This window comes from Sceloporus undulatus, chromosome 5 (genome assembly GCF_019175285.1).
Source record: "Sceloporus undulatus isolate JIND9_A2432 ecotype Alabama chromosome 5, SceUnd_v1.1, whole genome shotgun sequence".
Lineage (NCBI taxonomy): Eukaryota > Metazoa > Chordata > Lepidosauria > Squamata > Phrynosomatidae > Sceloporus > Sceloporus undulatus.
This window is the reverse complement of record NC_056526.1, coordinates 27775086-27847174: the sequence shown is the minus strand read 5'-3', so window position 1 is coordinate 27847174 and position 72089 is coordinate 27775086. Positions and strand designations below refer to the sequence as shown.

The window sequence follows — 72089 nt, the reverse complement described above, 5'->3', positions numbered from 1 at the left end:
ATGACCCTCTTTCATATGCATAAAGAGGGCTGTCATATCCTTAACCTTCTCTTCTCCAGGATGAACATACCCAGTTCCCTAAATCTTTCCTCATAGGACATAGTTTCCAGACCTTTCACCTTTTTGGTTGCCCTCCTCTGACATGCTCCAGCTTGTCAACATCCTTTTTGAATTGTGGTGCCCAAAACTGGATGCAGGATTCCAGATGAGGCCTGGCCAAAGCAGAATAGAGTGGCACTATTACTTCCCTTGATCTAGATACTATACTTCACCATACTTCTATTGATCCAGCCTAGAATCACATTGGCCTTTTTAGCTGCTGTTTTGTGTGTCTTCAAGTCATTTCTGACTTATGGTGAACTTATCATGGAGAGCTGTTTGACAGTGGGACACACTCCCTCAGAGAGTGGTGGAGTCTCCTTCCTTGGAGGCCTTTAAACAGAGGCTGGATGGCCATCTGTTGGATGTGTTTTGAGTTCCTGCATGGCAGGTGGTTGGACTGGATGGCCCTTGTGGTCTCTTCTAACTCTAGGATTCTATATGTTTTATGTTGGGAAATGTAGTTCTTTCTTGAGGATCGTTAGAAACTCAGGAAAGTAAGCAAGATTGTTTAATCTTACTTGCAGAGTTTACTCAGCAGAATATGAGGCAAGTAGGAAAACTTTCAACTAGCTCCATTCCTTTCTGTAAAAACACACAGTCATTTGGTTAAAAGTGAAAAAAATAAGTTTACTTACAAAATCATGTGTATGAAGAGATACACAGGTCTAGCTTCATGTTGCAAGAAAAATGAGGTAGAAAAACATGCATCTCAGGAAAGATGCTGTCCCAGCATCTTTTCAGCTCCGGACGTAGGCATGCAGATTAGTTGGTAAGCAAGTTTAGTACTAATGGCGTCTCATCCTTGCTTTTTCTTCTTGAGACAAAAGGTTAGGTGTGTCCTCATGGTAAACAGGAAATAAGGAGGGGCAATGAGTAGGGGGCAATAAAATACCATAGACATGCATTACTACAAGGTCTCAGCATGCGAAGTTGCTATATCCCAACATTTTAACCTTCTCTGAGCCAGAGTTTAACATGAATGACAGTCTACAGGTCTGATTTACAAATCAGTATATATGGGACCACAGTTTGAGTCAAATCTGAGGTCATCTGAGGGCCCAACTGTTTTAATATGTTGTTTTAATTTTTTTATTGTATTATCTGTAATCGCTGATGTACTGTATTGTGACATGTGTGAACTGCTTTGATCTGGAGGAAAAGCAGTATACAAATAAAAGTTTATATATTTATTTATTTATTTATTTATTTATTTAAATCATATGCAGTGAGAGATATATTCAAGGATAATGATTGCCATGGGCTCAGATGTGCTTATACTTCCATCCTATGCACAGTAACATTGGAACAGGCACAGTAACCTGAGCACAGTTTGTGTCTGGATAAACATAATATCTGTATGAAATTGGATATTAGGTCTTAGTCCTATGCACATTTGGGCATAGACTCCCAAAGGGTGCTCAACGATGGTTCCTTTTCATCCTGGAGAGAGGTGACCAGTAGGGTCCCACAAGGCTCTGTCCTGGGCCCAGTGCTATTAAACATCTTTATCAATGACTTGGATGACAGAGTTGGGGGCAGACTTATCAAATTTGCAGATGACACCAAATTAGGAGGAATAGCTAATACTCCAGAGGACAGGATCCAAATTCAAAACGACCTGAATAGACTAGAAAGCTGGGCCAAAGTTAATAAAATGAAATTCAACATGGAGAAATGTAAGGTACTGCACTTAGGGCAGAAAAATGAAATGCACAGCTATAGAATGGGGGACACCTGGCTGAATGAAACTACGTGTGAAAGGGATCTAGGAGTCCAAGTAGACCACAAGTTGAACATGAGTCAACAGTGCGATGCGGGAGCTAAAAAGGCCAATGCGCTTTTAGCCTGCATCAATAAAAGTATAGTGTCTAAATCAAGAGAAGTCATAGTGCCACTATATTCTGATTTGGTCAGGCCCCACCTGGAATATTGTGTCCAGTTCTGGGCACCACAATTCAAAACGGACATTGAGAAACTGGAGCGTGTCCAGAGGAGGGCGACTAAAATGGTGAAAGGTCTGGGAGCTGGGGATGTTTAGCCTGGAGAAGAGAAGGTTAAGAGGTGATATGATAGCTCTGTTTAAACATTTGAAGGGAAATATTGAGGAGGGAGCTGACTTGTTTTCTGCTGCTCTAGAGAACAGGACCCGGAACAATGGATGCAAGCTACAGGAAAAGAGATTCCACCTCAACATTAGGAGGAACTTCCTGACAGTAAGGGCTTTCGATAGTGGAACACACTCCCTTGGAGTGTAGTGGAGTCTCCCTCCTTGGAGGTCTGTAAGCAGAGGTTGGATGGCCATCTGTCAGCGATGCTTTGACTGAGAGTTCCTGCATGGCAGGGGGTTGGACTGGATGGCCCTTGTGGTCTCTTCCAACTCTACGATTCTGTGAATGAAGCATGGGATAAACAGTCAGAAGAACTGGAATCCCAGATATGGCAATTCACGGACCCAAATCCTGTGGATGTCTTATGCATGTGTAAATTTCCCTATCAAAGTGATGGGACATTTTTGAATGATACTGTATAGGATATCCACATTCAGTCTCCCATCCCACAACAAATCACTGTTGATCCTGTTTAGCTTTCATGATCAGATGCGATCTGATGCCTTTAGGGTATTTCCTAGGCCCAAATCCAATTTTGAATCCCAATTTAAGTAGCCCCACTGAACCAATGGAAACTTTATGTGTCAACATTTGGTTAAATTAAGTTGATTCGATGAGTCTAACCATAGTTGGAACAAGAGAGCCAGTGTGGTATAGTGGTTTGAGTGCTGGACTGCTTCTCTGCAGCCCAGGATTCAAATTTCTGCTTGGCCATGGGAACCCAGTGGGTGACCCTAGGGAGGTTTCACTCTCTTAATGTCAGAGGAAGAAAAAAGGCAAACCTTCTGTGAACAAAATGTGCCAGGGAAACCCAGTGATAGGCTAACAATAAGTTGGAAACTACTTGAAGGCACACAAAAAATAGTTGTAACAGTCCATTGCTTTTGATCTTTAACTTGTGTGTTAATCCAGCACTGTGTGCACAACTGCTCATCTGTGTGAATCAAGTGGTCTATGTCCAGGACTGCAGCTTTGGCTTATTAGACAAACTGAGATGGGGAAATGGAAAGTCCACTTAGGAAACTCAGTTCTCCAGGTCTTAAGCCCTTCTCTACTGAGGATCTCAGAACAGATTGGAGTTGTGACATCATATTAGAGTAAACATGTCAGACATGTGAATGAGCCAAGGCTAGGATTGCCTGCTTTTGCTCTGACTCTATTCTTTGCACAGCAATTTGATCTGCAGCAATTAGCAGGTGATATTAACTCCATGTCATGAAAACCTTCACCTACTGATATCACCATAGTAAAAGTGAAAGGCAGGCTGCTGCTGTTGTTTTTAAGTGTGGCCACTTGGCAAAAGTAGTTGAAGCTGGCCTTGTCAGACAGGTGAAGTAGACTGTGTTCAGGATCTTATCTTAGTTCAACAAAACACTGGATTGTTATTATGCTTAAGGGATTTCCATTTCTGTAATTATTTTTTAATCAAATTATCTTTGCAAGAAGAAAATAGGGGCATACTTCTGTTCTTTGGGAGGGGGAAGAGGAGAAACAGGGATCATTCGGATTATGTGTTCAAATTGATCTATGTGACAGCATGGTATAATGGTAGGACTCTGGCAGACTAGGGTTCAAATATCTGTTCAGCCATGAAAACCCACTAGATGATCCTGCCAAAAAACCCAGGAGCGGGTCACTGTAAACTGGACTGAACCTGAAGGCACAAACAACTCTTCAAACTATGAACCTAGCCTCTACCACATTTTAGACTTGCATATTCTGGTTCAAAAAGAGCCATGTGGCATTTGACATGTACTGTACCTAACATATGAGGAACAGAGACCTGTGCTGTGAAATTGGGGGGGGGGGGGATTGTATAGCTGTCACCCCTCCATTTTTTAAGGGTTATGGTAGAAAGAGTAGCTACACTGTTGCCTTCCTTTTTTGTTTACAATGGTGGCAGATAGCTCACATGAAGTGGTGATCAATTGACTCTGTGTTATAGTCCAAAGTTCAAAGAAATCATCCAAATTGCCGAGTCTGTTTTGAGAACAGCTTCCCTACCTTGGATAACTCATTCTGGACTGAGTATGGATTGAAACCTAGCATGGATTCACAAATCCAAGTCCATTGATGTGGAAGCCACCACTGTTTTAAGAGCATTTTCCCTAGAAAGTGGAGACTTCCATAGAAGTTGAAGTTAGTCCCTTTAAGAGTAACTGCAGAAATCCCCTTTGCCAATCTGTTGTAATCAAATTCTGAAGATGGGCCACCAGGACTGATATTGATGTAGAACATTTGTAGTGTTTATTTTGGTCATGCTGGCCCCTTTCAGCTCCTGTACTGAGGCCCATCTTTACAGACTGAGTACTGGGTTCTAGTTCACAGCATGGATTAGGAGTCTAGTTCTGGATCTGAGTGAATGTAATCTATGACATCATTTCTGGTCTGTGAGCCTAAGTCATTTATCTGTTATGGTTCATTAGAACCATCGAATCTTAAAGCTGGAAGGGGCTGCAAGACCATTTAGCCCCATCCCTTTCCATGCAGGAACACACAGCTAATCTTGAATGATGCCTATCCACCCTTTGTTTAAAGGCAACTACCAAACTCCAAGGAATCCATTTCATTGTCTATATTGGACACTGTTGAACAGCTCTTACAATAAATTTCTTCATAATGTTTAGGTGACTTTCTTTGCTTGTAATTTGAATGCATTGCTTCATGTTCTTGTCTCTGGCGTAGCAGAAAATAAGCTTGCTCCAGCTTCTATATGACATCTTTTCATAGGTCTTCCCTTTTCCAAGCTAAACAAACCTAATCTCCTAAATTGTTCTTCATAAGGCTTGGTCTCCAGACCTTTGATCACCTTGGTCACTCTTCTCTGGACATGTTCCAGCTTGTCAATATTCTTCTTTAACTGATGTGCCCAGAATGGGACACAGTATCCTAGGTGAGGTTTTCCTAAAGCAGAAGAGAGTGGCACTACTATTTCCATCAATATGGATTCATGTCACATGGTCAGGATGGGGAAGGTTTGGCTTTCCAGATGTTTTGGATTTCAGGTCTCAGAAGCCACAGCCAGCATGACCATTGCTATTGAACTATGGGTGATGTGGTCTAAAATATCTGGAGGCCTACAGATTATCCATCTCTGCAATAGACACTGATGACATTCATATAGTTAATGAATAAGCTGCACTTCAAATCACAATGGCACTGCTTTTGAGGTAGATGTATAACATTTATCCCCATCAACAGTGTATTACTCTTTGTGTTCACTCTCTCACACAGAAATGCTTCCTTGAAGAAAAGAGCACTAAAGGGTCCATATATAATTGAGCAACCACTGTAAATTTCTTCCTTTTGGAGACTGATCTGAAAGTCCCCAAGAGTTATGATAACTTGATTTGGTACATTTTGACATTTCATTTCCCTGTACCTCATTAATTTAACCTATTTAGATTAAATAGAATCATGTAACACAGTGGTAAGGGTGTTGGACTGGGACTTGGGAGCATCAGGGACCTAGAGCAATGAGGTAATGAATGGGTTTGGTTATAGAATAGTAACCAAACTATATTTTGGGTAACCAGATGTTGGAGAGGAAAGGCATCTCAAACCATTAGTGACTGCATGGAACAGTAAACTTTAGCAGCAGGTATTTTTGTTTTGCAAGAGGTTGCATTACATCCACAACTGTTATATTCCTTTGAAGGTAATCTGTCAGGGGCCATAAGCCAGTAGTGGATGGAGCTGGAGCCAGAAGGGGGAAATGCCACCAGAACCAAAAGTGGATTTGGCTGCTTGTTTTCTTGTCCCCACTCTTTTTTTCTCATGTCTGTTTTTTGTTCTTCCTCTCTTTCTGCCACTCCTTTCTTCCTTCCACTCTCTGCTTTCCCCTCCTCCTCTCTTCCTTGCACTCTTTCTTTGTCCAGTAGGCTACTGGGGGATTTATGGCTAACTCTTGCAAGAAATGTATCTAAACTGGGGAAAGTGCAACCTGCTTTTGTGGCTCCCAAAGCCCCATACTAGTCCCATTTTAACCCCTTCGGTGTGTTTTAGATGGCTTTTCTGCCTTCAATGTGACCCAATCTGTACAAACTGAACGCAGATATATTGATTTCCCTTTCTTCCAAATAAATTTCCTCAAAGCCCATTGTTTGGGGCAAAAACTATCTATCCAATGCAGTTCTCATCCCCACAGATACAAAGCCTCATTTGCATGGTTGCAGGAGTCCCTTGTAACATCTAGTAGTAGTAGTAATAATAATAATAATAATAATAATAATAATAATAATATTTAATTATATATATCCTGCCTCTCCCTGCAGATTGAGGCAGAAGAACAACACAAATATAAAATTACAAGTAGTTAAAATACATTCTCATTATGCAAAAGACAAAAAACAAAAAACAAACAAAAAAACTTAAAAACACAGTAAAAAACCTGTACATGTGCAATATCATATCCAATTCCTCATCGATCTTCCAAGTGGAGTATCACCTTATGCTGTTATAGCAGGTCTGGGGGATAGGCTCGCTGGAAGAGATCCATCTTAATTGCCTTCTTATAGGCATCTAAGGTGGTAATGAGACGGATCTCCTCCGGCAAGCCATTCCACAGTTTGGGAGCCATCACAGTGAATGCCCTATGGGAAGTAGATCTTAATCTAGTCTTTGGACAATCCAATAGGTTCTTACCTGTAGTTCTGAGAGTGCGGGGCAGATTGTGTAGGGAGAGGCGTTCCTTCAAGTAACTTGGGCCCAAGCCATGTAGGGCTTTAAAGGTAATAACCAACACTTTGTACTGCGCCAAGAAACTAACCGGAAGCCAGTGAAGAGATCTTAAGATTGGTGTTATATGGTCAGTCCTAGGTGTACCAGTGACCAATCTGACTGCTGCATTTTGGACCAACTGAAGTTTCCGAACTTGATACAAAGGTAGCCCCATGTAGAGTGCATTACAGAAATCTAAATGAGAGATTACCAGTGCAAGTACCACTGCTTCAAGGTCCTTTTGGTCCAGGTAGGGATGCAGTTGGCGTATCAACCAAAATTGGTACCAGGTGCTTCTGGTCATCACATCTATTTGAGATGACATTTGTAGTGATGGATCCAGAAGAACCCCCAAACTGTGAACTTTGTCCTTTAGGGGAAGTGTGACCCCATCCTGGAGTGGTTGACAAATCTCCATACCTGGACTTGGGGAACCTATTGTGAGTACCTCCGTTTTTTCTGGATTCAACCTGAGTTTGTTTTCCCTCATCCAGCCCATTACCAACCTAAGGCAGACATCCAGAGGAGAGATGCCATCCTTAGTCATTGCAACAGTCGGAGACATAGAGAAATAAATGTGGGTGTCATCAGCATACTGATAACACCGTGCCCCATGTCTCTGGATGATCTCTCCCAATGGTTTCATGTAAATGTTAAACAGCATGGGGGACAAAATGGCGCCCTGGGGGACACCAGATGTCAGCTCTCTTTTAGAAGAGCATGAGTCCCCCAGCATCACTAACACCAACAAATGACTCTTTTGGGATTTGCAGCAATTTCTGCTCTTGTTTGGGAGTGTTTTTTTTTTCCATGTGGCTCTCTGAGTGTGCCAGGGAAGAAAACTGGACAGCAGACAAGCCCGAGTTGCTCACTCCTGTTTTAAAATAAAATAAAATGCAGTGGGGTGTGGGACTGGTCATGGCAGGATATAGTTTTCTGAGTGCCATTGAGGAGTATGGCCAATGAACCTTGGGTAGCTGCTCATTCTTGCTATAGACAGTGATCATCTTACATGGATTGTGGAGAGTGTTCATCAGTCTCACTGATATATGATGAAGAAAATCTATGACCGCATCAAAGGTGTCAACAAGAAAAATAGTAATTGTGTGAGCCTTTGCCACTGATTAGTATGCATGGGACATTTGTTTGGCAGAGAGGCAGTATCAGTAGTCTGGAAGCCACCACCTTCTTCCATAATCATCCTACATATATCCTACATACAGTCTTTTTACCGTCAGGAAATTCAGTAAAAGAACATCACTAACACTTCACCTCACTTTTAGTACTAGAGAAAGTTCATCTTAATGGGGGGTGGGGGGTGGGAAGTGAGTGAGAATGTCTGTCAGTTTTGCTTTTCAGATTGTTAAAACTTCAAGTTTTTTACAGTACCATTATGAAGAAATATGAATTTTAGCAAATTCTTCAAAAAGAAACTGAAATGAACATCCTGCTAATTTACATAGGCCAGATTCAACTATGTTGCACATTCCTGCCGTATGATTGCTTGCAATGTACAGTCCGTATGTTGCTCATTCCTGCCTGAGATAACATGGATCTGTTAATTTGCATTTTTCCCAGATCCATTTTTTTTAAAATGGATTTTTTTCTTCATCCTCAACATGAAAAAATTTGTGAATTTTTGGTTAATTCTCATGAAAAATAGACACAATTCTAAACTTCCCTTAATCATCCATGATGCCTGGCATCTACCTATAAAGCATTTTGCTTTATACTTGTATCTGGAAGTTGTTTCTGTGGAACACAAATCCTACAACCCACAACGGGCTATGCTGTTGGAGTTTTAGTTCAACTTCCCCCCTCAGAATCTCTGATCTCAAGCTATACAGTTTGAGATACCAGTACTTTCTTGTTCCCAGTGAGCCTGGATTTGCAATTTAGGGTCCAAAACTGCAGTCCAAAAACATATTTGAAGTAGTCATGTCAGCCATGCAGCATAATACAACAAAATCCAAAATCCATAAAACAGTGATACCTTTGTTGGAACAACTAAATGCACAAAATACATCATGCAAACTTTCAAAGCTTCACTGGTTTCTTCATCAGGCCAAGATGTTAAAAATCATACAGGAGAAGAAAAGTGACAATATTAGGATCATGGGCCTACATTTTGTCTCAGATGTTATTTCTATTGTCAATTAAGATGGTCTTGAGTGATGTCAGCCCACTCCCCTTCTTGCACATGTGGGAACACTAAATGACAGATAATAAAATTTCATCTCCATTAGTAACAGAAAAATGTCCTAAGCTTTGCCTATGTTCATAATTTATTTTAGTTCAGCACTAGCTATGGTTATATCTCTTTGAACAAAAGCCCTGCTAGGTAAAGGCAGAATCATTTTTGTATAGACCAAAATGCCTAGAGAATGGCATGGTTGTTGTTACCAATAAGTATTGCTCCTTATTGGCTCAGTTAGCTAGAATCAAAAGAGGAGCAGGTGCAGTTGATCCAAGTGCAGTAGGGACATAGTTCCCAGTAGAAGTTGTCCTGCCTTATTTCAGTAATTTGCCTTCAACCCATGCTATATCTCTCATTTCTGTGTTGCATCAAAAGCTAAGAAAACTCAGAATCTCATATGAACAGAGCACCATCTACTGGTTACTGTTTATATTAGGAAAAAAGCAAACTTTCAGACATAAGAAAGTTGAATCTCAGAAAATCAACCAACAGGTTACATGACAATGTAGTCATCAGCCCCTTAGATGTTGGGATTTCCACTGCATGGATACCATGGAAGGTCCTGATTTGATTAATATTAATAGATACCTTTTCATGCATTTATTTGATATAAAAGGTAAAGGTAGTCCCTTGACATGACTGTCTAGTCGTAACCAACTGTAGGGGGCAGTGTCCATCTGTTACTAAGGCGCTTTACAGACCACCCAAAAGGGCAGTCTGCTGATGCCCTCATTTGCTGCATGGAGAAGCCTCAGTGGACAAACCGCGTGACTCCTTCGTGCAGCAAAAAGAAGCCGCAAAAAGCGGCTTCTTTTTGCGGTGCCATTATGACGCCGCAAAGCACCACTGGTGCACTTGCAGCATCATAATGGTGCCGAGACGTGTGGACGCTAAGTGTCCGCTACGTCAAAATGGCGGTGCCTAACCCTAACCCTAACCCTAATATGTGCTGAGCATGTACTTTTTGGCGGTGTAGAACCCGCCCAAGACAAAGAGCCAGAGTTGTCTGAGGACTGCTCTGGTGGTCATGTGGCCAGCATGACTGCACTGAATGCTGTTCTCTTCCCACCAAAGTGATACCTATTTGCATGCTTTCGAACTGCTAGGTTGGCAGAAGCTGGGACTACTGACAGGAGCTCACCCCATCATGCAGTACTCGGGCCTCGAACAGACAACCTTCTAATCTTCTGATCATCTCTCTTCATTCACATAGCTTATAAACAAACAGTACATATATGCCATACAAAAAGTTACAAAAATTCATAGGCTGGAGTCCACTTGTGGTTTACTCTAGTGTAACCAGGACCTATGCTAGCAGAACTACTTTTTCTGATATTACACATTGTAAACTGCTTAGGGAGTGCTAGTTCATGGTTAGAAATATACTTGCTATTGCTATTGTGTAAGAAGGTACCTCTTTATGCAGTTGATCCCACTAGGCAGAATAATGCCTGGTAGACATCTTTCCAGCACAGCTGTGTCCCTGGTCCAAATGGCCACTGATTGTTCACTGAGTTGTTCCAGGAAAGGATGTGCATTGTCCTTTCAGGCATGCAGATATCCATGTAAATATGCTGATGGAAGTTTAAGAGCTTGGCTTAATAGCTTTGGACCAGCACAGACATGTGTGCTGGGAGGGGGTGGATAGTAGAATTTATTCTGGGCTTTGCAAGACTAAATGTCAGCCCTGCCCCAGGAGAAGAACAGGATATTTTGTGTTTTTCTGTCCTGGTGGATACCCGTAATGGGTTGGCTCTCACAGGTTTCCCAAAGACTTCAGAAACTATTTATAATACAATTGTAATGGCTGTCCAGAGTGTCCATGCCTTCCTACTGATGATGTGCACAACAAATATTTGCCCAAAATTTTGTATTTTGCACTAGGTAAATAACATTTTTAGCAAAAAACAAACAAACAAACAAACAAAAAAAACCCCCAAAAAATCAGAAATATCATAGACTCATAAAATCATAGAGGTGGAAGAGAGCTCAAAGGCCATCAAGTCCAATCCCTCACCATACAGGAATACACAATCCAACCCCACGCCCTACAGGTGGCCATCCAGCCTCTGTTTAAAAACTTCCAAAGAAGGAGAGTCTGGCCCGTTACAGACGGGTGTAAAGTACATCCCCAGGATGTACTAGGGTTAGGAAAAGGCGTCCATTCTGGACGCCCTAACCCTAGTACGTCCTGGAGACGTACAAAATGGCGGTGCACATTCTAAATGGGCACAGTCATGGGGACGTCACCACTGTGGTGCCTCCAAACGGGGTGGTGTGGAAGTGACGTCCTGGCGCCACATGAGGGCGTCTGGGGCACCCTTTCCACGTAGCTGGAAGGAGCTCCATTTCGGAGCTCCTTCCAGCTTTGCGTCGCTGGCACAGCCTTCAGACAGCTGCGCCAGCGACGCAAAGCGGAATGGGGCCAAGCAGCCCATTTCTGTGTGTCCCCACCGCCATTGGGTGTCCTTGGGGCATGAAGCCCCAAGGACACCCCTTTCCAGGCTGCGGGGAAGCGGCCTTTTGCCGCTTCCCCACGGCCTGGAAAGCGGCGGATCGGGGCCTCAGAGGCTTCCGCTGTGGCAGCTGAGGCCCTGGTCCAGCAGGGGAAGGGCCGTATACAGGCCGCCCCAAAAGGGTGGTCTGTAACACGCCTCTATCTCACTCTGAGAGAGTGTGCTCCATTGTCGAATAGCTTTTACCCAATAAAATACAAGTACAAAACTTTGGACTTTAATCACACGGGGAAAATCGGGGATTTAAACAGCAAAAATCATGTGAAAATCAAACAATTATGATTAACATTTTCCCATCAATGATTTGTTGCTGTTTATTCCCAGGATAATGTCACTTTAATGGCAACATGTGTTAAAAGGTTAATCATGATTGCTCAATTTTCACACGATTTTCATGCAATATTTGCTGTTTAGCTCCCCCTCAATTTTCCCTGTGTGATAAAGTCCAATGTATCAATAAATCAGTGTATCAATCAAACAAATCAATTAAATACAAAACAAAATTTAAAAATTTAAAAAGTATCTCATAATTTATGGTGACTTTTTGGAGATAACCTTTTTCACTGAAAAAATATGCTTTAAATCTTTAGGATAGAATAGGCTAAGGAGTGGGGGATTCAACTGTTTGGTTCATTCCAGGCCATGGTCTACCTCAGCTTCTTGGTATTGCATTCCACAGAATGGTCAGAAGCATGGCAAATGTCTACCTTTGCATCCAGTGGGCACTGTGTTTATGAGACAGAAGATACTGAAAGTTTGTACCTGCCAGACAGAAGACCACACTGCTCTCAGATTCCAGGAAGCACTCCACAGGCTCCTGCTCTGCAACAGTGGTGCTGGTGCAAAGGCCTTATTCCACCCCAGTATTTTCCACAACTGAATTCTTTTTCCTCACCCCATACCTCCCAATATCTCACAGATGAAAACAGAGAAACCTCCAGAGTGTGGCCAAACTGGAAAATGTTATTCATGAGGAAGAACACACATGCAAGACTAGAGACTTTTACCTAAGCCTACTGAGAAGAACAAAGCTGAAATACAACCTTTCCTTTCACCCTACTAAGTTAATTGAGAGCAAAATACTTTTGTACCTGGAATTCAGCTGGGAGCAATAAACCAGGATTTGGGGGGGGGGGGGGGGGGGGGAGAGCAGATGAAAAAAGTGGGGGGACAGAGAATTATTCGGGGCTGTCTCTGCCAAATTGGTTGAGGATTATGATATAGTCATGCTGCTGAAAAAGCCTTATTCCATCCCAGTATCTTCCCTCACTGAAGCCTCTTGCTCCTCACCACATCCTTTAGTACACTTTCATCAGTTTGAAGCAATTGCACCCAAAGCTTAGAAGGTTACTTCTGAAAAGCAATTCATCCCAGTTATTTTTTTTTACAACATTTGGAAAGCTTCCTGCTGATGTTATGAGTTATTACAGTTTTTAAAAAGTAACTCATTGCATTATTGTTAGCTTGATTCCTGTCTCCCATTTCCTTTGAATACCTTTTTTTCTTTGAGGGGAAAGGATGTCATAAGCCTTGAAAAAATGTCAAAATACCTGTAAAAATCTCATTCGAAAGTAACTTTAGAAAGTACCTAAGACCGTGACTTATTATACAAATCCTATAGTCAGCTATTGCCAGAAGAGGCAGCGATGGAGGAGGTGGCGGTGGAAATGCAGTGGCCAAAGGTGATAACCAAGTGGTAAAAGTGGGGCAGAAGTGAAAACTTTTCTAACAAGAACAAAAGCTGCCCAGTTGGTAAATCAGTTTTGCCTCATGACTGATGTATAATCTGTACTGAAGAAATAATCCAGTTTGACACTGCCTTAACTGTCATGGCTCAATGCTATGGAGTGCTGCGATCTGTAGTTTTGTTAAGCTATTTATTTTTCACTCTGTCAGACAGCTCTGGTGCCATAATAAACTACAAAGCCCAGAATTCCATAGCATTGATCCATGGATGTTAAAGTGGTGTCAATATACATTATTTCTGCAGTGCATATTAGACCTGAGACAGTTTCCACTGATATCCCCCACAGCTGCTGTGTCCCGCTCAAGAAAGTGCTTATGTTGGCATAACAGACTATTACATTAGCATAGGATACTGCTATTTTGAGATGGAGGCTCTTTTGTTTGCCATGCAATTAAATACATAGAAGTGTCACCAGGACCTCCTTTACACTGCACAGTTATAGTACTATGATTCCACTTTAACTACCATGGTAATGTGGAATGGAATCCTGGGATTGGGAGTTCAGGGAAAGATGCTTACAATTCTCAAAGGGCTTTAATACCTCGCCGCACTACAAAATCTTAAAATTGTACCATACATAACCTTCATCTCTCTCTCTCTCTCTCGCTCTCTCTCTCTCTATATATATATATATATATATTCTTACATTCTTATGTTCTAATACATTATTATCTAAATATCTTTAATATATCACCTCAGTGCTCCCCTTCTCCAGAGCCATTCCCATCCTTATATTTCATCCAAAATTTCAGCTCCTCTTGTGAAGCTAATTTCCTGTCTTCTTTTCTCAGTGCTTTTTCAATATCTTTTTTCCATATTTCATCAGTCATTTCTTTTTCATAGTCCTTTTTTCACTTTTGGTTTACATGTTAATTTGTCATTAATCACTAATTTCCATACTACTTTATACCAGTCCTCCAATTCTACATTTATTTTCATTTTCCAATCTCTTGTTATAATTAATCTTGCTGCTGTAAACAAATTTGTTACCAAATCTTTTTCCTCTTTTTTCCGTTCCCCAGCATTATATAATGATAACAAAACTATATTTGGCTTTCTGTCAATTTTTATATTCATAATATTGTCTATTTCTAATATCACTTTTCCCCAAAATGTTTGTACATATTTACATTGCCACCACATATGGATATATGACCCTACTTCTTGACAACCTCTTCAACAATTTTTTGAATTATTCTTATCAATATTATGTAATCTCACTGGTATCAAATACCATTTCCAAACCAATTTATAATAATTTTCTTTAATCTGTACTGATAGATTTTTCAAATGTCTTTGTTCCCAAACTTTATTCCATTCCTTATCACATAGTTTACATCCTAATTCTTCTTCCCATATTTATTTCAAAATATTTCCTTTTATCTTCTTTCCTTTATTCTCCATCAATATTTTATAAATTTTACTAATTGTTCCTTTCATATTCTCATTTCCTTACATTTCTCTTTCTTTTTGAATTATTTGTTCAAATTGAGTATGCTTTTTCCTTTCTACATTTCTTTTCTTCCATTTTTAAGCCATTGTTCTATTGCATATAGGGAAACCAAGACATTTTTTAGATTGTAAGCCTGAGGGCAAGGAACTGTCTGACTAAAAGATTGTATGTACACCGCTGTGTAAATTTACAGCGCTTTATAAATAAAGGTTAATAATAATAATAATAATAATAATAATAATAATAATAATAATTTTTATTCCCATAAGTTTTTCTTTTATATTTCTGTTTTCTACCCTTGCATTTATCCAATTTTCTATTCTATTTTCTTTTCCTTTAATTCCTTATCTAACAAACCTCTCAAATTCTTTGGGAATTTCTTTTCCATTATTATTGGTGTTATCGTTGAGTCTTCATTCATCCAATACAGGGAGAGGCGGGATATAAATAAATTATTATTATTATTATTACTACTATTAATTCTTTTTTATATTTACTCCATATTTCTAATATATTTTTCATAAGTGGATTTCCAATTCCCTTAATTTCTTTCCTAGTAAACGCCCTAAAAAAATATTCTGCATTTTCTTATCTGTTGCCTCTCCATCTAATTCTAACCATTCCAAATCTGATACCCCTAACATACCTTCTATCACATATCTCAATTGATTAGCCTCATAATATCCTCTTATATTGGGAAGGCCTAACCCTCCCTTTCTTTGTGGTTTGTACCAAAATTGTTTATTTAATCTAGTTCTTTCCCCTCCATTACAATATATATTCAGTAATTGTTGCCATTTATTCAGTTCGGTTTCTGACACTTTTAATGGTATCATTCCAAATAAAAAATAATAATTTTGGTAATATTTTCATCTTAATTAATGCTATTCTTCCAAACCATGATAATTGGATTTCATTATATTCTATCAATTTTTTCTCTACTTCCTTCCTTAATGCTGTTAGATTTTTCCCTTCCATTTCTTTTAATGCTTCTGTATCTCTGATACTTTCTGCTAATATTATGATGTCATCTGCATGTCTTAGATTGTTGATGTTCCTTCCACCAGTTTTCATGCCTTCCTCCTCTGAGTCCAATACTGCTTTTCATATGATGTTCTCAGCATACAAGTTAAATAGATAGGGTGATAAATGCAGCTTTGCTTGACCCCTTTCCAATTGGAAACCATTCTATTTCTCTGTATTCTTCCCTAACTGTAGCTTTTAGTACAGGTTATGCATATCAATTGGCGTGGCACACCCATTTATTTAAGAGTAATCCATAGTTTCTTATGATTTATACAATCAGATACTTTGCTATAGTCTATATATATGCTTCTAATTAATTACTCCATCTTAGTGGTCTGATTCCTAGCTCTTACTAATGTTTATATAACCTTGTCCCTTGTTATTATTGTCTTTATTAGTCAGCTGTATTACCTGGCCAGTTACTCCCCATTTCCAAGGTCACATCACCCTGGAATGACAGATACTATTAGGGATAAAATCTATTTAGAGTTAGCACTAGCAGAAGCCAAACCCGAATAGACATCTGAGAAAAACTACCCAAAATGGCATAATAGAACAATTAGCACATGTCACCCTAATCTTTTTCATCCAAAGTTCTTCCAGTTGTTTCCAATATATCAGTCATGACAATTCCAGAAGCTGGATGTATTGAAGTCTGGTCTGTATTAAGGAGGAAAAATAGTAACCAGATATCAGTGGTGTAGCTGGGGGGGGGGGGGGGGGTTGAAGGCATTGCCCCCAGAAGTAAGAATTCTATCCCTCCAAATGAATTTTTCCTTCAGTTCCCATATTTCTAGCATTGCAGAGTGAGATGCTGAAAATGGTTCATACCTAGAACTTGTCTATTTCCTGTCTTTGCATTCCCATGGTAACTTTGCCTGCCCCTTTTCTTTGGATACCTAAACTATATTCCTAAATTATCACTGCAATGTTTTAAGTCATAGCAGTGCTAGAAGTTTCAAGATTGAAGGAAAATTTCAATGGGTTCAGAATTCTTATTGTGGGAAAATGCTCTCATTTTGCCCCAAATCCTCATAGCAAGAGCCAGTGTAGTGTAGTGGATTGAGCACTGGACTATGACTCTAGAGCCCAGAGTTGAAATCCCTGTTTGGCCATGGAAATCCACTGGGTGACCTTGTGTAAGTCACACTGTATCAGCCTTAGTGGAAGGCAAAGGCAACCCCCCTCTGAACAAATCTGAATAAATAAATACCCATGATTTAAAAATCTATGGTCACCATAAACTGGAAATGACTTGAAGGCACACAGCAACAACAACAACAACAACAACAACAATGGACCTCCTTTAATACAGAGGCCAAGAAGCTAAGCATACATGAGGATGCCTAAACAAACCAGAGGGCAAAATCCTATTATTCTTTGCTCATGGGGTGGTAACAAACTAAACCTTTTAAAAAGCTGAAATTAAAATACTGCATGATACAAAATACAGTGGAAGAAAATCAATCCACATTGTCTATCCTAACAGAAACCACATGTCAAAGCTAAATTGTTTTCTAGTTTTGTGGCTTGTATTGCACATTGGGAAGTAATTTTGGCCTCCAGAGTTTGAAAAGGGTTGGTTGGTGCAAAAGTGGGGTGTGTCAAGAAAACTCCACCTCTTGCCTAAACTCTGCCAGGGAAGAGAAAAGATCAAAGAAGGGGGCTGACCCTTCAGCTGCTCACTAAACTTTAAATATCTGTGTATGTTGTGTACACAGACATTCCTGCAAACTCGATAAGGTCACTATTCCCTCCTCCCTGAAAGAAAAGCCTGATCATTAGTGTCTGGGGGTAAAAATGGCAAAAGAGGCCCACAACATGAATGGAGATGCTTTTCAGGTAAGTCCATAATAGTAAGAGATTCTGGTTATTGGGTGGTATATGAATACTACAAGAGAGAAAGTAAAATATGAAAAGAAAAAAATTGCTACTAGTTACAGGGTCACTGCTTTTCAAATAGCTTCTGTATTTTTTGCCATCAGTGATGGCTTGATGTATAGCAAATATAGCAAACATGCAGCTTCTGGATATTGTTGGACATCAAGTCCTGGAAGCCTTAATATTTATAGCTCAGGGTGAGGAATGATGGGTTTTACAGTTTAATATTGGCAGGGAGGGGGGGTCACATGCCCCGATGCATAGCAATAAAAGATTTCATGACAATTCCAGAAGCTGGATGTAAAACTGGCAATGCTTCTCAATCCAGTTACGTTGGAAGAGGGCTAGCATTCCAGTGCTTAGCATTTTTTCCCTATGTTTAAAATATAGAGTTGAACTGAAAATTATTGTATAAGTAAGCTGAATGGGAACTGTAGGGCTATAGGGCTATTGCAGGAAAACACATAGGTTACACTGATATTTCCAACAAACAATATGTAAAATGTGAGTGTTATACACAACTGTCCATGTATATGTGATGTCAAGCTAGAGAATGCTTGCGTTTAAAATGTGTGTTCATTTGAGTTTGGTATGCACATTATTATTTGTTGTGGAGAAGTACAAGTGAAAGTCAAGTACACTGTGCAGCAGACTTGACATTTAAACTTGGCCTTAGTTCATGCCAAGTGACCATGGCCAAGACCCTGGTGAGGTCATATAAAGTTCTGCTAGGTGGAACTCCATTTTCTCTCCTACCCAGACCAAACTTCCACCTTGTACTGCTACAGCCTCTCAACATGGCAGAAGTGGCAAAGTGTCCAGTTATGTTCCAACAGCTAGTTGCACAGCAAGCTTTGAGACCTCCCAGGGATCCTCCAGAAGACACACATTAATGTGTATCTAGTGATAAAAACATAGAATAAGATGTTTTCCTCAACAGCCAGTAAATAATTGTGGATGGTGCAGCTGCTAAGAATTGTCTTTTGGAAGGGGAATTTGGTCACTGCAAAAAATTTATAGATAATTCCAGCTTCTGCATAACCCAAAAAATGACTTACAAAGTAATACATTGGACGTAAGCCTTTGTAAGTCAGTACCAGGATGCCAGCCACTACATGTTAATCTGATTAGTGCTTGCCTCAGTGCAGAGAAAAATATGAATGAGGACTCCTCATCTTTGTTGGATGTCCATGAATGCAGCAAGTCCTCTGAAATTCAAAAGTCCTTTCCCTTGAAAATTGGGAGAAAGGTTCAAGTCTTATCTCTCCACAAACAGCACTAAGATTCAAAAGCGGTAAGTCTTCCCTGCTTGCTTCCAAGCTGTCCCAGAGCTCAGGTTGATACTGGACAAGATGGTTTCCTTTTCTCCAATCCAGAAGGTCAGCGTTGGCTGTAAAGAAAATACATCAGAAATCTGTGGAGCCCCGTAAAAAAACTTGTAAACTTGATTTGACTTTGTCATTTCTGCTCTTTATTCTCCAAACAGTATAAACAGTCTTGTGAACTTCATTGGGTAAGGTTCTCACTTGTTCAGCTATGGTCCAAATTAATGGGCTTAACTTAAAAGACCCAAGTTTACCATGATGGAATTGGATTAATGGGTCGCTGACTTAATAAAATTAAGTGATGTACAAAATATCAAGTCTACATGGAGTCAGGATAGATTGCCAAACAAATATTTACTGGATTGATTTAAGATTTTCATCTTATATTGTGTAATGTACCCATAGTGTCTGGGTTTGATGTCATCCCTATTTCATTAGCAAGGCTGTCTGCAGTGAATAGCTTTTTAATTAGCTTCTTATGCCAAGATATTTCTCAATCTGTTTTTGAACACACAGCAGACTATATAGAGTTTGGCACAAGTTTGCATTTGTCTCAATTTTTCTCTAACAGCATTTACAAGAAAAGAATTCTGGTACAGCTTCAGTCTGAACCATTAGGTTAATGGGAAGAATTGTTGCTAGGATGTGCCTTTGAACCAATTGTGACTCACACTGACCCTTTTGTAGGGTTTTCTTTGCAAGATTAATATGAAAGAAGGCCATTGCCTTCCTCAAAGACTGAGAGAGAGTGACTTTACCAAGGTCACCCAGTGTTTTTCTGTGACTGAGCTGGGATTTGAACTCTGGCCTCCAACTCTGACAGTCAGACCACAACACCATACTGGCTGGCAGCAATCTTGGCCATTTAAGAAAAGTTTTTCCTGTCACTGGTTCAGCACATACTGTTTTATTCACTGTTAAACACAGAAGAAGGTAGTCAGAATTAAAGCTTGGAAATGTTAAGTTTTCCAACTACAGCTCCCAGAACCATTGCTACACTGGCTGATTTTCTGGAAGCTATGGTTTTCAAAAAGAAGCCTGTGGTTTTCAAAAAGGTCAGTCACAAGAGCTGGCTGTACTCTTAATAAATTTGAATAGTAAGTCAGGCTTCCTTTTTGATATACACAGAGTCTGAGTAAGGTTCCAGTCCTTGTTGCAGCAAAAGAGAAATTGCCAGTTTTAAAATACAGAACATATTTTACAAACCAGCATATCCACACACATCTTTAGAAGAATCTCCTCCCCTCTTATACCACCCTACTAAAAATATTGGGAGTAAAAACAATTCTTATCTACTTTAAGGCATTAGATCCAGATCAACCCTTCACCCAGTCCTTTCAGCTGTAGATGCTGGTGGTTGCAGGTGCAATGTAGAATTAAAGCAGTTTGAAACCACTTTAATTGCCATGACTCTGTCCTGTGGAATCCTGGAATTTGTAGTTTGGTGACATAATCACCCTAGTCTGTCAGCAAACTCTGAGGCCCACCAAACTGCAATTCACAGGATACCATCATAGCAGTTAAAGTAGTTTCAAACTGCTTTAATTCTGCAGTGTCAATACACCCAGCAGTGTCACTAATCCACAGGGATGGAACACCGTTAACTATTCATTTATTACATAGGAATCCAGCTACATTGAAGAAAGCAGTGGCCAAAGTGATGCAATTTCCTTGATCTTTTCTCTCAAAGAAGAAGTGGGAGCTTTAGCAAGAATACTCCGCATATTTGAGGTATGTGTTTCATCATGTAAATAGAAGAAAATAAAGCTACTGGTGTTTTAGAAGCAAAATCTAGTTACCAGAAGTCCACTCCTTAATGCAGAATGCTTTGCTATTGATTTGAATGTCACTGCCCTTCCTTTTCATCTCCATCCATATTCATTATGCATGTAAAATGTCTAGAAAAGACTACAGTGCACGGGGGAGACAACTGTGGTGGGATTGTGGAAAACAAAACAAACCCCATAAGGGGCCAGAAGTCAGTTTAAAATTTAAAAGAGCCAATGATGTGTTTGCAAGAACAGCAGTGATAGGTTTACATAGGCCTGTTACAGACGGGTCTTAAAGTGTGCGCTCTGTGTGTGCTAGGGTTAGAAAGGGACGTCCTTTCCGCCATAGTTTTCAGTGACTGGAAGAGATGGAGGATGCCAAAATAGCCTCCCTCTGCCCACAACTTCTCTAGTCTTATCCCATCATGAAGTTCCATGTTTCCCTATCTCTTTGTCCCATATGATTTGGGTTGCTGTTGGTGGTGATGTTGATGGTAAAGAACTTCATAGTACAGCCCTTGATGAGAAATGATGAGAGTTGCAGGCCACAAACATCTGGAGGGCTGTACAGTCTGTGTAACTGTTCTACTGGCATCCCTTTCACACCACACAATTATAGCACTATGATTTCACTTTAATGGCCCTGGCAACATCCTACAGAATCCTGGGAAGTGAAATTTAGGGAGGGGCATTTGGAGTTCTCATCCAGGTGCATCACTCCATTGCCTCACTAAACTACAAATCCTAGGATTCCATAAGATGCAGCCATGAACTTAAAGTGGAATCATTATGCTATAATTACTGTATGTGGTGTGAAAAGGCCCCAGGTATTATAGAAGCAAGAATATAATGTTCAGTAACTATTTTCAAAACAGCTATGAATCTAGAAACAGAATGGTTCCCAATAGGCAAAGGAGTCAGGAAAAGAGTCAGGTAAGTTGAACCATACTTGTTCAGTTTATATGCTGAAAACTTAATACAAAGAGTAGGGTTAGACTTACAAGATGGAGGAGTGACAATAGGAGGAAGGAACATCAACAACCTAAGATATGCAGATGACACAATAATACTAGCGAAAAACATCATGGGTTTGGAACATTTACCAAGGAAGGTCAAGGAAGAAAGTGCAAAGGCAGACTTGCTGCTGAACATAAAGAAAACAAAAATAATGATAGTGGAGGATTGACATAAATTGAAATTAGACAATGGGATCAAACATCATTCAGAATGGAAATTGCAGTCAAGAGATAAGTAAAAGAGTAGGAATGGGAAAGGCAGCCATGAAAGAGCTAGAGAAGATTCTAAAGAGTAAAGATGTACAACTGAGCACTGAAGTTAGAATCGTCCAAACCATGTTATTTCCAATCACTATGTTTGGATGTGAGAGCTGGACAGTGAAAAGAGCACATAAAAAGAAAATCAACTTATTTGAGATGTGGTGTTGGAGAAGGATGCTGAGGATACCATGGCTAGCCAAAAAGACAATCAACTGGGTCCTTGAACAGATGAAGCCGGAAATATCCCTAGAAGCCAAGGTGACTAAATGGAAACTGTTGTACTTTGGCCAGCAAAATGTGGAATTAAACTATACCTTCTTTTTTTTTGTACTTGGAGGGGTGGAAATTAGCAAGCAAAAGGGAAATACAAGAGGAAAAATACCAAAAGCTGCACTAAGACATCTTCTGTTTGTTAACTGAAGGAAAAGTTAATGATTACCCCAAAGAATGAGAACTCTGAAGTCCTTTTCCAGTGTATGTGTGTCAGAGAGAGAGTTCATACAGTTTCAGAATGAGATTTTTTTTACTGATGTCTACAGGTATGAGAATCAACCCTTAATGGGGATCTCCATGTTACTGAAATCTATTAACTGCCAACCTGGCCAGCAACAAAGGAAGGGGTGAATTATTGGTAATTCATGAACATCTGTTGGAAATTTGAGATGACATTTCATTGGCCAGCTGCCTGAAAGATTCACCCTCTCTCTTTTGTCATCTTTTTGGTATTCACTTGACATTTCAATACAGTTTGTGTCTATGTGTGTAGGGTCCTTTCACGAGTCCTCTTTATCTAAATGATGTACATTCTGCATTCTAGATTGGTAGCATTTATTATTTCCCTTAAGCTATCATGCCATATATTTTCCTACATGAGAGAACCATGCTGCTGTCACTAACTTATAAAGGATATTAAAATGTTTATTGTGTATTATCACACAGAAGGAGCCTTCTTTGGTGTCCCAACAATGGGGACAACACATCATATGATGAAATGGCAAAGGGCCTTCTCTGTTGTGGCATCCCAATTTTGAAATGCCATCCTCATAGAGACCCTGTTGGCACCAATGTTGGTTTCCTTTTGGCACCAAATGAAAACATTAAAGCTGTTGGTTCCAAAAGATTTTCTCCATTTTGGACATGTATACATTTTTCTCCATTTCAACCTGTTATATAGTTAATGTTTTAGACATTAATTTTCATAGTTATTTTTTAACTGCAATATGAACAATCACAGCGAGAAGCATTTTTTAAACAGCAACAACCCAACACCCGTGGACAGTTAACATCCACTCAATAAAATAGTTATATTTACAACTCAAAATCCCTCCTAGAAAGGAGGAAGGATTTCACTGACTTCCAAAAAGCCATTAAAAATTAGTAAAATTAGAGTCCTTCCAGAAAGAAGTTCCAGCTTCTGGACATAATTAATAAATCATAGGCCTGTTACAGACAGCCAAAATAAAGCTTGTCGAGTCACAGTGGAGGTATGGTGTTTCAATGATGCACGTCTAGAGTCCGAAGTCGCACCAAAGCCACGCTCCAGCCCTAAGGACTGGGCGTGGCTTTGGGCTTTTGGACTCTTAGGACGCATGCATCATGAAACACCATACCCACTTGACTCGAAGCAGCTTTATTTTGGTGTCTGTAACAGGCCATGTTTGGTAGGGCTCGGGCAACTTGAAGCCACGGGGTGTAAACATCCCAAGGTCATTTCAGAAGCTCAAGCAAACAGTTGATGCTTTTCAAAAGAATGTGGCTGCTCCCTCCCACCCATCTCTATCTATTTGGCAGATTAGACCAATCACATTTAGTTCTCAGATCCACCTATCATGTCTGGTCCCAACAACCAGGTGAACCATGCTGTTCCCTACAGACCCCGTGAGGTATACATCTTTTGCACAAAAGTGACCCCCACATCTAATACAGAAGCTTCTAGTATGTGGACAACTGTAAAAATTACTCTCTCCTGTTAAGCAGACCTCAAAACATTTCTTATCTCCTTACTATTTTTGGTGACTACAAACTCTAGCAATGTTTGCTTTAGTTGGTGAAGCATTCTAATATGAAGCGTTTGGCAATAGAAACCCAGGTAACTGGATCGCTCCAGAGGGGTGGGTTTTTATTGTACAACTAGCATCATCATTTGCTGATTGATTTTTTTTTCCTCCTTGGATAGTTCATATTATCATAATTTTCTGAAATGGGAATCTAGGTCTGTGATATAGGCCTAAATCCAGTTGCTAGTTCCAGCAAGATAGGCCCTTAAAATGAGATTTATATGATGTTGGTTACTGTTCAGCAATTGGTTCAATGGGGTTTTTGTCCATTGGACTAGTAATTGGATTGCAACAGATTTTTAAAAAAGTAAAACACGCACGTTACAAGATGCATGTGAGCTGTGCATGTGCACTTTTAGTTACAATCCTTGATTCATGGAGTAAAGTTGAGCTCAAGCTTATTCTTTATGGACCAATATTAATAATGCAATGGCCTTTTCAGTATCCATTTTAGTCTGATCCCAGACTCCACACCATATGCGTATGCATGTATACCTACGTTGAAAATATATACATCATGCATCTGAAGAAGTGAAAGTCAGAGTACCGTATTTTCCAGCGTATAAGATGACTTTTTGACCCTCAAATTGGGTCAAAAGTTGGGGTCTCTTATACACCGGTTGAGCCCCAGCCCGGTGCGTGCACACTTGGCCGCCCACTTCTCCAGGTTTGGATTTGTTGTTTCAAGTTAACGCTACCCCTCTTCCTCAAAGCTGGCAGCCGGGGCCGTGCAGCGCTTGCTGGCTCAGGGACTCCAGAGGCCCCTTAGAAGCCAGTGTGGGGCTGCCGGCTTCCCAGGCCTCCAGAGGGCTGAGAAGCCGGCCACCCCGAGAGCACACGTGTGCGCTTCCTGGGGCCTCCGAGGCCTGGGAAGCTGGCCGCCTGCGCTGCTTCTAAGGGGCCTCCTGAGGCCCCTGAGCGGCCGTGGCACTCTCAGGCTGCAGCTTCTCGGCTCTGTGTGCCCCAGGAGCCAAGCAAGTTTGCTTCTGGGTGTGCCGCTTCTCCGCCCCTCTGGAGGCTGGGAAGCCGGCAGCCCCCCTGGCTTTAAGGGGCCTCTGGAGGCTCCCTGAGCCGCTGCACGGCCGGCTGCCAGCTTCTGAGGAAGAGGGGTAGCGTTATACGGTGAGTATATCCTAAACTCTATATTTTTCTTCAAAAAGTTGGGGGTCATCTTATATGCCCGGTCATCTTATATGCCAGAAAATACGGTAGTGCTTTGGTTGAGTGTTGGACTAAGACTCCAGAAGACCAGGGTTCAGATCTCTGCTCAGTCATGGAAACTCAGTAGGAGACCTTGGCAAGTCACACTCTCTCAGTGTTAGAGGAAGGCAATGGCAAACCTCCTCTGAATAACTCTGCCAAGAAAACCCTAGTATCATGGTTCCCATAAACTGGAGTTGACTTGAAACAACAAATCCAAAGGAGTGAATTATACACTTAAAAGTTTCTGCTAAAGTAGGAGTTCAATCATAATAGTATAGAGCAACTTGCAACCCAAGGTACTTATTGACCCTCACCCAAATTTCAAAAACCCTCTAAAAGCTTTGAGCCTTTTTCAAGAAGGATCTGTTACTTCTTCCCTTTTCTGAATCTGGCCCCATCCATGCTGGGTTTAGATTTGCCCTCAACAGATTAGTTCCAATTAAATGTGACCCTAATAATAATAATAATAATAATAATAATAATAATAACAACAACAACAACATCACCCATAATTATATGGCCATCAGCCCCAGTGTTCATAAGGGGGGCACTTTAAATTCAATGTATACGAGTTCCTTTTAACACAGCTTTCTTCTGAATGTTCTCCACGGCTTTCTTGGGATATGTGGAATCAATTGAAGACCCAATGTGGCTGTGGGAAATATTGATAACCCTTTCTGTGAACAGAAACAGGATTAGCAAGTGCTGAACAAAACTGACATTTTCTCATTCTCATTCAAAGGAGCAGAATTGGCTCATTCCCACTGGAAGAATAACCCGTGTTCTGATTCGGCTCTGCCCTGCTGACCAAACAGATTCCAAAAGGCCTCTCATTCCCACTATGAAAAGGGGGCCTGTTTGTAATCGATTTTCCCCATTGGCACGCTGTTCATTTCCATTGAGGAAGATGAAGCAGCCCTTGAGCCAGTCCCACCCCAACCCCTTCAGACAGTCCCAACTGAACCCTCTTTTGCTGTCTTCTTTCCCAATGTGCCTTCTACTCACCTAGCTCCCAGAGAATCCAGGGCTGGCTGGGCCTCCAGTGCTGCTGCTGGGCCTCCGCAGATTCCACTGGAGCTAGTGGGGCTTCCGGCACTGCTGCTGGGCATCTGCTGCCTCTCCAGGGCTGACAGCACTTGCGGGGCATCAGGTGCAGCACTGGGCAAGTGGCAGCAGCACAGCAGCAATGCTGGAAGCCCTGTAAGCTCTGGAGAAGCAGCAGAGGCCCGGCAGCAGTGGGAGCCCTGCCAGCTCTGGTGGAAGTGGCGGAGGCCCGACAGAAGCATTGGCGGTCCTGCCAGCCCCAGTGGAAGCCATGGAGGAAAGGAGGAAGATAGGAAGGAAGAGAGCTGGGAAAAGGAGAAGGAGGATGGATGGGGGATATATTTTTTTAAAAAAAGCAAAACTAATAGCAAAATAAGTAGAATGGGCTAGAAGCTACTTGCATTTGCAAGTAGCCGCTTTGCCAATGTATCAATTTTGTGATTAATTTTAATTTTTTTTAAAAAGGACCCAAAACAGCAGCACTCTCTGTGTGTGTGACACCTCTGCGGATGGATGACACACACCCCTCTGCCATTTGCCCCTCTCCTCTGACAGAATCGATCCTGATCTGGTGTTCCCACTTATTAGATGTGGGTCAGGATTGATTCTTAGCAGAAGAACCACTAAAAAGTGGCTACCAAAATACCCTGGGCTTTTGGTGTTTGCCTCCCTTTTTTCTCTACTGGAATTGTTCAAATGAGGATCATAATCGATTTCCAGTGGAAACTAGAGGCATCAGGATTCAAAGCTTTTGGTAATGGGAATGTAAACTATAAGACAGCAAAGATTAAAACAGTAGGTTGATATTACTGGGTGGAAGGTGATATCTTAGTATGATAAAACCAAGATATAAACAAATTCTTGGGCTGCATAGTATTTTATTCCCACCTTTGAGACTGTTTTTATTCATCATTCTGATACATGTTTCCTTTTCCTCCTTTAAAATTAAGTAAAATGGTACTTTTGCACTGTTTGTCTATTAAGCCCATTTTTTAAAAAAAAAATCTAGCAAACTTGCCCTTCAAACCGTGGCATCACTTCTACAAACCACAATCCAGTTTTAAAAAATGGAAGAAATGGTGGAGAAGCTACTTTCAGTATTAGAGGGATGCTGGCATTTCATATAAAATCTACCTACTTTTAAAAAGCATAAGTTGATTGTAACATCTGAGAGATGTTTTAATTTCAAGAGGCCTCAAATGCCATGAAACCCATTGGGTGATCTTGGGCAAGTGACATGCTCTCAGCCTCAGGGGAAGGCAATGGCAAACCTCTGAACAAATCTTGTCAAGAAAACCACATGATAGGTCTGCTTTAGGGTCACCATAGGTCAGAAATTACTTGAAGGCACACAGCAACAACAAAGAATGCTGCTCTATTTAATTTTAGCATTAGGCAGTATGTGGAGTATTGAAGTGCATTATGATTCAAAAACTCAACCTGGGGCCCATTCACTTCCCACAAATACTGCACTATAATTCCACTGTTAATTGCCATGCTTCCACCCTATGGCACCCTGGGGTTTGTAGTCTGGGGAGGCACTGGAGGCCTCTTGCTGAGAATTCTAAATCCCCCTCCTTAAACTGCAAATCCCACGATTCCGTAGGAAAGAAATTAAAGTGGAATCATAATACTGTGGATGATCTTCTACTCTTCCCTTCCAGAAAGATTTTCAAAGTATTTAATAATAACAGAAGGTTAACTTGCTTGTATTTTAAAAATTGATATAACAGGGTGATTCAATGCAGTGCTGTCAAAGTTTGGTTTGGAATAGATAATAAGAGGAAATAGCTTCAAAGCACCTTTTTTCTCCTTTCTTCTCTCTGACTTCCTTTTAATTTCCATATAGGTTTTCTTGGAATAAAGTTCCTGTGTTTTCATTGGGAGTATCTCCTAAGAAGGCCATAAATAGGAGTAAGAGAGAGAGAGAGAAGGAAAGAGAGAGAGAGAGAGAGAACAAATATTTCACCAAAGGAGAGCTCATATTTTCATAAAATTTGCATATGTTAATTGGTGCACATTAAGAAAGAATGGTTATATTCAAAATAGAAATGTAACACATTCCACCACAATGAGGAAGATCATGACTGAGGGACTCGACAGACTGCCCTGAAAGGGTGGGCTGGCGGTGCCCATTTTTGCTCCTAAGGGACGCTGCAGCAGTCAAACTGTGCAGCTTCCCTCCACACCAAAAACAAACCACTAAAATGGATTATTTTTGGTGAGCGTGGCCGATCCCATGAGTGCGCAATTGGTGCACTGTCACGCATTGCTGACGCAAGTGCAGTGTTGCAATGTGTGGATGCTGCACCACGCTTGCATCATCATGGCGGTCCCCATGTGGATGGGGCCACACCATAATGACGCCGCTGCTACTCTAGGGCTTCGAACCATGTAGTCGCTCTGCAATCCCAAGCCCTAAAATCGGCCCCAGAGTGCTCAAGAGCTAAATGTTGGCAGGCAGGTTCTTCAGGATCCTTGTATTTCCTTCTGATGGTTCTTTTCTTTAAACTGGATTTGGATTGGATAAAACCCATCAAACAAAGGATGCCTTAAAATCTGCCTGATCTCTATAAAATAGGATAGATGTACTAGTGTAACATACTGTATATAATGATGTATAAATCTAGAAATGTAGGTCAAAAACCTGAATTGACTTATCCATGGATCAATGTAAGTACTGTACTGTAATGCTTTTTTTTTTTTAAAGGAACCATCCCCTGGTGAAAGGCAAGTGTGTAATCTGTCCTTGAAGCACTAACCCTGCTCTACTCTCTCATCCATCCAGCCTTTAGTATGAGCAGAAATAGTTATGCCTGCTGGAATTTTGTTCTTTGGCATTGTTTTCCTTTGCTTTGTTCTTTATATCCTTTGTTACATGCCCCTAAGTTTTACCCTCGACTTCTCAAAATCCATCATTTTGGTCCCCAAATCTGCCCTTGACTTATAGTCGAGTATATACAGGTATGTGTAAAGGGGGAACAATGGCAAACCCAAGCATGCGGAATATCTTTTCTGTAAAAAGCTTTATTAATGAAATTTAGCAGTAAGGGCCATGGTGACCGTATGTACAGACAAACCCAGTGATAAATGGGACAGAACTACAAATGAGTGGCGCCAACCCCCCTCACTCCCTCCTGTTTTTCTTCTCTGCCCCTGACCCTACCCTTGTCCCATTCCCATCCAGTAGACTGGTAAGGCGAGGACAGATCACTCTTGTTGGAGATTTGAACTGTTCATTTACATGGATTTTTTTTCATGAAGAGCTTGGCAAAGTTGCTTTTTGACCAATAGCTGCATATCCTGTCTGTAGAATTTGTATAGCTGTCCCAAAGCAACATCTCCAAACCTGCAGCTTTTCTATGCTCTGGTGATGCTTTGCTTACTCCTGAGCACAGTTGCCACCTACTTTTGCTCTTCCGGTAATGTGGGAAAGAGGTACACTATCTGAGATGGGGCAATAATGTAGTTATGTTCCATGTTACCATTACCCCACCAAAAGTGAGGGTGGTCTAGCATAGAGCAGCCAACCCATAGTCAGCCCATGCCATGTTACTACAGTGGTGCCTCGGGTTACGAAATTAATTCGTTCCGCGGCTAATTTCGTAACCCGAAAAACCTTCGTAACCCGAATTGCCATAGGCGCTAATGGGGAAAAAAGCCGCGGCTCTGCCGCGGCTCCATTTAAAACAGCGCCGGAGTTTTTTCGTAACCCGAAAAAACTTTCGTAACCCGAAACAATAAATCCCTATGGGATTTTTTCGTATCCCGAAAAATTCGTAACCTGGGTATTTCGTATCCCGAGGTACCACTGTACTTAACCAAAGTTCTGTGACCATACTGGCTAAGGGATCCTGGGAATGATAATCCAAACAGGTTTTTTTTTTTTCTGAGCTGTGTTTAAGTGGCTGAGTTCATGTTTTTGATAGCTCCAGCAAGAAAGCAAACAAGGCCAAAATCTGAGTGGAGCACTGGTGGAATCCAAATGTCTGAAGGGTAACTTAGGGGCTGTGTCGACCACCTCTGACAGGGCAGCCTACAGCCACCTCCATCTTTGCCAGATTGGGGCCATGGCAACCGCACACCACAGACCTGATCTGGCTCCTTTTTGTACCCTGCAAAGGCTGCTGTAACGCCAGAGCCATGGCTTTATGGTACTCTTTTGGCACTCTGTCATGTGGACGCAGCGCCAAAGGAGCATTGTGATGCAGTGCGCCGTGTGATGCGGCATGCAGCATCACACCGCCATGGGGGCAGAGGTCAGCAGGTGTTATATGGATGCCATGCCCCAGCTCTGTCCCCAGGCTGGCCTTATTGGCCAGTCTACACAGGAACCAGTCTGGGATCAATGGCTACTCTTTCTTTCCCAGGTACACATGGGGAGCTGACAGTGTCTAACCACATCCCCATAGTAAACAGGTGGCTGGGTTAGATCTGTGTCTAAGAACCCTGTCTGGAGGCCCTTCGGCATCCATGGCAAAGGCATTGAGCAAGGAGATACTGGATACTTCCTTGTGCAATACCCATGAAAGTACTTCAGATGACAAAAGGACAACCAATAGGATTCTGGCCATTATCTCCTGTATAAAGACCTAACTTACAGCTGTGAGACCACAGAGGATTCTCATTTAGAACAGACTGTGACTTATTGGATTTGGTCTCAATCATAATAAATTTTTACTTGGAGCAACTGTAACTTTCCCCGAACTCTGGAGTCTGCCAGTGATTTGTGAGCACCTAATTAAATGGCTCATACAAAGCATTGTCTGTTTGCAATACAGACCTTTAGAGAACTAAAACAACTTGACCTCAGGGTCTAGCTGAGTTAAATGCCTTCTTTGCATGGAGGCTGGTTTAATTAGGAGAACATCTTTCCTGAGCCACAGGATTTGAATGCACTTTTGACCTTTTCAACTTCTTGTGTTGGCGTGTGTGGCCAAGTAATTTAAGTTCATCTGTAGTGTTTATTGCTGAGGACATGAGCAAGTGACCATCGCACAACGTTCATTGTAGAGTAACATTTCTATTCTCTCTCTCTGTCTCTCTCAGATGTTATACTCTCAGTGATCTCTAGAGGTCTTTGAATATATTCAAGGCTTGGTGTCTCCTACCTCCTGTTGTACTGATGGACAAATCTGTCAGTTTTTCTTGCTCCTACATTCACAGTTTTAAAATCTCTTGTTCTTTCAATTAGAATTCTAAAGAAATTTGAAGATTTGAGGAATTTATAACTTTAAAAAATAAATAAAATGAAGTTTTCAATCTTCTGCACTAGTCAAATTCAGTAAGTCCAACTATTCCTAGTCTAGTGATTATCACACTGTATCTGCCTGCAATATACGGCAACTATATAGAAACAATGATGGCAACCTTCATCCCTCACTAATATGGTTGAATGCACAAGGATTAAAAGTCAAGCATTTGAAGCCCTCTGCTTGGATGAACTAATCTCTCAGTTTTGCAAATCCCCAATATTTGATCTCTCTCTCTCTCTCTCTCTCTCTCTCTCTCTCTCTCACACACACACACACACACACACACACAGAGAGAGAGAGAGAGAGAGAGAGAGATCTTTTCGGGGTGAATTTATGAAGATCTGGACAACTCTTATCAAAAGGACAAACCAAACAAATTATCCTCCACCCCTAATATTTTGTTCTTTAAGGTAACTATTTTGCAAAATGATTCCAGTTTAAATGAGGAGCAAGGGTATCACTCCCTAAAGGGCAACTCCAGTTCCTAGATTTTCAGATAAATGCACCTATCAGAGATCTCTATTCTATAATCATGCTCCCTCCATTCTATCCCATTCCTTTTTAGTTTTGCCTTGCAACCAAGATAATCATTTACCAATATTTTGGAGTAGTGAGGAGCAGGAACCATGTTGGTTGGGAGATTCTGGGAGTTAAAGTCCAAAAAAAACAATTTCCATATTCTTATTTTTTCACATGTATACATGTCTGCCTGAAGATTGAGATCTATTAGAGAGGCTCTCTTCTGTGTCCCACTAGGGGGGGATAACATTGTGGGAGAGTGCAGAAGAGGTCCTTTTCAGTTTTGGTGCCCGCTTATGGAATGCCCTACCCTTGGAGGCCTGACTGGCACCAGTAGTGTCACAGGCAGGATGTGGAGTGTGTGAAATTCACTGGGTGACAACCAAGAAGGGGGGGGGGTGGCATTAGGTTGGCACTCTACTCCCTGCTTGTGCTGTTTGGGCTGCATGGAGGTTTTTTCAGGAACCCAGGCCTCATAGGAGGGCTTTTTCTGGCACCCAGGCCCCACGGAGGGGTTTTTCCTGGTGCCCAGGCCTCGTGGAGGGGCTTTTTCAGGCACCCAGGCCCTGCGGGGGGGGGGGATTTTTCAGGCACCCCTCCCCCCAAACCCCCCCAAAGTCATGGACTGGAAGTCCTGTCCCCAGAAGTCCTGCCCCTGTACCAGGTGTCACCTGGTGTGGGAACACCACTGACTGCCACCAACATTGCTTTCTTTTGGACAAAGCATGATTTTTTTATTAAAGCCTTTGGTGCCTAATGTAATTTTAAGCATTAACCTCTTCAAGCTGTTTCAGCTTATTAGAATTATTTAATATGTTCTCACTTTATTTATTTATTTAAATTTGGAATTTCCAAAATTGTTGATGTTGTTTTATCCGTTTGTTACCAGGATAAAAATATTTAAAATAAACAAATATATAAAAGGTTATACACACCTTAAAGAAAAACATTTTCTCAGTTACTTTCTGGGCTACCTTGCAAATAGTGACATATTGTCAATGCTATTCTCTTCTAGGAAAAGGGAATAAATCTGACTCACATTGAGTCCAGACCTTCTCGACTGAACAAAGATGAGTATGAATTTTTCATCAATGTGGAAAGCAAGAATGTTCCTGCTCTTGAGGAACTCATCAGGACCTTGAGAGACGACATTGGAGCAAATGTTCATGAGCTTTCACGTGAAAAGAGGAAGGATGCAGGTAAGAAAATTTTGTTGAGAACAACAAGATTTCCTTCCAACATCATGTGAGTTTTGTGCTCAAATTACCACCTGTGCCACCTCTGAATATGCAGTGATTTTTGTCAGGTCCTCATTTTTAAGTGAATTGATCTGATTTTCACTTCATATATACTTAGACTGGAATGCATTTATCTTTTTTTATTATTATTTCTTCATTTGCAGTACAGCCCTTGGTTTCAAAAATGTAAGAAATTTGAGCATTCCCCTTCTATCAAAACTCTGTACCAATCCTTCTGAAGCATTTCAGATTTCTTAGCTGCAGTTGCCTTTGTTCTGTTTGTAATTTTCATAACAACTGCCTACCAACAATGCAAAACAAAATTACCAACCCCTCCACCCAAATCCCTAAGGGGATAAGTGGGAACTCTTTTTCTTTTCTTTTTTCTATTTTTTTTAAACTCCAGACTGTAAAGGTTGCAATTTGTGGTACAGAAATGTTTGTGGTGTACTGTCATGAGTGGTGTTGAAACAGTAATGCTTACCAGGGGCCCTTTCACATTCACACAGTCATAGCGCTATGATTCCACTTTAACCCCCATCCTGTGGAATCCCAGGATTTGTAATGGAGTGAGGCCAAAAGTTTTCTGGCTGAGAATTCTAAATGCTCCTCCTTCAATTGCAAATCCTGTCATTTGGGATTATAATGCCATAATTGTGTGGTTCCGAAGGACTCCGGGAGGTGATTCAATTGTGATGGTGATGGGAAACATGGCCCCACAAAGCATAACTCAAGAAGCTACATGAGGGCTGTAAATTATGCAGCTCTAGTGTAGAGGTAATTGGAATAGAGGTAATTGGAGTACTTATGGGCAACTATTTTATCCCTAATCCAGAGCTTGAAAATATTAATTTTGGGGGGCAGCATCCCCCAGAATCCCTCAGCCAGCAAGCCAATTGTCAGAATATACCCCATATACACAAGAACATGACATACCAAACCAAGCCATGTAGCCAGAGGTGGCCAACTATGGAAAGTCTGGGAGGTACCACCATCCAATTTTCCATAACTAGATTTACACAAACTGCATTTATTTTTTAAATTTTGTTTTATTTATATACCGCTATTCCAAAGATCATAGCAGTGAACAGCAAGTAAGCTAATTAGCAAGTAAGCTAATTTGCCCCCAACAGTCTGGGTACTCATTTTAGCGACCTCGGAAGGATGCAAGCCTGAGTCTCAATTCAACTCCGTCCTTCCACACTTTAAAGAAAACCCTTCTATTTGTGCATATGGGCTGTTTTAATCCCCCTCCAAAGGTGTGGATGAAATGCATAATTGCATTATGTGGAACATTCTAGGTCTTCTGAAGGGCGCAATTGTTCTCTTTTTGGGGCCAAATACAGGGTGAAAAGTTGGTGAAGTGATATCAGGGGAATGGGAACAAGGCCACACTAGGGACCTTGACTGGTTATAGGCTACACAATTCTAACACCTAATGGAGCACAGCACGCTTTTCCCAAAAGGGTAAGTTAGAAACATCTGAGAAACCTTTACCTTTATGAGTCCATAAGTTCATTTGTTTATGTTCAATACTGAACAGGTATGATTAATTTACAAATAATAAATATGCATATTGGTAGAACAGTCTACTGGGGACAGCCAAACAGTTACAAAAAATATCATTCCTGAAGAGAAAGCCTGAATGCTCATTGCACCCTCTTCTCATTTTCACCCACACCCATCCCAGTCTTATGAATACAGCGTTTTGGACAGCAGATGTGATCCTAATAGGATTTCAGTTAAGGTTGAGCTTTCAGTGCTTTAGGCCTGCTGCCTCTTCCTTCCTGGGAGCAACATGAAAGGGTAAGAATACCTCCCTGAAATAAATCCTGATAATCTCCTTACCCTTTCTTTTGTGTCCTATCCATGACATTGCAAAGGGGAAGAGAGAAATATTTGGAGGAACTGGACACCACCATTCAGGAAAAGAAAATGAGAGACAATACATTATGCGTTGGCAGGGAGTCATAGTCACCTAAAATCAAAGATTTAATTACTTGTTCAGGTTAGGAGGATTTTAAAAAAAATCTTCATTCTTCATTATAATTTTACTGCCTCCCCCAATGGAGAAGACAAAATTCTATTTCATTGTCAAGCATCTCAAAGCTGTTTTTTGGCAACAAGGTTATAGTAATCAATGGATCTAATTTTTGAGTAAATGTGGTGAGGATTTGGACACTGAAAGCTGAGATACACATTTATGGAATACTCTTGTGAAGTTTCTGCAAGTATAGCCAGTCTTATCTTTTGGAAAAGGTGCATGAGAGTGGCAGATTCTAGAACTGATGCAATTTCCCTGTCTCTATTTTCAATGCACTATTAAAAAAAAACACAAGCTGTCCTGTGAGCCTTTTTTGTTGGAGGATAGGGTATAAGTACAATAGATAGATGGATGGATGGATGGATGGATAATCTAGAGCAACCTTTCTAAAACCTTTTAACCTTAGTTGAACTCTTGCAATTTTTTTAGGTTTTAGGGAACATATGGATAAAAATTGTTATATCTGTAGCTCAAAAATATAATCTATGTTTTTATTTTTAAAAAAGCATGATCTCTTGAAGAACAACCTCTTAAGGAACTGTAGAGTTCCAGAGAATCATGGTTGAGAAACCCTGGTCTAAAGTATGACATCACATGACCTAACCTCTTGGGGCCACCTGAACATAGGTTTCCCAGTAGTTTGATATAAAGAATTAGACTAGTCAAAGATCTGTCATATATCAGGTGGCCAGATGGAAAAGATGGTTGCACTCCTGCAGAAGAGGCAATTACAGCTAGATCTGCTGAAATGCCATCTTCTATGCAACTATTAACTGTGATGAAACCATGTCCTCTTTTCCATCTGGCCATTCTAGTTTTTGTTCAACCGCTGCTTATTATTTTGTCCAACCCCAACAAACTGTGGTTAAATTTATTCATGGTTTAAAAGTTAAGGGCAAGCCATGGCTTCAGACACTGGTTTGCAAAGGTAAACTGTAGTTAATCAAAAACAGAAGGAAAAGTTTCTAGTCTTTTTTTTTTTAGATTCGTGTTGGGAAATGAAAAGGAAGAAGGGAGTATAGATGTGTATCTTTGGGCCTTTGGTATCTGTTGGTCTTTGGTTCCAGAGCCACCTGTGGATACCAAAATCCATGGATACTCAAGTCCCATTATATACAATGGTGTAATCAAATTGCTTACCTTATATAAAATGATGAGAAGCTCAAAGGTTTGCATTTTGGAATTTAAAAATATATATTTTAAAACTGTGGGTGGTTGAATCCATGGATGCAGAACCTGTGGATATGGAGGGACAACTGGAGAACAAGAGTTCTAGATAGGGGTTGGGGGTGTGCTATGGTGTCAAAGCATGTTTTCATGGGGGCAAAGTTACCTAAAAATCACACCAATTATTTTTTTTTTAAATGAGGAATTCAGCAGGCTTTGCAAGACTGGCTGAGGTGGGGACTTCAAGTGTCAAAAAGCTGGAATCCAGAGATTGCAAGTGACCCACAGCCTCCATTTTTTCATCCCTGATCTAGAGAGAGACACATTCCCTGCTCCTGGTTTACTGTGACATCTGAATGCAGCCACTATATCTGCAATGTCATACCAGATGCAGGACTTTTTTTTTTTTAAGAAAGGGTTCAATGGATTTGTCATTAAAACTGTACATCTTTTTTTAGAAAACCTTTAAAAAAAAGAGGACAATTGAACATTTAGTGTTAGACCCTTTGGAGCCCTGAATAAAAAGATTAAGTATGATCCTACTTCAGCAGGGAAATGAAGATACAATTTATTGCTGTCCAGAGACAGCTGAGGGTCTATACAAGCCTTGTTTGCTGGGACCCTGGGGGTGACCAGAGCAATTGGCTCTTTTTTTTTAAGGACTCAGACCTGTGCCTAGAAAACACAATAAATTTTCAAGTCCTACCTTTGACCCCTCCCCAGAATGGGCAGAGTTCTGCAGAACTTCTGGAGCCCTGTGAATTTGTTGCCCCTCATATAAACCACTGATTAGCATCCCATTAAGTATCTGACCCCCATGTTAAACTAGTCACCACTTGGGTGTCCTCAGCAAGACTATAAAACACGGCTGTTCCTCTAGCAGGCAAATCAATATTTATTACTGATCAGCCCAGCCTGTGCCCTGCAGAGCTTCACAGAGGGTCAGTGTTGCAACAGCTCAGCCTGGCCATTCATTAATGGCAGCGAGAAGAGACAGTGTGTCTGTTGAACAGGGGCAAGAGAAAGCATGTTGAAGCGCCTTGTTGCTTGACATTTTAGGGAAAGTGACAGTTAGATGGATTTTTCACTCTGTATGTATATAAAATCTATCTAGAGAAAGAGAGACAAAGAGAGAGATTTGGCTATCTATAGAAATAGATATAAATGATGTATCATTTTACTTGAACTACTGAGGAATGTTTCCCCTAAAAGGCATTGCTATTGGATCTGGGCATAGAGTGAGCACTGCAGTTCAAATTAGCCTTTGTACAAAATGCCAGCTGTTGATTCCAGTCTTCCCCATTATGGTCTCCTTCAGATGTACTGAACCACAGTTACCATCATCCTCAGCCAACACAGTTGATCTAACCCAAAATTTCTAACAGCATCCATCTGAAAGCTCCAGAAAGCTGAGAATTAACAATGCCTGGTGCTGATAGCCAGTTCCTACCTTCCATTTGTTCTAGCTATATCTAGGAACCAGATGCTGATAACATTTAAACATGGAGGCTCACATACTTATACTGCAATCATGTACTTGCTTACAGGGGATTAAGTACTGTTGAACGTAATGATGCTTGTAAGTATTTGTTGTAGTAGTATGCTTTCAAGTTGTTTCTGACTTATGGTGACCCTATGGTGAACCTATCACTGGGGGTTCTTGGCGAGTTTCTTCAGAGGGGGTTGTAGCACACAACATTTATACTACTATTTTATCTTTATTGCTATGTTTTTAAAATGACTTTGTACGGTTTTAAATTATCAGTGTTTTAACTTCATTCCTAATTTAAACTTTAAAAACTTTTACATCATAAGATTTTTAACTACATCTGAATTCTTCACTATTAGCTGCATTAGCTTGGGTTCTAGTTGCACAGCACAAATACTGTATATCCAAAGAGCTAATAATTTGCTGCTGCTGCCCTCTACTGAGGAATGTCTAAATTTTATCTCTTAACACAGGTGGATTTTTTCTTCTTTTTTAAAAGCCATATACACTTGTGTCAGTTTTATAAACAGAGGCTTTTAAGAGTGGTATAAGCAATGGAATTTCACTTAAATCATATTATACATGTAAGGTGTTTTGAACAAGAACTAAAGTGTCTTACAAATGCCAGAGATTTAGCCTACTTCAATGTTCAGAACATGTTGCTCTCCAGTTGTGTTGGACTACATGGATTATGGGTGTTTTAGTTCAACACACTTTGGGAAGTAGAGGGAAGGGGGGTTTGGAGGGGTCTCATTCATGTGGTCACTATGAGTCAAAGTTGACTCGAAAGCAGTTAACAACAACAATGACAACAGGAGGTAGGTGTAAAGATTACTGATATGAGGACCGGGATGAGCATGCCTCTGCAACCATGTCAGAATCCTTTTCTTGCATAAGCAGTTCCTATTGAGCTCACTGGACTCACCTCTGGTTAAATGTATGTTTATGTACTATATATTTATAGGCTTGAAAACAGAGAGGACTTTCACATTACTCAATTATAGTGCTCTGATTCCAGTTTAACTGCAATGGTTCCATCCTATAGAATCATTGTGTCTGGAGTTTAGGGAAGAGCTAGCATGGTTTGATGATTTGAGCATAGGACAAGGAGATCAGGGTTTGATTTGCTGCTTGGCCATGGAAACCCACAAGATGACTTTAGGTAAGTCACACACTTTCAGCCCCAGAAAGCTCTGTAATAGGTTTGCCTTAAGAGTCACCATAAATTGGAAATGACTTGAAGGCACACAACAATGACATTTGGAATTTTCATTCAGAGAACTCTAGTGCCTCATCAAATTATCAATCCCAGAATTTCATAGGATGTTGCTATGGTATCTTAAGTTGAATCATACTGTAATAATTGTGTGTTATATATTTATTATAAAAAATTAAAAAAAAAACAATTTGGGATTAAGAATGGGTAAGAGTAGATGTCCTTGCAAGGCCAACACAAGAGACTGCCTATGGCCCACAGTCTGAATTTTCCTTATCCCTAATTTATAAGCTTCCTAGTAAGTGCTACCTGGAAGTAAAATTCATTTAAAATAGCAAGCCTTTGCTTTTGAGTAAATGTACACAGCACTACATCACTAATCTAGTTCACTATACATGACCTAGAACCATACTCACATTTACCCATGAAGAAGTCTAACTGAACACAATAAACCTTATTTTAAAGCAGATGTGTCTAAGATTGCATTATCAAGGTAGCAAATTTTGATGATGATGCCAGCTGACATGTAGAACATTTCAGATGGCAAATATACCAGAGAATCATTTTTAAAAATTAACATAAAAAAGAATCCACGAGAGGAAGAAACACTGCATTCTCTAAAGCCATCTGTACCATAGTCCAATACAGAGATATCCATAGTTAAATCCATGGATTCTACTGTTTTAGTGTACCTGGCAATATACAGGCATGGGGTCCTAGTTGACAGATTACTGTTTTTTTAAAAAAGATGATCTTCATGTGGTTTTGAAAGACAGAGGAACAGAGAAAAATATATACATGGGTTATGTTCCTCACCTAGGACCTAGCCAACAAAGGTCTTGTTTAATGGAAAAGATTGTGTTCGTAAGTTTTGGAAACATTCATTTACAACATTTCCACTGCACTTCCAATCTTTCCTTCTTATGTGTGTTTGTTTCATAGTAATTGTCAGGCAATTAGTGATCAAGTGGACAAGGATTACACCTTGTGGTGGTGGTTTCCTATGGCAGTGGAGTGGTGATTCCTCTCCAGGTTTTGATGCAAACTATAAAAGAACTATCCAACGCGGTGAACTCATTTTGCAGATAGGGCTCAGCACTTTGGACAGCTCTGTATCAAAACCTGGCACAGATTCACTTCCCCACTGAAATACCTGCAGACACCACTAGATTATATTTTCATTTTTTATATTCTTTTAATGTAATGACTACAAACAAACAAAACTAAACAAAGAAAATCTAAAGGCAATGAATGTTTCTTTTCTCTCTCGCAGTACCATGGTTCCCAAGAAGTATTCAAGAACTTGACAGATTTGCTAATCAGATTCTCAGTTATGGAGCAGAACTGGATGCTGACCACCCAGTAAGGCAAAAAAGTTTGACTCTCTCTTTCTCAGTCTCTGTATCAGTCATTGGGCAGATTCAGATGGGGCGAATTCAATGCTAACTGGCTGACTGCATACAGCTGTTCCTGCCTTGCTATACTCAATTCCCATGACACATGCACCCATCCAAAAAAATATAAATACCCATTTTTTTGCATTCCTGTCATCACCATCACTTTATCTTTTGTGTGATAAAGGTGATAATTTAAGAAAACACATCCAGGGGTTGGCCATATAGCAAAGCATGTTAGCATAAAACTCAGCCAAGTTAAAATTTTATATAAATGAATCCTTAATGGAATCCCCTTCAGTAAGAAATCTGGTTGCTTCCCCATCTTTTCTTTCAGATGGCAGTTGAAAAGATACCTATCTGTAGAAGGTTGCATGGAATACATGTTTGATCTGCCTTTTATTGCTTCTTCTTTGTCTTCCTTGTATTGTGCATTAGCATTTTAGCATATATTTGTACTTTTATTTTAGGTGTTAGTATTTTGTGATTTTAGTTCATTGGGAGAGGGAGGCAGATTGTTAGTCACACCAAACAGAGTATAAATTGAAACAGTAGTAGATGTAGTAATAATAATAGTAGTAGTAGTAATGGACAGCAGGAGCACAATCTGTTAACACTCAGAAGACAGGAAAGCACATTTTATTTTGATGTCAGGAGATGCAAAATTACTGCTATTAATTTAACCAAAGCTGAATGCTTGTAAATAAATTACATGCAATGCAGAAAAAAAAGAAATAATAATTACTGCTATTATGCTAATTGATGCAGAGTGATTAGTCTTTCGCTAGCTCATGAGCTTCATTTAAAATGAGTGACATATTCTGTACAATTATTTAGCACACAATATTTGGTAGAATCCGAAAAGAAAGCATGCGGAATGAAAAGACCTAATTGCTCTGAAGAACAGAGTGAGTGAAAGAGCCCTCTCAAGGCTTCTGTCAGGGATAAAAGAAGACTGTCATTGAAAGTGAGACAAAAATTGTCAACAAAACCAAACCAAATCTCAATGCACTGAAAGGAAATATGTATTCTAGTTCTAACTGCTATTAATTAAATAACAGTTCCTTTCCTTTAGATTGAGGGGGATCAGAATGCAAATCCACATAGAGTGAAATGACATTTAACATGTTGAAAAAAATAAGCTAACTTTACTGTTGTTATTTTATACAATCCTGAATATTTTCTCTGACAGGCCAAGGAAGATCCATTTCATATTTTTAACTGGGTACCTGACATTTCTCCAAATCTCTCCTTTGTTAATTTGGATTGAGGGTTAAACTGATCCTAGCTTCCACTGGACAAATTGTCTGCCTATATGTAGGCATAGGTGAGGTAATGGATCAAGATTGTGCTGCTAGCCACCTGTTGAAAACACCATACCCTTTTTGATGCATCTGCATTGGGTACCAATTTTGTTTCTGGGTGAAGTTCCAGGTACTAGTTTTTACTGCTAAAGCCCTAAATTGTTTGAGCTGCAAATATCACCTCCTTTGCAAGCCTTCTCTGAGGCCTTAAGTTCATCAAGTGAGTTCCTCATTGCTGCTTCTTCTCTTAAGACACTCTTCCACCAAATTTAGGGGCTTTTCTTTCATGTCTCCAGAGTGGTAAAAATGAATCTGTAGTGAAATAAGATTGACTTCTACCATTTGTCCAATGCCTGTCATTTTTGCTCAGCGGTTACAAAGTTAAGAACATAGAGGTGAGCTTAGAAGGGAAACAGGAGGAAGATTTCAGAGGAAGTGATGGAGGAAAACTTACTTTCTCTAGGTAGACTCAAAAGTTTGTTTGTTGACCAACTATGAAATAATGAGACTAGACACTATATTTAAGGTTAAACAAGTACCATTTTTGTTGACCTAAAACTTAGTTAAATGTTTTGGCATGGTGAGCATTGAAAGAAATGTGATGGTCAAAGTGTTGTACACAGACTTGGGAGATCCAGGTTCTGCTCTCCCATTTCCAAGGTGTGAAATTCATTGAATAGTCTTAGACCCAACACTCTCTCAGACTCACCCTATTGTACAGGGCTAATATGTAAATAAAGAGAGATAAGGACAGCAGTGTTTTAACTTTTTGGCTCTTTGGAATAAAGCGGGATATAATGTAACAAAAAGGCAAAATAAATTAAGTCACCTTGACATTTGGGTTCTGAAGTGCTCACAAAACAATTGTTTCCATAATATTTCTCCAGGGTTTCAAAGATCCTATTTACCGGGCCAGAAGAAAAGAATTTGCAGATATAGCATACAACTATAGACAGTAAGTGTGCAAGCTGCAATCTACAAAAACAACCTCTTCTCTATCTTGAAATTAGGTGCATAACGATGAACCTGTTCATTCTTTCAATCATGCAGAAATGTATCTGGGGATGCAAGTGGTTATAGAAATGCCATATGCTGCTCTTTACTAATTGCTGTCAGTAGGTCTCTATCTCAGCCAAACAACAGTCTTTGCTCACACATGTTGTAGGATCTGGGCATGCAATCAGCAAGAAGACCTTCTGATTTACCTCGTGACGCTTAAATTAATGTAGGTTGGCTTGTTCTTCAGCCATTGTTGTTTATTCACCTGCTTCTGTTGGGAATAGTGCAAATGGTTTATTGGAGCCAAGATAGGGTCGAGGAAGACAGACATCTGATGCAGAACTCAGTAAGTTAAAAGGCTGCAGCAAGATATGGACCTACTAGATAGAATGACATGGACAGAAACTGTATAGACCCATGTGTACAAATTTACTTTTTAGAAAGACCTACCCTTCTAGATCCAAAGTTCACATTTAAAAAGATCTTTCTATTGTACTTTCTCCAAAAGCAACTGAAATAGTTTTGAAAAGCATACCCATACCCTTCTCATCAAGATTGTTGCCGTTCTACCCATAACTGAGCATGAATCTGTGTTTGAACCACATGCTATTCTTCATCCAACATTTGACAACATTAAACCCCTTTTAACTAGAAAAGTAAGAAAAAGGGGTAATGTTACTTTTTGGCTTTTTTTTAACAGCCTAGGCTATTTGTAACTATTTACTGCCAAGCTCCAGTGCAAGTGGTGTTGGCTCAGACACAATGCTACTCCAAAATTTGGCTTTGGGGAATTCAGCTCTGAAACACATTCACATCCCACATGGCCAATGGATTGTGGAAGTTGTATTTCAGAAGAGTAACTTTTTGCATTGTTTAGCCCTGCAAGAATGATCTGTGTGCACATGTACACATGTTCTCTCTTTCCTTCCCTCATTTTGTCCAATTCCAAATGAGCAGCAATCATAATTTTCCATGCATTTAGTTAGTGCCTATGTGGAAGTACTCAGGAAAACTAGCATGTATGTTACTCTTTGCTGTACATAGAATTATTACAGATTCTCTAATCCAGTCCTGTGTTGGATGCAAAAAACCCAGACCTGGGGCTTGCCTACACCAGAGCTACCCTGAGTACCCTTTCCTCCATGAAGACATTGGGTAGATTGTCTACACTACCCAACTGTTCTTGCTATTTCCTGGGTCCACTTCCACTGCCCCTGACACTGCTGCTTTTCAAAATCAGGACAGTTCCTGGCAGACATCACCATTTAATGTCCAGGCCAGTTCCCAGCCCAAAGTTTCCCCCCCCCTCCTCCTCCCTTGGCAGCGCCGCCTCCACAGGTGCACCTATGAGTTCTGAGGCAAATTAGATGCCCAGTATGTGATCTGGGAGCCTCATCTGTGCTACCACCAGGAGAAGAAAACCAGATTTAGGATGGGCTACAGAGTTGAGACTGCCATGGTCGCCTTAGTCGATGATCTCAGTCTGGGCACTGACAGGGGAAGTGTGACCCTGTTGGTGCTCTTGGACCTCTCCGTGTCCTTCGATACCATTGATCACAGTATCCTTCTGGAACACCTGAGAGAGTTGGGAATCAGGAGTACTGTACTCCAGGGGTTCCGGTCCCGTCCTACCTCTCGGGCAGATTCCAGTTGGTGTTGTTTGGCCAAGAGGGAGCTCAAGTCAGGTGTCCCTCAAGGTGCAATTCTGTCCCCAATGCTGTTTAACATTTACGTGAAGCCGCTGGGCGAGATCATCCGGAGACATGGGGCTGGGTGTTATCAGCACGCTGATGATACCCAGATATATTTCTCTATGTCTCAGACTGATGCAGTGACTAAGGATGGCATCTCTCCTTTGAATGCCTGTCCTAATTCGGTAATGGACTGGATGAGGAAAAATAAACTCAAATTGAATCCAGGTAAAACAGAGGTACTTGTAATAGGGACCCCTAATCTGGGAATGGAGTTATGCCAGCCAGTTCTGGATGGGGTCACATTTCCCCTGAAGGACTCTGTCCGCAGCTTGGGGGTGCTCCTGGACTCGTTGCTTCAACTGACAGCTCAGGTGGATGTGACAGTCAGGAGCACTTGCTATCAGCTTCGGCTGATAGCCAGCTGCGCCCCTTCCTGGAGCCGGGAGACCTTGAAACAGTAGTACATGTGCTGGTAACCTCTTGATTCAACTTCTGAAACATGATCTACATGGGGCTACCCTCATGCCAAGTTCAGAAACTTCAATTGGTACAAAACATGTCAGCCAAGCTGGTCACGGGCACATCCAGAACTGCCCATATTACAGTGGTTTTAAAATCTCTCCACTGGCTGCCTATCAGTTTCCGGGCAAGGTACAAGGTGTTGGTTCTAACCTTTAAAGCCCTTCATGGCTTGGGTCCTGACTACTTGCGGGAGCGCCTCCTTCTATACAATCCACCCCACACACTTCGGTCCTCTGGGAAGAATCTGCTACAACCTAAGAAGACCAGACTTTCAGTGGTGACCCAGAGGACCTTCTCATCAGCTGCTCCCAGGCTCTAGAATGACCTGCCGGACAAGATCAGCCATATTACCACCTTGGAAGCCTTTAAAAAGGCTATTAAGATGGATCTCTTCCAGCAAGCCTTCCCAGAGTAGGTTAGATCCATTAGATCAGTTAGACTTGCCTCCCCCCTCTATTGATATCTCTATTTATACCGATACCAAAATTGATTGATACCATCACCCCCGTCCCCCCTCCTCTAGAAGACGATTCATTTCTTGTGCTAATCTGCCCAAAATTTCAATGTATTCCTATTGAATAGTTTTACATTTTTTTTATGTTTAATCTCTTTTTATGGGTTGATCATTGTTTTTATGATTGGGGGGAGAGTTGGTGTTTGGGGTTTTTTTATTTGTAATTTTTAATTGTTTGATGTTTTATTTATACTGTTGGAATCCACTTTGCTTCCTTTGTGAAAAAACAAAATACAAATAAATATTATTATTATTATTATTATTATTATTATTATTATTAAAACCTCATTGTTTGGATCAAGAATTGGCCTGGACATTTAAATGGTGGTGTCTATTAGAGCAAACACCAGAGAAAACTCTGGAGTGTAAAAACTCTGCAATAAGATAAGATATTCTGAATATGGAATGGATACTGCCAGGCATTGTGTGGCTGTATTGTCCCAGATGGTGGGTTGTTGTTGTTGTGTTTGTTTTTCCAGTCTTTCTTGATAAAGCTTGATAAGGAATTATTTATTTCAATTAGAGAGCACTCAAATCTTTCACTTAATTAATTAAGTACTGTACACATAGTACTGTATGATTACAAAGGGATTCATTGCTGCTCATCCCAAATATTGTATTGTATAATAATATACAATAAAAAGTCCAGAATATAATGAATATGGGAGAAAAAAATTACAGAAGAGACCTCAGTTTCCCACCCCGAAAGATTCCAAACATTTTCCTTCTATGCACGACCATGGAAAAGGGACACTTTATTTTCAGGCCTGAAAAGCCTGATATTCTGAAAGGGCCTTGGATGTTTGAGGGTTTTTCTCTCCTGCTAAGCAAATAAATAAATAAATAAATAAATAAATAAATAAATAATTCCTTATTCCATTCCAGCACTCACTTATTTCTGTTTTTTCTTCTTTCCCAAATTCAGCTCTTATGCTCCACAAAGGCTCTACTCTGATATAGATTTCAGAATGTTCTCGCTTTCTTATTTTTACTTTCTTTTCTCTTCCCAAAGTAATCACACAGATTAGCTTTCCTATCAATAGAGCCACTCAATCCATTTCCTCCAGTTCTACGATATCTTCTGAGGCATGCCATGTTACCGAAAATTAAAGAGGAAGAGGCACCCACCCTGATGAATTCTAATTACCTTCTTCATTAAAACCTATTTTTTAACTTTAGTGTTAACTGGGGGATCAAATAAGTTGGGGAAATTAAGCTAGCAAATTGATAACATAAAAAGTTAATTGGTGGCTTAATTCCAAGCTCTAGCAAACAGGGTGGGTGTTTCATTGCAACACGTTGTTCTGATTATTTGGTGCAGTGGTTAGGGCACTGGAGAAAGAAGAATTCAGATGCTAAATTCAGAGTGAACCCATAAAACTCCTCTTTTCTCAACCTAATCCACCACATAACACTGTTGTATGGATTAAATACAGTGAGCTATAAATGCTCTTCTGAGCTTCTAGAATGAGGAATGAGATAAACAAGTAATCAGTCACACATCAGCATTCCTTACTGATTAAAGGATTTATTTTAAATGGAATATTTTGCAAATGTACTTATTCAACATTTACCAACTTGAGTCTCAAGAGAGGCAGCAGTTTACACAACGATTTATTATAGGATTTGTAAAAATGAAATTGTAGCCTTAGTGAGGCAGGTCCCCAGAAAAGGAAGGAAATTTTCAGATAGAACTCTGTGGGTCCATATATATATATATATATATATATATATATATATATATATATATAATCCTTGGCCACTTGTCTTTATCTCCCCACACCATTTGCATCTCTGATTTCCTCTCTTTCCTCTCACCTGCCACCCTGGGCAGTGGTCTATTGATCTTGGCTGCTTTCAGATTGGTGTCTGACAGTGCCTTAAGCCCCTGCTCTTTTCTCCAGGCCCATGAAGGTGGCCTAAGGATTAATTAGAAAAGGTCAATGCTATAGAAACCAGAGCAGTCCCAGCTCCCCCTTCTCAATCATTCAGAATCACGTTTAAAGCTCCAGAGATCAAGGAGGACTGGTGCAGAGACACAGAAAATTGCACAATTATTGAGGGGCTACTGCCAGGCTCACTAAAAATGAAGGAATGGGGAATGGAGGGGGGATCACTTATATTTTGACAAAGACTCTGCCGCTCTGGAAATCCCTTGCATTATCTCACCAGTGCCACAAACCGTATTAAATTGCTGGAAAAGACACTTTGATTTGTGGGGAGGGAATGAAGAAGAAAGAAAAAACCCTAGGGGTGTTTCCTGACCATTTTAAAAAAATAATTTTCTGTTGAATTGACCTCCCTCAGTTTTAATGTCAAGGCAACAAAGGAGAGCAGGTCAAAATACTTCTTTTGGCCAGACTGAAGGTGCTGTAACTGTATTTAGGGTAAGAGACAGATTTGCTACTCCTGCTGAGCAATTACCTTAGGTGACTCACAGGACTACAGAATTTTAGGGCCAGGCAAGATCTAAGGGGTTATCTGCCTAAGACAAGTGCTCTATCCTATAGCCCAGTTCTCTATAGCTCTCTCATATCTGTCAGATTAGTAGGTTTCCATTCTATGAGAGCTGCAAAGCAAGAAAAGAAAGGAAGAAAATTCATTAGGCTGTTGTTGCCGATAGAATGAAAAATAAGCTTAAAGATGGTTATAGTGTAACCACTGTTGCTGCGTTCCAGCCAGGAAAGGAACTAGTCACAAAAAGCTTGTTAAACATAAGTAGTTATTTCCCCAATAAAGCTATAATTATACTACATCTTGATGGCTACATATGGATATCTTCACTCTTTTTGCTATGCCACTTTTACTTTGTAATAATTTTTTTAGCTGCAGAGGTGTGGCCTCAATAAGTGGCAGGGGAGGAAATATCAAATGGTGCTGGCTTGTCATGCCTCATTGCCCTATTGCTGATGTTAAAATGACAAGGAGTTGATGAGGAGAAAAATGCTTTGTACCACAAACCAGTGGCTAGTTTTGATCAATGTGTTTCAGGGAATTATCTTCAGGTGTTGATTTGGTGCAGTGAGCAAGGGAAATGAGCAGTAGTTTTGGCATCTGGAGCAGCATAAAGCCTGGTTTGTCTGGAGACAAGAGAACTTTCCTCCTCTGTTACCATGATCAGGCTGCTTTTCTTGGCAGCTGCAAGATCCACTCCCAAGGAGTCCAGCTTCCTTTCCTGACCTGCCCAGCAGCATTTTGGAGCCCCTGGAGGACATACTAAAAATCTTTCCATAGGATTATAGGATTTCACATTTTTTATATCATTATTATTTTTCTTTGAAATAACTGATTTTAAAATGGATATCAAAAACATTTGTCAAATAATGATATTACTGGGAAAGACAAAAATGCATGCAGTGTGCTCCTGGGCCTTCTTCTAGAGTTTTAGTTCCTCACCAAACTACCAACTCTAGGATTCCATAGGATGGAAGCATGGCAGTTAAAGTGCAATTACAGTGCTATAATTGTATAGTGGGAATAGGTCCAGATAAAGCTTGGCCATTATGGACCAGACAACCCAAAAAGCTTTGCATGACAGCAAAAGTAGTTCATAAAAATAAATTGTTGTTGGGAAAGTTGTGTCTACTGTGAAGATTTTAGCTAAATTTAGAGAGAAGAAGAAAGCCCAACAGGTGGGTGGCAGATGACACCATTCCTACTAATCGAAAGGCTCCTGGAATTCTGATCCTGCAAGCCCATGATCCACTACCCTATTCACTTTAAGATGTCTCTTTCCTTCTAGTGGTCAGCCTATCCCCAGAGTGACTTACACAGAAGAAGAGAAGAGAACATGGGGAACTGTCTTCAGGGAGCTGAAGACTCTGTATCCCACCCATGCATGCTATGAACATAATCATGTCTTCCCTCTCCTGGAAAAATACTGTGGCTACCAAGAAGACAATATCCCACAGCTGGAAGATGTCTCCAACTTCTTAAAAAGTAGGTTAAAGTGCAAAGTTAAGTCCAAACTCTGACATCATTTACAAATGTTATCAATATAAATCCTTCCACTTGAAATATGAAAGCTTAAAACAGGGGTGGGATTCATGTGGCCTTCCAGATGATGTTGAACTGCTGTTCACAGCTTTCCTCACCATTGGTTCTGCTGACTGGGGCTGGAAGGCTGGTGCCACAACAAACTACAAATCTCAGAATTCAATGGGATAGAGCCATGACCGTTAAATCAGTTTCAAACTGCATTAATTCAGCAGCGTGGCAGCAGCTTCAGTGCAGCCAGGGTGACCAGATGTCATAACTGCACAGGAGGACAAGGCACTGTACATGGTAGAACACTCAAGAAAAATGTAGATCATTACAAAACAAAAGCTAAAATCACTCACATAGATATAAATTCACATTTCTTAATCATGCTTGAAATGGAGCACATTTTGCAATTCCTTTTGGAGAGAAGGCTGAAATGTAGGACATGTCCTATAAAAGGAGGATGTCTGGTTACCCTGCTTCAGTGGGTCTGCTCTGGTTGGGACTAGCAATTGGATTTAGATTTAAAGAATCCAGTCTTATCCATACTTACCTGGGAACAAGTCGTAAGGAACTCAATAGCTCTTCTGAGCAGATATGTGTGTGCTTGTACTATATAATGATGCAGAGAAGAACTCTAAATCTGTCAGCAGTATAACTTCAGCCAGACTAATATGGAGTTCTGCTGGTTCTTTAAGGCTGCACTGGATTTCGCCTACGTCCTGTGGCTGGCCTTCTCTCATCTCGGGATTTTTTGGGTGGCTTGGCTTTCAGAGTATTTCATTCTACCCAGTATATTCGTCATTCATCAAGACCAATGTACACACCAGAACCGTAAGTATTTGGTCTCAGAACCATCAGAAACCTGGAATATTCTATGTGATCAACAGAAAGAAGAATCAAAATAGCTTAGCTAGAAATTATCTGAGGGAAAAAAATGTGTACATTTTACAAAAGGGATGGTTCTGGGTAAAAAGGTAAAGGTAGTCCCCTGACATGAAGGTCTAGTCATAAGGGGAAGCGCTCATCTCCGTTACTAAACTGAAGAGCCAATATTCTCCGAGGACTGCTCTAGTGGTCATGTGGCCAGTGTGACAGTACCGAACACTGTGCCATGGTTTTATTTACTGATTTAATTAAGTTGTATCTCATTTTTTTTCCTGATAAGGCCACTTACAACAAATTAAAACAAACTAAAGCCAAAATTCTATTATACGTTTTTTTAAAAAATTAAATAAACCACTCCATTAAAATTCCAGCAAAGCTAAAATAATGTAAAATATTTTTAAAACATAAAAAGAAATTAAACCATACCACACCACATGAAAAGATATCTAGGGGTAGCTGTGTTGGCCATGTAGTAAAGCACAATAGCGTCCAAAATCCACAACAGTGATACCTTTATTGGCCAACCAAAATGCACAAAATTGAAAGCTTTTGAAGCTCCCTGAATTTTCGTCAGGCCAAGCGTTAAACAAATCATACAGGAGGGGGAAAATTATGATGATGTTAGTCACAAGCCTGCATTTTGAAGATGCTGCTGTTCACAGTTTAGGTGTAGTTGGAGGGGCATCCATACAGGCCAGCCCCTCTTCTTCTAAGGAAGTCCTCCATATTTTCCCATCAGGATATATATTATCCTGATGGGAAAATATGGAGGACTTCCTTAGAATTCAGTGCTCTCACTTATAAAAGGAGCTTGTGGCTTCACAAAGGACAGGGGCAACTTGGATCTCAAGAGAGTATCTCTTTTTGTTGCTAATGGAACTTTTTTTCCCTGGTGTACCCTCATGGCCAGAAAGAAGAGGGGCTGGCCTGTATGGATGCCCCTCCAACTACACCTAAACTGTGAACAGCAGCATCTTCAAAATGCAGGCTTGACTAACATCATCATAATTTTCCCCCTCCTGTATGATTTTTAACGTCTTTGCTGACGAAAAATTCAGGGAGCTTCAAAAGCTTGCCAAATGCATGTTGTGCAGTTTGGTTGGCCAATAAAGGTATCACTGTTGTGGATATATATATATATATATGCTGTTTTGGTAAAACATTCCAAATGTACTCCAAATTTTTAAGAAAAATGTTTTAACTTTGTTGGAGGTAGAAACTTCAAATGGTAAAGTCCCAGTCCATTGGCTCTCTCTTTAGGGCCCTGGAAAGCTGTTTCTGCTACAGGAGGTAAGAACCAAAATCCCACCTAAATAAAACGGTCTTTGCCTGCTGGCAGAAAGATGGTACCAGCCATACCTCCCATGAGAAGGAGTTCTATAGTCTGGGAGCAGCCACTGAGAATACAGTCTTTCCTGTACTCAAAAAATGTTGATGGTGCTGGGAGCAAGACAAAGCTCTCTCCTGATGATCTTACCATAATTTCAACACCAGAATCCTCCAAGGATCTCCAAAATGCCTGGAAATGCCAAAAAAATAAATAAAAATAAATGGTCCCAATTCAAACTTGATTTGGATTGGTCTAAATTTGCCTGATTGTTTTGGGTATTCAAAAGAATCAGTTACACATCTCTAGTCTAGATATCACTTTTAAAGGTTTTTCATGCAACCTCTTTTATTTCTCTGTTTTAAAGCAATGTATAATGGATTTAAAAAAACACAGAAATAATCCATGCATTTTTTCTTTTTCTTTTAGTGATGTTTGCCATGAACTTCTTGGTCATGTTCCCTTGTTTGCTGATCCCAGTTTTGCTCAGTTTTCCCAAGTAAGTAAAACCTTTGAACGATGGCAACTAACAGGAAGGATCCTTCAACAATACATGAAACTGTCTCATTCTGTGACTCTTGCAGTCAAGAATATGTGCAAAAAAATTCCAGACTCCAAAATCCAATCTCTGAGACTAAGGGGTGAAACAGATGGCCAAAAAGAGCTGGCTTCCCAGAGGACTGGGAGTGTGGTGTTCAGACAGCAGCATGCTCCCAGTCTGCTGGGAAGCCATATGGCCAACAGCACATGCAGTGGATCCATGACATTTCAGCAGTGCAGCGTTTACACATGCTGCACTGAAGAAACCCTGAAAAAACACTACAGCGGTGGCAAAGGCGCTCTTTCCTCAGCACAAAAAGGAGTGGCTTTCTGCTGCTCCTTTTTGCATTGGGGAAGAGCCAGGTTGGGGGCATGGTGTGCTGTTGCCACGGCCTCAACCTTGCAAGCAAAGGGCTAGTGGCAAGCCACTCCTTACTGCAGTCTGTTTCGCCCTCATGACTGCAATTTTAGCAATTTTCAAAGGCATAAGCATGCTATTTTGTGCACACTTAGGTGGATGTGAGTCCCCTTGAACTCACATATAATAATGTAGGATTTCACTGTTAATTATTCTTTTTTAAAACATAGAAACTATCTGGTCAAACTAAATTACAAAATCTTTACTATGAGCTCTTGAAAGATAGCTATTCGCCAAAATGTATTGTCACATTGAACTCTTGTAAGGTTATTACCACACATGCACACAAATTCATAATGACTGAGAATTCGAGTACCAAAGATGTACGGTGTTTATTGATGCAATGGGATTTGATGGTTGATATTGACAAAGTATTGTTTTAAGGTCAGAGTTCCAGTGTTGGGCAAGTAAATTCACAATACCAAAATACAGTTTTTAGATAGCTTATGGAAGGAAGGGAGGAATTGATCAGCCTGTTTTTGCTCTGTGTGAGTTCATTCATAAATCCATTCTATGTGGTTTCTGCATGTGTGCTTGTGTGTTTTAAAGCAACACAAAAAATAATATATTATCAGTGCAAACTGGTAGCCTCCATGTCAGAGAGGATAGGGAATGTGCTCCAGGATCAATCTGCAACATTTGGTCAACACCTTGGATACATTTGGAGTAGATTCCAATGGGAATTCCAATCCCCACTTACATTATTATTATTATTTATTAATCTTTATTTATATAGTGCTGTAAATTTACACAGCACTGTACATACAATCTTTTAATTAGATGGTTCCCTGCCTTCAGGCTTACAATCTAAGAACACACGACACAAAAGGAGAAGGGAATGGTTGTGGGGAAGGGGATGAGGTCCTGGAGTTCATAGAAGGTATCAGCTGCCACAGTGCACAACTATGCATTTAAATGATCTGCATTTTTTGGAAACACAGAATAATGACCTTTCATTTCTACAGGAAATTGGATTAGCTTCCCTGGGAGCTCCAGATGAATACATTGAGAAACTTGCTACGGTAACTCTGGGATTGGGGAGGGGAGGCATTTTCAAAATGGTCCAGTCTCAAATTCAGGGCAAAGGCTCTTTTCTCATACAGAATGCTGTTGAAATTTCCTTTTACAAATCTGGCAAATATTAATTAATTTTAAATAGACTTGCACAGTTTAAAGAGACTTGTACAGAGACCTGAGGAAGGAGGGACTTCCTGAAACAACTAATTTGGCTTCTGTATCCCCACTTACATAGGAGCCCTGGTGGTTAAATGCCTCTACTGCAGCCACTCACTCAAAACCATAAGGTTACGAGTTCACTACCAGCAAAAGGTAGTGAACTCAGGCTTGCATCCTTCCAAGGTTGCTAAAATGAGTACCCAGCTTGTTGGGGGCAATTAGCTTACACCTTCTTAACCACTTAGGGAGTGCTTAAGTGCACTGATAAGCGGTATAGAAATGTACTTGCTATTGCTATTTTGTATGAGCTGCAGAAGAAGGAAGAGCCTTTCTCCACAACCACCAAGGAGATGCGGAGAAATTGCCTCAAATAGAGACCAAACAAAATTTCCAAGCAACTTCAGTTCAATGGCCAACTTTAATAGCTGTATAAATGTCACAGATAAGGTGTCTCATAGTGTTGTAAGGTTTTCCAGTTATTTTCCCTCAGTATCATGGGTATACAATAAGAACAATTTTGGCCTGCATTTCGCGTCTATTGCATCACTAACTGGCCATTTCCATGTGACTGAGCTAGTAAATCCATCGTAGGTTTGAATAATTTAATAACTATCTCCAAAATAGGTTCAGCACCTTGGATACTCTCTTGAAATTTTAGACTAAAATCTGGAGTAAATTTACTGCTCCAGTGACACAGTTACACAGGAGCCACCAGCCACTGTTTGATGGATAGTGATGGTGTCAAAGATGACATCTGCCAGATAAAAGAACACTCCTGTCCTTCAGCTGTTAAAGGTACTGAAAGCCCAATATTGAGAAAGTAGTGTCCTAACATAAAACTCTCCTATTTAGCTCACAGCCACATGTTTAGCATAATCTGGAACTTTATATATAACTAGTAGAGACAATCTTTCCCTTTTACTTTATACTAGGTTTACTGGTTTACAGTTGAATTTGGACTATGCAAAGAAGGCAATGCTATTAAGGCCTATGGAGCTGGGTTGCTGTCATCGTTTGGTGAATTACAGGTATGAATGTGCAAATCTTGATATTTTTGGAAATCAAGCATCATTTCCCACCCACCCCCAAATTATAAGTGTTTTGAGTGCAACCTCTAGTTCACTTTCTAAAATTGTAGGTTCATCTTCAAATGGTTCTTCCTTTAATGACGCTTTCATCCTTTCATTTATTTTATATTGTTATACAGTGTATAATTTCCTCTACATTAAATGTGTACTGTGAAGATACAGTATCTCATTGCACACAAGTAATGGAAAATTGAATGCCAATTCTAATGGCTTGAGTGTTGGACTAGGACTCTGGGAGGCCAGGGTTTGAAATTCTGCTCAGCCATGGAAACTAACTGGGTGACTTTGGATGAGTCACACTCTCTCAGCCTCAGAGGAAGGCATTGTGAACCCTCCTTTGAATAAATCTTACCAATAAACTCTACAACAGTGTCACCATCAATCAGAGTGGCTTTGTTTTGACAACAATCCCAATGGCCCTTACCACTTGAGTTTGCTGTCAGAATTAAATATTAACCTGTACAGTGGAGAAAATGATCACTATTTTTGTTAATGTTCAAAAACTTTCTGCCTTTCTCCTTTAGTATTGCTTATCAGATAAACCTGTGACTGAGCCTCTCAATCTAGAAAGAACAACCATTCAAAAATATCCAGTCACTGAATTCCAGCCCATTTACTATGTTGCTGAAAGTTTTAAAGATGCAAAACAAAAGTTAAGGTAAATGATTTTATTTTGATTAGGGTTTGGATAACTATTTAAAGTCTTTTTCACATGTCCATAATACATGTTTGTCATAGTGACTGATGCTGTTTCCTGAGACCCATGTCAGCTGCCCTGAAATTTTTATTTCATGGGTAGAGGTAAGACTGCCCTTTAATTACCATGAAAAATCATCTGGTGAGAGTGTGAGCCATTGCTCAACCATTGTTCACTGTCAGAATCCAAGGATTTAGCTATGCACAAAACTGTAAATAACCAAAGAGTCATAAAAGTTCAAGTATCCAAAACCACAAGAGCATCTTTGCAAAAGAGGGTAGTCAGGGCAGGTAATATTTGCAGTGGCTGGCCAGAACTCCTCTACATCCTAAACACTCCCAGCTCCACCCAGGTTCCTGGCTGTATTTATTTAAAATGAGTTTTCTGTATAGAAGACACTGTTTCTCATGTTTCTGTGCACAGAACAGGTAATGTTGTTGTTGTTCTAGGGGTTTTACCCAGGGTTTTACACAGAAACCTCCATGATTTTCTCCACAGCATACTTCCTCTGCAACACTTGAGTATGGGGAAGAATATTGGGGAAGAATATTTGTTTTCTCCCATTACTCATTTTCACATGTGAGGATGTAATAATTGAGGATTTACATCCCTAGGTAGGGCTGGCACTGGGTAGGGATGTACATTAATTAGGAAACATATTTTAAAAAACTTACCTGAGCTGAAGACTAAATGAAAAATGCCACCTAAAGATGACAGAATCATAGAACCATAGAGTTGGAAGAGATCACAAGGGTGTCATCCAGTCTAACTCACTGCCATGCAGGAATACACAGTCAAAGTACTCCTGACAGAGGGCCATCCAGCCTCTGTTTAAAAACATTCAAAAGAGGAGACTCCACCATTCTCTGAGGCAGCATATTCCCCTGTTGAACAGTTCTTACTATCATCATCCTAATGTTTAGTTGGAATCTCTTTTCCTGTTGCGTAAATCCTTTGCTTTATGTCCTAGTCTGTGGAACAGCAGACAACAAGCTTGCTCCGTCCTCAATATGATATCCCTCCAAATATTTAAACATGACCGTCATGTCACCTCTTAACATTCCCTTCTCCAGGCTAAATATACCCAGCTGCCTAAGTTGTTCATCATAAGGCAGGGTTTCCAAAACTTTCAGCACTTTGTTCACCCTCCTCTGGACATACTCCAGATGCTGATGAACATGTGAGAGTAGCCTAAAAACATGATGCACCAAGCAACACACAGTTTCCATCCCAAATCCAGCAAGAGACATGGGCAAAAGCCTACTATTATCTATGGTTTGTTTCAATGTCACCTTTTGCACACATTTTCTCCTCCCTCTTTTATCTTACCATTTCACACAAGTCATAAAATCCTTAGTTTTTTGTGGGTTTTTCAGGCTATATGGCCATGTCCTAGAAGAGTTTATTCCTGATGTTTCGCCAGCATCTGTGCCTACACACACACACACACACTGTGTGACCCTGGGTAGGTATATACCCACTCTCTTCCATATAGCCTGAAAAACCCAAAACTATGGATGCCAGCCCTGAAAGCCTTTGACTTCACATATAAAATCATTGTTTTGTATTCTTTAAGTGATGGTGTTCAGCAAAAATATATCCATTTGAATGCATTAAAGTTTCCATTTTCTCCTTCAGGCGATATGCCTCCACCATTCCCCGTCCATTCTCAGTCCGGTACAATCCATACACTGAAAGGATTGAGGTTCTGGATAACACCAAGCAACTGAAGAATTTAGCAGATGCCATTAACAGTAAGAACTTGCACTTGTTTATCCATTGCTTTTCCCTTCAGAATCCCAGATCTATAGCTCTTCCTGTGCTTGCTTTGATGTTCAAAAAGAACTCTTGCATGCCCCAATGTCTCATACTCCCTGTACATGAAAGCTACAAATGTGATATGAAATCATTGGGAGTTGTTTTAATGTTCAAAACAAAGCAAAAGCATTCAGTATTCCACTTCCAGTAACAGAATTATTCACTGTCCAATAGAATCCAAATGGCTTTTCTTGGGGAACTTAGTATTCTGTCCCACAGGGGACAGGACCTATCATCCCTTGCTGGTTGGGGCTGATGGGACTTAGAATTCAAGTGCTCTAGGAAAGCCACCACCACTGCTGGGAAAGTTTTGTAATAAAATTGCACAAACGGCAAAAGATTTATATGATCTGCAGAGAAACCAGAGTAATGTAGTTGTTATGCACTCAAAGCAATGTCAATATAACTTTGCCATATTAATTGTTATTGTTGTTGTTATTATGATCAGGTATATTGTGGTTATTAGAGGCAGGCTTATACTGAACACTTAAATTGGACTGGAGAGAATTGGATGCAAATATATGTATATCTATTTTGAATGATCAGACCTACCTGCCAGGAATATTATAAAGATACATTGAGATTCACTCTACATATCTTGTCTTGTGTTTGTTCATGGAGTGCAAATGTTAGAAACAAAGAACAAAACAAAATATGGACTTTCCTTTTTTTCTTTTTTGTAGATGAAATGGGAGTTCTCTGCAATGCTCTTCAGAAGATCAACTGAAGATGATGATTTCAGATTCCTTGCATTCGTTCTGAAAGCCGAAGGGCAGACATTGAAACAAATATCAAACTGTAAAAAAAAATAATAATCACCTAATAACCTAATGTAGATATGTATCAGATGCTTCATTTGCTTACTATGTATATTTTATTAAGTTTGACAATGAAAAAAAACCCAGCAATCTGTTTGATGATTGCCCACAGCTTTATTGTCTGAAACAAAAATGCCAAGTTTAGCTGTTAAACCATTTACACTCTGACAGTGCCATTATATCCATGCATACTTAGAAGTATACCCCATTGAGTGCAGTGGTGTTTATGCTCACATAGGTGGGTACAGGATTGTTGACTTGTAAACTGCCTAGGTCAGGAGTGGGCAAGTATGACTCTCAAGTTCTTCAGAGGCAACTCCCATCAGTCTTTACCATAGTATAACCAATGGCAGGAAATGTTGGGAATTTCAGTCCAACAACATCTAAGAAGAGTAAAAGCAGCTTCCTCTTGAACCAAGCCTTTGGAAACAGTACAGGCATTATATAAAGAACCTTTTGTTTGAATCAGTAGGTCTGACTCCTGCACCAGTACTACTGATGATATGCCAGCTGAAGCAATTCTTATTATGCAATTGCTATCTATCATTCATGGTGTTTTTTCAGATGATGGACCGGGTCCTTACATTGCCCATTCAGGCAGAACTCTCGTATGATTCCCCATCCACCCAGGACCGCCAGTTTTTCTGCAATAGCCCCACTGAACAGTTGTTCTGTGGCTGGAGAAGAGCAAGGAGGGGGATTGGAGAAGCATTTGGTTATGCTCCATGGCCTGATACAGACCTATGACATCATCTACTGAGATCCACAGGGATGTTGGCAGATGATATCATTGGTTTGTATCTGTTATGGGAAGTTCCATTGCCAGATGATTCTTTGATCTTCTCCACTCCCCATCAGTTGCAGAATGGCTGTTCAGAAGGGCTAATGCAGCAACACCAGGAGACGTTTTGGTCACTGCAGATGGTAGAAAACTTCAATAATGACTAAAACAAGACATACTTCAGTGTAAGATTGTCCTTATGCTTGCATATGTCACTAGCAGGGTGCTTCAACTTGTCACACTCCTGCTTTTTCCCACCAGTTCCTCAATTATTTTTCTTTAAGCAAAGAGAGAGAGTGCAATTCATCAAGCAGAGGAAAATGGAATAGGTACTGAATGTATGGAGAGTAGTGCTATGATACCCATTAGGGGAAGGGAAGAATCCAGTCTTCTATCAGAAATTCTTCCCAAAACATTTGTTAACACAGAACTAGAGAACAGTCCATTATGCCATGAAATTTGAAGTCTCATTACCTATCTTCATTCTACTTTGTAATATGGATTGGAATAAATACTTACACCCACACTCCGGGAGAGGGGGGGAAAGAGAGAATGGCGAAAGAAAATTGATATTCCAATTTTCATGTTTGTGTTTTGCAATAATATCAGTACTCCAATTGTCATATTTCTTCTTTTCACCGTTCACTGTAGACTATTTTTGTAGCCATTCTCTTGTTCAGAGTTTTTATGGAAGGCAGCATGAAGATGTTTCCAATGCATGAAAAATCACAAAGAATATGTTGATGACAGTGGTAATAACCTATGATATCCATACTAGGTGGGGGGGAATAACAGCTGCAGACATTGTTTAAGAAAGGATAACCCAACCTATGCCAGGGGATGTGTCATATACTCAGGGGCAGAGACAAAACAAACAAACAAAATAGTAGGAATCCCACTAGAGAAAGCACCAGAGGTGCTGAAATCAAAACCAAGTAGAATTCTATGAATAGACTAATGTATTCAAAATATATACAGCATATAGAATAATATAATCAAAACATATATACAATGGATTTCTGGATAGTTTCAGTTTCGATCAAAAGGGTCTTCTTCAAAGTACAGAGAATATTTACAGTAATCTGTTTATAGAGCAACCTATATCTTTTTGATACAGTTTATGCACTGAATCCATGGAGAGTTGATTGATCAAAATAGAGAGGTAAGATTACTTAAATGGCACTTGTTTCCAAGTAAAGTCACAATTCAGTATGCCAGTTCTGCTACCAGAAGGATTTTGGGAACAGTGGCAAAGTGGTAATTTTTGAAGTGTAGTCACAACATTGACATTTGCCTTAGCCACACCTTGAATAAGAGTTCAAAAATTGTGTCTGTGTTGATCCATAAAAACAAAGATCTTTTGTAAAGCCAGTGGGTCTTGATTGCCTATTCAGGTCACCACAAAATACATTACAACAAAAAGTGCTTATAGCTATATTAGTGCTGAGAAAACCTATGCCTCCTTCCTACACACCCACAAGTACTTTAAAGACTTTAGGGAAGCTTAGAGAGAACAAGGGAGCCATAGGAAAATTGCAAATGATATCATGTGTGTGCATGTGTCTTCACATTTACAGTTGAGTTAGGGTGATCCCATTTATTTCGTAGGTTTTTCTTGGCAAGGAATATTCAGTGATGGGTTTGTCAGTTCCTTTCTCTGAAATATAGCCTACAACACCCCATATTCCTTGATGATCTCCCATCCAAGTACTAACCAGGGCTGACCCTGCTTAGCTCCCATGGTTAGATGGGATATCTGTTAAAATGCAAAAATCTCTTTAAATATAGCCTACAGCACCTGGTATTCATTGCTGGTCTCTCATCCAAGTACTAACCAGGATTATTCTGCTTAGCTTCCAAGATCAGGCAGGATCTGGTGCCTGTAGGGTATTTAGGCTGATTGAAAGGATTTAATATTATCTGGTCCAATAAATGTTATCATCTCACTTGCTCTGTATGGCTGAGATCCAAAGAAATCAATTCTGCTTATGCATGGTTCCTGCTAATTAGAAAATCCTAGCACTTCAAGTCTTGGCTCTGCCATGTATGTGTATGTTGTGCCTTCAAGTTGTATGTTGACTTATGGTGACCACATGAATATCACATGGTTTTCTTCAAGATGTTATAGGATTTGACCAAAGTCATGCCACACTAACAACATTTGAGATGCACTGGTGGCATTAAAAAAATCAACAGTAAAAAGATATGTCAGGATAACTGGTAAAGCAGGAAGAGAAAGAATGGAGTTTATCAGACATGGGAAATTGGAAGTATAATCCAATGGCAATCTGAACACAATCATGGGGTTTAACGTTATTGCATGATAGCCTACTACACGCAAATGCGGGCAATGGGAAGTCAGTCCAAGCGCAATCATGGAGTTTCACGTTTGTTGCATGATAGACTACCACACGCAAATTCGGGCAATGGCAAGCTATTTTTGGGCAATGGGAAGCCAGTTGGAACACAGTTCGAATTCACATAAATTTGCTGAACTAGCTAATTCACGTGGATGTGTTCTGGCCCCACTTGCTTTTCATTCGAAATTACGAGAAATTCCTCCCATGTGATAAAGTCCAATGTGAGTTGGTGATGAGTGCAAGACCTTGTAAAGCTAAGTATTCTGAGCAAATGCAGCTGCATGTGTATCTTTCCTTAAAAAAATAATAAAAAATAATCATTGCATTTTCTTTAAATAAAATAAAATACATTTATCATCCCATTTTGTGGCATTTGTTTTTTTTAAAAAAATTAAGCTTTAAGGTCAGTACACACAAACACACATAGAGAGTTGACAGATTTAGAATTCATTTAAATGGCTAATTTAAAGATTATTTTCCCCCTTTGTCATTTCAGAAGGAGGGAGAAGGGAGAGCCTTTTGTGGTAGAACCCCTTCATTGTGTATATCTGGAGGTTGCTTTAAGTGGTATCTTGAGAGATAAAAAACAGAATGATGCAGTACCATATGCCAATTCAACAACAGAAGGGAGGCAGGGCTTTGAAGTAGAAACACTGTTTTGTTGTTGCTTATTTGCGTAATACATTTGAAATGAGTAATCCTAATTATAGGGATGGGTTGAACAAAGCTACCAAGAGATAGTACAGAAGAGGATAATCCAGCCAAAACCTTATCCTTTGGAGAGATTTAGGGTGTATCTACACTGCAGAAATAAAGCAATGGGACATGCCATGGCTCAATGCTATGTAATTCTGGGATTTATAGTTTTGCAAGATATTTAGCCTTCCCTGTCAGAGAGCTCTGGAGCCCCACCAAACTACAAACCCCAAATTCCATAGCAATGAGTCATAGAAGTTAAAGTAGTGTCAAACTGCTTTATTTCTACAGTGTGGCAGCAGCTGTACATCCAGTCTCCTGAAGATAAGTTACATTGAACTCTGTCCCACTGAACTCAGTGGGTTTTATTATTAAGACAATATGTTTAAGACTGTGCCACACCCTGCTTGCTTATTAGGGAGCAAGTGCAATGGACACTAACCTGAAAATAGCTGCATTGTTAAACAGTGTCCACAATTCTGTATGACTCAGCATAATGCATAGTGCATGCAGAATTATGGCCATCCAGCCTCTGTTTAAAGACCTCCAAGGAAGGAGACTTTACTATACTCTGAGGGAGTGCGTTCAACTGTCGAACAGCCCTTACTGTCAGGAAGTTCCTCCTAATGTTGAGGTGGAATCTCTTTTCCTGGAGCTTGCATCCATTTTTCTGGGTCCTGTTCTCTGGAGCAGCAGAAAAGAAGCTTGCTCCCTCCTCAATATGATATCCCTTCAAATATTTAAACAGGGCTATCATATCACCTCCTAACCTTCTCTTCTCCAGGCTAAATATTCCCAGCAGCTCCCTAAGCCATTCCTGATAGAGCATGGTTTCCAGACCCTTCGCTATTTTAGTCACCCTCCTTTGGACACGCTCCCATTTCTCAAGATCCTTTTTGAATTGTGGTGCCCAGAACTGGACACAGTATTCCAGATGGGGTCTGACCAAAGCAGAATAGAGTGGCACTATGACTTCCCTTGATCTAGACACTATATTTTTATTGATGCAGCCTAAAATTGCATTGGTCCTTTTAGCTGCTGCATCACACTGTTCACTCATGTTCAACTTGTGGTCTACTTGGCCTTCCAGATCCCTTTCACATGTAGTTTCATTCAGCCAGGTGTCCCCCATCCTATATCTGTGCGTTTCATTTTTCCACCCTAAGTGCAGTGCCTTACATTTCTCTGTGTTGAATTTCATTTTGTTAGCTTTGGCCCAGCTTTCTAGTCTATTCAAGCCATTTTTAATTTTGTTCTTGACATATCACCCTCCTCCACAGCTATTCTATGCCTAGCAGAGAGGCACAGAGGTGCCTCTATGCCTTGCAGAGGTGCCTGGCTATGTCCTTGCAACCAGATCCAAAATGATTGCATCATCTTCTGCAATCTTCCAGGATTCTCTAGATGTCTCAGCCCCCTCAAGATTAAAAAGAGGGGGGGACCTTCCACTTCTTGTTTTAAAAGATTCCTTTCCTGGGCCTAAAGCGGCAGGGGGGAAATGAGACAAAATGCCCCCTAGATAACACTTTGGAGGTGATTTTTTTTTTGTTTTGTTTTTGCAGGGGTAGTGGTGTTGCAGCCCTCCAGGGTCTTGGGATGAAATTAATACAGCCCCTTAACCTTAACCTCTCTCAGTTATCCACTCTGGTTTAAAGTCATGATACAGGGCTATTTACTGATCAGATATAACTGGAATGTGATGGCTGCTGTAGAATTTGACTAACCTGGGTTCACTAGAGGGAGTCACAGTGCAGGCAGAGTCTAGGATCCAAAACGCACTGCAGCAATAATCCAATTTGAGATCTCTTTATCTGCCCTCAGTGCTAGGCAATCCTGGGAACTGTAGTTTATTGTGGCATCAAAGCTCCCTGACAGAGAAGGCTAATGTCTCACAAAACTACAATTCTCAGAATTCCCTAGCATTATTTCTGGATTATTTCTGCAGTGTGTTTTGGACCATTATGTCAGTGGAGTAGTGATGCCAATCCAGCTTTTAGCCCAAACTTTAAAGAAATTGGTGCTGGTTCTGTTTGGGGAGGTGGGAGGACTGAATTCAGCACCATGGTGAGCTCCCATTAAGTCTTTTATTCCCCACAGATCCATTTGTTCCCTTACTTCCCTCCTCCAGCCAAGTAAGAGATCCCATACATCCTGAAGCCCTCCAGATCCTTTTGCACTGCAACCTCCAGAGGCCACAGCTGACTCAGCAATTGTGAGGGAGGCTGGGAGCTGTAGTCCAACATCATCTGGAGGGCTGCATGAATCCCCATCTTTGCCAAACAGGTGTTGTTTTGGCTTTAAAAAAAAATAGTGAGAAAATTATTTCAAAGTTTTTTCCCCGCCTCTCCAATTCTGCATGTAAAATAATGCTAGCAATAAATAAACCCATGCAGGCCAAAAATGGAAGCCCCTTCTCTGTGCTGAAGCTGCTGGAACTTTAAATATCCCTTTTGAACTGAGGTTAAAAGTCTCAATGGGCAATTTGCAAAATTCTTATTAGTCTATCAAGGCTGCATCCCCACTGCAGAAGTGATCCAGTTTGATACCACTTTTAACCGCCTTGGCTCAATGATATGTAGTCCTGAGATTTGTAGTTTTGTGAGATAGCTAGCCTTCTCTGTCAGAGCGCTCTGGAGCCACAACAAACTACAATTCCCAGAATTCCATAGCACTGAGCCATGGCAGTTAAAAAAAGTGGGGTCAAACCAGATGATTTCTGCAGTGGTGAATAATTCGTTTGCCCTACACGGATTATAGTTTCTCTTTCTTTCTTTTGCTTTTTAAAAAACGAATTGCAATGGAAAAGTGGAGAGGTAGGTGGGATATGTTTGGGGTTTCTTTTTGCAAGCAGAAACATATATTTCTGGGTTAATAACAGTTGGCAAACCTCCTCTGAACAAATCTTGCCAAGAATACCCCATGACAGGTTCGCCTTCTTGTTCTTCTTGTGTGCCTTCAAGCCCTTTCCGATTTATGGTGACCCTATGATAAGGTTTTCTTGGCAAGTTGCTTCAGAGACGGTTTGCCATTGCCATCCTCTGAGGCTGAGAGAGTGTGACTTCTTGCCCAAGGTGACCTGCTCTCCAGAGCCACAATCCCAACACTCAGACCACTACACCAAGCTGGCTCTGGCTCTGCCTCTGGCACACAACCACAACCACCACAACAACCATCTTAAAATCTGGAAGGGCAGAATTAAGAACTGTCACAGGAGGAGGCACCATGATACTGGAGAATAGGACATTCTAAAGAGATAGATATATATTTCTATGGAAAGTACGGATACTGTTGATTACCATCGTTTACCATTCTTACACTTAGAATGAATGAATATATATAGAGAGAGAGAGAGAAAGAGAGAGAAATAAAAATAAAAATAAAACATGAATAAAATAAAACATGAAAAATAGCAAAGTAAAGAATAAAATGTGAAATAAATTCAAACATTAATAAATTCAAACATTAAAAATATCAAAACATTAAAAATAACAAAACATTAATAAAACATGACCACGAAGTTTGAGAACCAGTGGACTAGAGTTCCCTAGGACAGGGCTTCTTGATCACTGGTCCTCCAGATGTTTTGGACTTCAACTCCCAGAAGCCCTAGCCAAAATGGCCAATGGGGGGAATGCTGGGACTTGGAGTTCTAAAGTCTGGAGTCCCAAAGTCTGAGAACCAGTGCTCTGGGAGACAAAAATCTAAAACGTCTCACTGACCTAAAAATCCCAGAAGACACTGAAATGGGAGCAAACTGATATAATTACACCGTCAGGATGCAAACTGTCCACAGCAGCAATTTCTGTGTATCTTTCTTTCTTTCTGAAAGGCGGCGGCTCACAAAATAAAACCACTTTAAAAACTTGGCAACAAAAATGTAACACAAATTAAAACGATCCCCTTAAAACAGTATACATTTAACATGAAAACATAACAAAAGTTGAAAAGCAAAAGGTTCGTGGGGCGGGAACCGTCTACTTCCAAAGCTGGATGGGCGATAAATATAATCAGTGCCACAAAAATATTCCACAGGTCAAAATAAACTCGGTTATTTTTCAGGACACATTTCCTTCCAAAAATATAACATGCACTTTTGTTGTCTGAAAGCAGGTCCTCTGCACTGTCTGTTTTTCCAAGCAATTCAAAGAACTACACGAGGAACAAATTCAGATAGATAGATAGATAGATAGATAGATAGATAGATAGATTAAGTGCCCTAAATCCCTCCCCCCAAAAAACAAAGTCTGAAAACAAATGAACCAAAAAATTAAAACATCAAAACATTCATATTTTTGATTCTTACAAATCAAGAAGGAAAAAGGAGAAATGAAGATTCTCACACTAGTCGATACACTCAAAGCAGCACATTTTGCATCCCAATGTTAACCAGAAGACAGTGATGATGGTTATTTGGCTTTTAATGGTTTATTATTATTGTTGTTGTTGTTGTTGTTGTTTATTTACATAACGAACAAAGACAAAACCCTGCCATCAGTGTACAGTCTTAAAAGCAGAGCCAATTACTAAATTAAAACATATCTTAAAATGATTCTGAACGTTAAATCAATTAAAACGATCCACATTAGATACATTATAAACCAACTAATCAGGTGAGGGCGTTTAATATATATATATATTTATTTCATATATGTTTCAAACATCTTTGCAGGCTTCTTTAAACTTGTGTTTTAACTCGTGTTTTTCAATTAATTGCATTGTAACTTATATTAAAATAAATTAAAACATTAAAGATAAGAAAATCAAAATAAAACATTAAAAATAAACGAAATAAAAAATTTAAAATAGCAAAATAAAAATAAAACGTTAAATAAAATAAAACACTAATAAAATCAAACATTAAGAACAACAAAACAGAACATTAAAAATAACAAAATAAAAACAAAACGTTAAATAAAATAAAACATTAAAAACAAATTAAAAATAAAGCATTAATAAAATAAAACATTAAAAACAACAAAATAAAACGTTAAAAATAACAAAATAAAGCATGAAAAATAACACAGAAAAAATCAAACATTAAAAACAACAAACCATTAAAATAACAAAATAAAAATAAAACATTAATAAAATAAAACATTCTAAATAACAAAATAAAACACGAAAAATAACAAAACAAAAATAAAACACTAACTAAAGTAAAACATTAAAAACAACAAAATAAAACATGAATAAAACAACAAAACTAATAACATGCCAGGGCTGGATCCTGAAACCTTCTTCTCTTCCTGATGCTTTGGACAACAGCTCCTATCCTCCCCAGCCATCCAGGGTTAGACCTATGGGGGTTGGGGAGAATGGGAGTTGTTGTCCAACCCATCTGGCAAGGATCAGGTGGGAGGACTAAGGTGGGAGGACTGTGCCCTCCCTTGTGCCCACCCCTTCCATGCCCACCTCTCTTCAAAGGAGTATCTCTTGAGTCTTTCCTGGGAGGCAACAGGGAAGCCCTGTGGAGTCTGGGATCTGCAGTGCCTTGGAGATTGAGAAGCCTACGCGGAGCTGGAGGACGACCTCTGCCAGGGATGGAGCCCTCGGACATGCCAGGGAACTCTGCCCTCCCTGTGCCCAGCCTCTCCAGAGAGATGGAAAGGGCCACCTTTTGCCTCACTTTCACCCTCCCAGGAGGGAAAAGGACTGGCATCGCCTCAGCAGCCCAGGCCTTCCAGGTACCCCTTGGTCTCTTCTGTGGAGCCTTTACCACCTTCAGTGCCAGGAAACAGGTTCTTCCCCTGAGACTAACATGGACTAAAAACGCTAGGAGGAGAGCCTTAGGGAGCTGGGGAGGTTTAGCCTGGAGAAGAGAAGATTAAGAGATGATATGATAGCCCTGTTTAAATATTTGAAGGGATGTCATATTGAGGAGGGAGCAAGCTTGTTTTCTGCTGCTCCAGAGACTAGGACCTGGAGCAATGGATGCAAGCTACAGGAAAAGAGATTCCACCTCAACATTAGGAGGAACTTCCTGACTGTAAAAGAGCTGTTCCACAGTGAGAGTGATGGAGTCTCCTTCTTTGGAGTTTTTTTTTAACAGGGCTGGGAAGTAGTGGTGATTTTGGGGTTACTCCTTGCCCTACTCTGGAGTAAGATTTCCCCCCTTAATGCTACACCTACTTTTACTCCTAATATGCTCCTCAAGAAAAAAATTAAAGTTAAAAGTTAAAAGTTAAAAATTAAAAATTAAATAAAAAATAGCAACAGCAATAGCAACTTCATTTATATACCACTTCATACCACCTAAGCAGTCTCTAAGTGGTTTACATCTGTCAGCTGAGTCAACCCTGAGCCTCTGACTGGGATTGAGCTCACAACCTTGTGGTTTGTGAGTGAGTGGCTGCAGTACAGGCATTTAACTACTGTGCCACATGGTGTTTGCATGTACAATATACTGTAATAACAGGAGTAAAGCGTAACAAATATATTTTGTTACATCTTATTCCTACTCCTACTCTTGTAAAAACCTGTTACTCCTTTACTCTTTACTCCTTACTTCTGTTCCCTGGCCCTGGTTGGATGGCCATCTGTTGGAGATGCTTTGATTGTGAGTTCCTGCATGGCAGGGGGTTGGACTGAATAGCCCCTGGGGTCTCTTCTAACTCTATGATTCCTCCACCATCATCCCTGCCCCACAGAACACCCAGCCCTCCCTTTTTGACTAACTGCTATTTTAGCCTGAGCTTTTGTGGATATTAACTTACTTCTTGCAGTACAGTACGGATTTATATTGAGGCCTCAGGGATAAAGCACGTTATTATTATTGTTATTGTTATTATGGGATTTGGGGGCTATGTGGCCGTGTCCTGGAAGAGTTTATTCCTGATGTTTCACCTGTATCTGTATATATAACTTATATAATTTAAAACAGTACAGCACCCCCAGGATGTTATCTAAAACCTTTCTGCTTTAAAAGTCTGTCAGTTTATACAGTTGTGGCCATGATATGTTGTTGTTGTTGTTGTTGTTGTTGTTGTTGTTGTTGTCATTTATTTATATGGTGTCATGCATGTACATGGTGTTTTATAAACGTTTGTAAAATATAACCCTTATGTATTATTCAATAATATAAAATAATAAAATACATTAAAATACAATTTAAAAAAACCAAACACACATAGACATAATGGAAAATAAAACAAAATAAGCAGTACAAAGAATCAGATACACTAAAAATATAAAAAAATATTTCTCTTGCCCTAAATTTCCAAAGAGCTGGGGTAAGGGATATGATTTACATCTTTCTGGATCTTAAAATGTTCTGTCCCACTCCTAGATATGTATAAATGTGCTTTAGACCTGAGATCTTAATACCACTCAGTACTGCATTGGAAGAAATGGATTTCTATCCACAAAAGCTCAGACTGAAATAAAAACCAGTTAGTCTTAAAGATGCTGCCACATTTCTTTTTCTTTCTACCCTTTCTCCTTTCTTCCCCCTTTTTATGTTGCAAGCAACTAACATGGCTACTTCTCTGAAAGCTAGCAATTAAACAGTAATTAGTAATTGCTAGGAAAAATAGTCCTTTGTATCAAAATAATTCATCTTTTTAAAAGAAAACTGCCAAAATGTTTTACTAAAATTACATATAAATGTTTGTAATATATATTTGTTTGTATGACCAAGGGAGATAATTAATAATTAATATTAACAATTAATAATTATTAATAATTTCCAGAATTATCAAAATCATTGATACTTATCTACCTTCTACTGTTAAATCAGGAATAGGGACATGAGACTCTAAAATAAAAATTGGACTACAAAAGCTAATGGTTCGGGATGATAGGACTGGAGTCCAACCACTCAATAGAATAGAATAGAATCTTTATTATGGTCATAAACTATCACAGATAAAAAGGAGATATGGAATAAAAGAAGGTCAAAATACAGGTTAAAAACAGTATTTAAAATAACCTTTCAGACTACACACCTACATAAGGTTTTTTGTGTTTTTTTATATAAGGTTTGTTCAGAGGAAGTATACCATTGCCTTCCACTGAGGCTGAGAGTATGTGACCTCCCAAGGTCATCCAGTGGGTTTTATGGCCGAGCCAGAAATCGAACTCTGGTCTTTAGAATCCTAGTCCAATGCTCAAGCCACTACAAGACTTAATTTTAAAAACATTCAGATGATGGTACTATTTTATTTTATTGCTAAAAGGTATGCTTCAAAATGCTCATGACTGTTAGTTGTTTCTTTTGAGCTAGAAGAGGAACTGTGTTCCTGTTTATTATTATTTTTGGCTTGGTTTGTTTTTGCTTTTAGGTGAAGTCTCAGGTACTGTAGTTAGGATATAATACATTCGGTTGACTGTGTGTTAGGAAGGATCGAATTAGGGGAATTTTAATTAGCTCAAATATTGCCGAGAGGTGTCCCTAACATACCACGTGCCAGGATCGTGTCCCAAAGTGTATACCAGAGGTCGCCAGTACACCCCAAGAGAAAGAGACTCTGATAACAACTCGGTACAATTAAACTAGTAACATTTATTCAAGCACAGGGAAGATCACAGCAAAAGGGGAACAAACACACACACATTCAATGCTACAGCAGGAGAGGGGTAAGTTTGGGAGACAGGTTGGGAAAGAGAGGCACCAGTAGGATATACTACTTTAGAAGTCTTCTCCGGGAAGTCCTGATGGAACTTGGATGGACAATGAATCATGGCTGCAGGAATGGGAAACAGGGCCGCGGAGGCTTAAGAGCAGGGTTCAAATTGGTGTGAACCAACTTGCAACTTGGTGACAGTGAGAGCTCAGTTTAGCTCAGTGATTTCAGCAGAGCTCAATGCTCAAAGAACCCAGTGCTCAAAAACCCAAGGAGGGTCCGAAAACTCAGGGTTTATATAGTACAAAACGTATCTGGAGGCTATGGGACTTGCTAGACAAAGGTGTTGATTGCCTGGGCTTTGTTAAGCCGAGAGCAAGCAATGTGTTGCACAATGCATTAGGTCAGAACACAATTTGGAGGGGCAGCCAACTTGATTGCTGAGCCATTAAGCTGATCACTGGCTCATTAAGCGAGAAGCCAAGTCTATTGTCTTACTTGGGCTAGCAGAGGCAATTCTGGTTTGGTGACTCCCAAACTTCCTATGGAAGATTTTTAATTCCATCTCTCTCTAGGGCTCTGCCTGGGCCAGGTGAGCTGCCTACATGGTCTCTCCGCTTTTAGGTTAATGGCGGGTCCTCCATGGGGTCAGTCAGGGATCATAGCACAGACCGCATGCACCCAAAATTTTATATAAATCCAAACTTGGTAACATGTGGTTGTCTTTTACAGCTGTCTGAAGCTAAAATCCACCACCTGGAAACAAGACAAGTGAGAATGGGGATCAAAACTGCTGAGGACTTTGACGTTTTTGTGAAATGTGAGGTTCTGAGCTGCAAAGTCAGAAGCCTCATTGATTCCTTAAAGAGAGTGGCAGAGAATGTGAAAGCAAACAGAGAAGAGAAAGGTAAGTAAGAAGCAACACAGTGGCATTCATTTTAAACAGTGAACAGTGCTCATATATTGGAAAGCATGTGCCAGAATTAGAATCAGAATCAGAGATGCTAGAAGCACAGGGTGTAAGAAGAGATGTAGTTAGTTGGAACAGCCCATATTCTACATAAAAGTTCCCAGGTTTGAATAATGGATGCAGCCAACATACATACAAACATACTGTGCCAATTGTGAAGGACAAAGATACTGCACAATTGAGTTCCTCCC

The 72089-nt window shown here is 40.1% G+C and overlaps 2 protein-coding genes across 3 annotated transcripts in view; both read left to right on the top strand.

The window, feature by feature from the left end:
• Positions 1 to 17555: 17555 nt before the first annotated feature.
• On the top strand, positions 17556 to 58626 carry PAH (phenylalanine hydroxylase). Of its 2 annotated transcripts, XM_042470036.1 has the most exons (13): positions 17556 to 17710; positions 20698 to 20805; positions 33214 to 33397; positions 40626 to 40714; positions 42938 to 43005; positions 49522 to 49718; positions 50459 to 50594; positions 52405 to 52474; positions 53899 to 53955; positions 55042 to 55137; positions 55722 to 55855; positions 57533 to 57648; positions 58396 to 58626. In XM_042470036.1, exons 1-13 carry the CDS (start codon positions 17669 to 17671, stop codon positions 58437 to 58439), a joined length of 1341 nt encoding a protein of 446 aa, XP_042325970.1. In that variant the 5' UTR covers positions 17556 to 17668; the 3' UTR covers positions 58440 to 58626. The 2 variants fall into 2 exon arrangements, 1 of the variants encoding a protein (XP_042325970.1); XR_006104225.1 differs by lacking the exon at positions 55722 to 55855.
• A 9281-nt stretch (positions 58627 to 67907) lies between these two features.
• LOC121930910 (tyrosine 3-monooxygenase-like) overlaps positions 67908 to 72089 on the top strand; it is a 35006-nt gene continuing 30824 nt past the window's right edge. The window contains exons 1-2 of the mRNA XM_042467906.1: positions 67908 to 68051; positions 71661 to 71835. Coding sequence (XP_042323840.1) covers positions 67908 to 68051; positions 71661 to 71835 — 319 coding nt within the window. The remainder of the gene's footprint in view (positions 68052 to 71660; positions 71836 to 72089) is intronic.

Coding starts and splice junctions, on each gene's coding strand:
- PAH (XM_042470036.1), top strand. CDS start 17,669: ATGGCAAAAGAGGCCCACAACATGAATGGAGATGCTTTTCAG. Junction 17,711..20,697: donor TGAATGGAGATGCTTTTCAG/GTAAGTCCATAA, acceptor TTTATTACATAG/GAATCCAGCTACATTGAAGA. Junction 52,475..53,898: donor GTTTTGCTCAGTTTTCCCAA/GTAAGTAAAACC, acceptor TCATTTCTACAG/GAAATTGGATTAGCTTCCCT.